We start from the raw sequence: 61,881 nt of genomic DNA, 5'->3' as shown, positions 1-61,881 counted from the left end.
ACAGAGTTTCACTCTTGTTGCCCAGACTGAAGGGCAGTGACGCAGTTTTGGCTCACGGCAACCTCTGACTCCCGGGTTCAAGCGATTCTCCTACCTCTGTCTCCCGGGTTCAAGCCTCCCAAGTAACTGGGACTACAGGCACCTACCACCACACCTAACTTTTTGTATTTTTAGTGGAGACAGGATTTCACTTTGTTGGCCAATCTGGTCTCGAACTCCTGACCTTAGGTGATCTGCCCGCTTGGCCTCCCAAAGTGCTGGGATTATAGGCATGAGCCATCGTGTCCAGCCTTAATTTATTTGTTTTAAGGTTTTTTTTTTTTTTTTAAACTGAGTCTCACTCTGTCACCCAGGCTGGAGTGCAGTGGCACCATCTCAGCTCACTGCAACCTCCGCCTCCCGGGTTTAAAGCAATTCTCCTGCCTCAGCCTCCCAAGTAGCTGGGATTACAGGCACCCACAACCATGCCCACTAATTTTTGTATTTTTAGTAGGGACAGGGCTTTACCATGTTGGCCAGGCTGGTCTCCAACTCCTAATCTCAGCTGACCTGCCCACCTCGGTCTTCCAAAGTGCTAGGATTATAGCGTGAGACACCTTGTCTGGCCGGAAACATATTTTATTTTGGTGATACAAAATAAAGCCACAGCCAGGCACAGTGGTTCACTCCTGTAATCCCAGCACTTTGAGAGGCTAAGGTGGGAATATTGCTTGAGCCCAGGGGTTTGAGACCAGCTGGGGTAGCAGAGTGAGACTGATCTCAACACAGCAACAATGAAAATCAATCAGTCAATTCATCAATCAATGTGATGAGTAATGTCAGGACACTTTCCTTTTCTTTTTTGTTTATTTTATTTTATTTTTTTTTGAGACGGAGTTTCGCTGTTGTTACCCAGGCTGGAGTGCAATGGCGAGATCTCGGCTCACCGCAACCTCCACCTCCTGGGTTCAGGCAATTCTCCTGCCTCAGCCTCCCGAGTAGCTGGGATTACAGGCACGTGCCACCATGCCCAGCTAATTTTTTGTATTTTTAGTAGAGACGGGGTTTCACCATGTTGACCAGGATGGTCTCGATCTCTCGACCTCGTGATCCACCCGCCTCGGCCTCCCAAAGTGCTGGGATTACAGGCATGAGCCCCCATGCACTGCCTTTATTTCATTATTTTTTACTTTTTACTTTTTTTTTTTTTTTTAAAGATGGGGTTTCTCCATGATGGCCAGGCTGGTCTTGAACTCCTGACCTCAGGTAATCCACCCACCTCAGCTTCCCAAAGTGCTGGGATGACAGGCGTGAGCCACCGCGTCCGCCCACCACGGCGAGGACAGGACTATTGGTCCCCTCCTCCTGCCTCCTGCCCTGCGCTCCAGGAGGGCGCCCCAGAACCCGGAGGTCCTCACCGCCGGGGCGGGGTCTGGGCTCAGCCTCGCGCACGCGCACTCACCCTGTTCGCCGGCGTCTCCGCCGCAGCCCGCGCGCGTCCCCTGGCGGCCGCAGCGGTCGGCACAGACAGCCGGCTCCTTTTCTACCCGCGGCGGGATTCCCGGCAGGGGCGTAGGAAAGACCCCTCCGGCTGCTGCAGGGCCAGTGGGTGCGAGGCTTGACCCCACTCCGTTGCGTGGGGGGCTGGGCTAGGTCTGCGAAGCGGGGCAGTTGGGATCAAGGCCCCGATTTTCAGACGGCCAGTGGAGGAGGTCTGGGACACTGGGGTCCCCCGCCAGAGAGTGAGAGGCCACGAGGGAGGACTCGTGGCGGTGAAGGGGGTTCTGGGCGTCTGGGGAAACGTGGGTGCAGCGGGGGGTCTAGGAGTGGAGACGGTAGGAGAGGCCTGTCCCGAAGGCTGGAGGGGAGGATCTCCGTGTTTGGGGAAGTCATGGGTGGCCAGGAGAGCTGACAGGTGACAGCCTGGAGAAAGAGATGGAGGGGACGCCTGAGCCCTCGGCAGGGCTGGCAGAGGCCGCCACCTGTAACCCGGGACCTCCGAACCTGAAACCCAGCCCCCACCTGGGTCCCGTGCCCCCACTTGGAACCCCAGCCTTCACCTGAAAACCTACTCCCCCACCTAGACCCCAGTCCCCTGCCTGGAACCTGGGCCCCTCCACTTGTAACCAGGGGCCCCCCCAACTAGGACCTGGGTCTCTCCCATCCATAACTCAGGCCCTCATCTAGAACCTGGGCTCCTGTACCTGGAACCAGCGGCACTCACCTGTAACCCCGACCTTCGCCTGAATCCTAGTCCCCGACCTGTGACCCAAGACCCCACTGGAACCTGGGTCTCCCCAACCTAAAACTGAGGCACTCAGCTGTAATGTAAGCCCACACCTGTAACCCGGGGGCTCTCTGTGATGACTTGGGACCCCCATCCGTAATCCAGTTCCCTTAACGGGACCTGTAGTTTCATGAGGATGAGAGAGTGCAGAGAAAGCATTTTCCCCAGGATTACCAGAAGCAGTCATCCACATCACTTACTCCTGTGTCCATAGCATCGCCATTTTCACTGTTTACCAACCCAGAGGTCACACCGCCTCTTTATATCCAGAGTGTCATCAAATTTACAAATTCAAGGCCAGGCTCGGTGGCTCACGCCTGTCATCCCACCTCTTTGGGAGGCCCAGGCAGGCAGATGTCACGAGTTCGAGACCATCTTGGGCAACATGGTGAAACCCCATCTTTACTAAAAACACAAAAATTAGCTGGGGATGGTGGCGGGTGCCTGTAATCCCAGCTACTCTGGACGCTGAGGCAGGAGAATCACTTGAACCCAGGAGGTGGAGGTTGCAGAGAACCAAGGCTGTGCCACTGCATGCCACCTTGGCGACAGAGCGAGACTCTGTCCCCAAAAAAGAAAAAATATATATTTATGAATTCAGTAGGGATTCATAAAATAGTCCATCTCATTCCCAGCCCAGTCTTATCTTTTTTTTTTTTTTTTTTTTTTTTTTTTTTTTTTTTTTTTTTTTTGAGACGGAGTTTCGCTCTTGTTACCCAGGCTGGAGTGCAATGGCGCGATCTCGGCTCACCGCAACCTCCGCCTCCTGGGTTCAGGCAATTCTCCTGCCTCAGCCTCCTGAGTAGCTGGGATTACAGGCATGCGCCACCATGCCCAGCTAATTTTTTTTGTATTTTTAGTAGAGACGGGGTTTCACCATGTTGACCAGGATGGTCTCGATCTTTTGACCTTGTGATCCACCCGCCTCGGCCTCCCAAAGTGCTGGGATTACAGGCTTGAGCCACCGCGCCCGGCCCCAGTCTTATCTTTGATGACAGGGCTACTGTTAATCCTCCATCCAGAGAAACAGGAAGTGAAAGAGTGAAAGGCCGGGACCTCCCTGTTGAAGATTTCTGCGGGACAAAGGGCCGGGCCAGGGAAAGGGCCCTGTAGAGGGCTCTCAGAGCAGCCCCCGGGATCCTCAGGCCTCACGGTGCCAGGAAGGACTGTATACTCTGGTTCCATGCTGGCCCAGCCTGGCCTGGGTTGGATGCCTGCTCCGATGCCCAAAGCCCCATCACCCTGAGCAGCTGGAGCTGGCATCCTAAATGAGACTCCTGGCACTCCAGGGCACTCTAGGTGGGAGCCCCAGCACCACCAGGGCCCTGGAGTGTAGACCTGGGCAGGGGGCTTGCTCTCCGCCAGCCTCAGTGGGCTCACCTGTGAGGGAGGGTGGGATGTTAGAATCGTTCTTTTTTTTTTTTTTTTTGAGACGGAGTTTCGCTCTTGTTACCCAGGCTGGAGTGCAATGGCGCGATCTCGGCTCACCGCAACCTCCGCCTCCTGGGTTCAGGCAATTCTCCTGCCTCAGCCTCCTGAGTAGCTGGGATTACAGGCACGTGCCACTATGCCCAGCTAATTTTTTTGTATTTTTAGTAGAGACGGGGTTTCACCATGTTGACCAGGATGGTCTCGATCTCTTGACCTCATGATCCACCCGCCTCGGCCTCCCAAAGTGCTGGGATTACAGGCTTGAGCCACCGCGCCCGGCCAGAATAGTTCTTTTAAAATAAATTTTTATTTTTATTTTGAAACAGGGCTGGCTCTGTTGCCCAGGCATACAGTGGCATGATCATGGCTCACTGCAACCTCCAGCTCCCAGGCTCCAGTGATGGATCCCAAGTAGCTGGGACTGCAAGCACACGCCATCATGCCTAGCTAGTTTTCTTTTCTTTTTCGTTTTTCTTTTTCTTTTTTTTCCAAGATGGGGTTTCACCATAATGGCCAGGCTGGTCTTGAACTCCTGACCTCAGTTGATCCACCCACCTCGGCCTCCCAAAGTGCTAGGATTACAGGCGTGAGCCACCGCGCCCAGCATCACTGATTTATTTTTAACGGGGCTTTCATTTTTGTGTCTTGCAATACATTAGGGCCAGGAACGGTGCCTCATGCCTGTAATCCCAGGACTTTGGGAGGCCAATGAGGAAGGATTGCTTGAGGTCAAGAGTTTGAGACCAGCCTAAGCAACACAGCAAAACTCTGTCTCTACAAAAAAAAAAAAAAAAAAAAAAAACACACACACACAAATAAGCCAGGTGTGGTGACACATGCTTGTGGTCTCAGCTAGCTGGGAGGCTGAGGTGGAAGGACAGTTTGAAGCCAAGAGTTTGAGACCAGCCTGGGAAACATGTTGAAACCTCATCTCTGCAAAAAATACAAACGTTAGCGGGACGTGGTGGTGCGTGCCTGTAGTCTCAGCTACTTGGGAAGCTGAAGTGGAAAGACAGCTGGAGCTAGAGAGGGAGAGGTTTGCAGGGAGCAGTGATCATGCCACTGCACTCCAGCCTGGGCAACAGAGCAAGATGCTGTCTCCACAAAAAAAAAAAAAAAAGACATCAGTTCAACTAAGGTGTTGAATTCAGGAGCATAGAGATGTTTCTAATATTTAACACTTTAAATATCTGCAGGGTCTATAGTGGTATTCTTCTTTCATTCCTGGTACTGGTAATCTTTCCTTCATCAATGTGCCTACAGTTTTCTTTTCTTTTCTTTTTTGAGATGGAGTTCTGCTGGTGTCGCCCAGGCTGGAGTGCAATGGTGTGATCTCAGCTCACCAAAACCTCCGCCTCCCTAGGCTTCAAGAGATTCTCCTACCTCAGCCTCCTAAGTAGCTGGTATTACAGGCATGTACCACCACGCCTGGCTAATTTTGTATTTTTAGTAGAGACAGGGTTTCTCCATGTTGGTCAGGCTGGTCTTGAACTCCTGACCTCCAGTGCTCTGCCAGCCTTGGCCTCCCAAAGTGCTGGGATTACAGGCCTGAGCCACTGAGACTGGCGAGTTTTCTTTTTCTTTCTTTCTTTTTTTTTTTGAGACGGAGTTTTCGCTCTTGTTACCCAGGCTGGAGTGCAATGGCGTGATCTCGGCTCACCGCAACCTCCGCCTCCTGGGTTCAGGCAATTCTCCTGCCTCAGCCTCCTGAGTAGCTGGGATTACAGGCACGTGCCACCATGCCCAGCTAATTTTTTGTATTTTTAGTAGAGACGGGGTTTCACCATGTTGACCAGGATGGTCTCGATCTCTCGACCTCGTGATCCACCCGCCTCGGCCTCCCAAAGTGCTGGGATCACAGGCGTGAGCCACCGCGCCCGGCCTTTTTTTTTTCTTTTTAAATAGAGATGGGGTTTCACCATATTGGCCAGGCTGGTCTTGAACTCCTGACCTTAAGTGATCCACCCACCTCGGTCTCCCAAAGTGCTGGGATCACAGGCGTGAGCCACCGCGCCCGGCCGGTTTCAGTATTTTCAACCTTATGAAGCCGTATTTTGGCGACTCTTGTTTTTCACCAAAAGCCCCTGCTGGGCCGGTCCCCGCGCTGTCCCGAGGCGTCCCCCGGGAGTTCCTCCAGGGCAGAGGCCGCCCCGCGCGTTCCTCCCTCCTCTGGGCCAAGAGAGGCTGAAATCAATGATTTTTGCCGGGAAGTGACCACGCTGGGTTACTTTTCGACCCTTGACCTCGCCCCAAAGGGGGATCCGGGGAGGAACTCTGGCAGGCGCGACCCCCACTCCCCCTCGGTCCGGGAGCCCAGGTCCCCACCCACTGGGCTGAGTTCACCCCGCAGCCGTTCAGCGAGGCCTTTGGCGTCCGCGACCTACGACCCCGTCCCCAACCCCTCCGAGGTCAGAGCCGCGGCCTCGCCTCCCCTTGCCTGCTTCCCGCCCCCTGCCTGTGACGGGCGCCTCCAAGAGCCAATCAGCCGGCCGTATCCACCCCTCGGGCGGGGCCAAGCGCAGACCAATCCCCTCTCGGGCGCCCGGCCGGGTCCAAACGCTCCAATCCTCAGCCGCGGAGGGGCGGGCAGAGGGACGGAGGTTGCGGGTTCAGCCAATGGGTGGGCACGTCGGCGGCGCGAGGGGCGTGTCCTGCGGGGAGGCGTGCGGCGTCTGCGGCGGCGCAGGGAGGGGGAGGGAGGTAAACAAGATGGCGGCGGCGTGTCGGGCGCGGAAGGGGGAGGTGGTCCGGGGCGCCCGCGAGTGAGGCGCGGGGTGGCGAAGGGAGTGCGGGCGCTGGCACTTGCTGCCGCGGCCTTGGATGCGCTGGGCCCCCCTCGCCGCTCCGCCTCCTCCACACGCGCGGCGGCCGCGGCGAGGGGGACGCGCCGCCCGGGGCCCGGCACCCTCGGGAACCCCCCGGCCCGGAGCCTGCGGCCTGCGCCGCCTCGGCCGCCCGGAGCCCCGTGGAGCCCCCGCCGCCGCGCCGCCCGGCGGACCGGACGCTGAGGACGCTCAGGGCGGGGCGCGTGCTCGGGCCGACGTTCGCGGGGAGGGGGTGCCTGCCGGGCCCCGGAGACCCCCGCGGGGGTCGCGCGCCGGCTCGGGGGGCGTCCAGTGCGAGCCCTCGCGGGCGCCGGGCGGTGACCGGCCCTGAGCGGAGCTGTTGGCTGCCGCGAGAGGCCGCCGGACGCCCCAGCCCCCCGAGCCCTCGCCCGGGCCGGCGGCAGTCGGCAGTCCCCGGGAGGTCCGCTCGGGCGTCCGCGGTGAAGCGTTTGCGCTTGGGACGAGCGGCGAGACCGGGGCGTCGCCGGAGACGCCCCCAGCGAAGTTGCGCTCCCCGGGTGTGGGGGTCCCGGGGGGCGGCGGCGTCGCGGAGCCTGCCCGTGGGATGGGCGGCCCGGAGAAGAGCGCGCTCGGCCGTGTTCCTGCTTGTCCGCGGGCCTGAGGTCCCCGGAGGATGACCTAGCACTGAGAACCCCCGGCCGGCCTCCCCAGGGTGCCCGCGGACGAAGCTGACCCCGACCGGGCCGTCCCCGCCCCGTGCCGAGGCCCGGGTCCCACTGGAAGTCGCGTCTGAGCCGCCGTCCCGGACCCCCGGCGCCCGCCGGTGCCGCAGACCCCGCAGCGGGCTCGGACTCGCAGCCCGGACTGACGTGTAGGACAATCGTTTCTGTTGGAAGAAGGGTTTTTTTCCCCTTCCTTTTGGGATTTTCGTTGCCTTTTTTTTTCTTTTTTCTTTTTGAAATTTTGGAGAAGGGAAGTCGGGACACCAGGAAGGACCGCTCACCCGCGGACTCAGGGTTGGCGGCGGGACTCCAGGACGCTGGGTCCAGCATGGAGGTGGTGGACCCGCCGCAGCTGGGCATGTTCACGGAGGGTGAGCTGATGTCGGTGGGCATGGACACGTTCATCCACCGCATCGACTCCACCGAGGTCATCTACCAGCCGCGCCGCAAGCGGGCCAAGCTCATCGGCAAGTACCTGATGGGGGACCTGCTTGGGGAAGGCTCCTACGGCAAGGTGAAGGAGGTGCTGGACTCGGAGACGCTGTGTCGGAGGGCCGTCAAGATCCTCAAGAAGAAGAAGTTGCGAAGGATCCCCAACGGGGAGGCTAACGTCAAGAAGTAAGTGCGGCTTCCTGGGGCCGGGGCGGGGGCCGGGCCAGTCACTGTGCGGTTGGTTCCGTCTTCCTTCCTTCTCTTCTCCCTCTCTCCCTTCCTTCCTGTTAACACCCTGAGCGGGACCCGGCCAGCGCCTGTGTCCTCCGTGCCAGGGAGAGCTGGTGGGAAGTCTGCCTGAGGGACTCTCACTCAGGCAGGGACAGTTGTCGCAGCGGGGCGGGCGTTTGCTTGGGCGCTTGGACGCCAGTTAAAATGCCCTGGAAGCAAAACCCTCCTGGGAAGGGAGCGGCCCCCACCCCGGCCCCCTAAGTCTGGCCCCTTGGCTCCCTCAGCTGTCCGTGGAGCAGAGGTGCCTAGTGGAACCAGCCTGTGTTTATCTGGGCTCCGAGAGTTTGTGTGGGCCGTCAGCAGGTTTTCTGCGCAGTGTGTGGCCGTTACCGGGGCCAGGCGCAATGTGATTTGTTTATCCTGTCGGAGGGAACCATGGGCTTGCCAAAAATAATTGTTTGCACCGGCTTATCAGTCAGCAGGAGGGAAACGTAGCCTTTGCTCATTTGCCTGGGATGTGGAGCTGGAAGCATCCCTGGCTCCCGACTTGTGTTCGTTCGGACGACCTTACTTTTCAGACTGACTTCTTTGGGCGCTGGCTGCCGCTGGGCATCCCGGACGCCTCTGCATCTGCGCAGAGAAGCTCCTCCTGAGGGCAGCGCAGCCTGGCCTGAGCCTCTTCCAGCTGGTGGAGGGGGGGTGTCCCTTCCTTATCGCCACCAGACACGCTGCACCTGCCTCTGCCTGGCGGGCCCTGCCCAGGCCCTGCTCCTCTCCCAGCCCTCTTTAACTTTCAAAACTTTGCCTCCTGTTTCCAAGAAAGCACCTTGTCTACCGGGCTAGACCGAGAGGGACTGGCAGGGACACCCTGCTCAGGGCACTGTGACCTTGGAAGGAGGTCCGGGGAGGGGCTCCTGCCCTGTCCGCTCTCACCTTCCTCCTGCTCAGGGGCTGGGGGGCTCACACACTTTTTTTTTTTTTTTTCTTTGAGTTGGAGTCTCGCTCTTGTTGCCCAGGCTGGAGTGCAATGGCGTGATCTTGGCTCACTGCAACCTCCGCCTCCTGGGTTCAAGCAATTCTCCTCCCTCAGCCTCCCAAGTAGTTGAGATGACCCACCATGCCCGTCTAATTTTGTATTTCTAGTAGAGATGGGGTTTCCCCGTGTTGGCCAGGCTGGTCTTGAACCCACGACCTCAGGTGATCTGCCTGTCTCGGCCTCCCAAAGTGTTGGGTTTATAGGTGTGAGCCACTGCTCCTGGCCTACACACTTCTTAACCAGCATGCTGGCTGTGAGATTCGGAAAGCAGGGACACAGGCTGTGAAGTGCGTGCTGGAGCAGTCAGGGTTAAATGGGAGCGGCTGGGAAGGGGTGTGTTTCCAGGGGGCCTCTCCGAGGTTTCACTGCTGAGTGTGGACACTAGAAGGCTGGTTCCCTGTGCCTGGTTCCCATGAGATGGGTTGGTCAGGATGGAGCCCTGTGCCGGGGTAGTGTCGGCCCTCGGAAAGGACCAGTGACAGCCTGTCTCCCAGCAGTCAGAAACCCATGCTTAGGGACTGGGCGTGGTGCCTCACACCTGTAATCCCAGCACTTTGGGAGGCTGAGGCTGGCTGATCGCCTGAGGTCAGGAGTTCAAGACCAGCGTGGCCAATGTGGTGAAACCCCGTTTCTACTAAAAATACAAAACTTAGCTGAGCATGGTGGCACGTGTGCTACTCAGGAGGCCAAGGCAGAAGAATCACTGGAACCTCGGAGGCAGAGATTGCAGTGTACCATTGCACTTCAGCCTGGGAGACAGAGCCAGACTCTGTCTAAAAAAAAAAAAACTGGTTTGAGTTTTGACAAATGTATATGCAAGGACAGTGGGAGACAGACGCTGGGCAGGGAGGAAGTCTGACTGAGTGTGTGAGCCCCCTGGGTTCAGCCGTTGGTGGAGGAGCTCCCAAGAGCTCAGGTGAGCACCTGAATCGCAGGGCAGAGCTTGAGGGTCTTGGTGAAGGCAGGCCAAAGGGTTACAGGAATTCAGTCTTGCCCAGTGCATGGGAGAACAGGAGGGGACACTGAGGCAGCAGGCAGAGGGGTGGGCAGGACCTGGACAGGACTGTGGGTGGAAGCCACCCATGACTCATGACCCTGCTGGCCTTGGAGGGTGTGGTGCACCCTCACTGGTGTTCAGCATCCACTTTCATCCTGGCCCTGTGTGTGCAACGATTTTGCCCTTTCGGGTCCCCCTGGGATGAGGGGTGGCCCTGTCCCATCCTGTTCACGGTCCGCGGGATCTGTCAGCCATCAGGAGCAGCGCGGTGTGCAGCTGTGATGTAGGAACCACTGCACTTCCTCCAGCTCCTTGGGCGCTGCCGGGGGAGGCCCTACTCTGGGAGCTGCTGTGTTCTGACTTGAGGCCCGCCACGTGCAAAGTGCTCGCAAGGAGAAGGAGTGTCTACTGTCCAGCCCTGAGGCTTGAGGCCTTGGCCAGCCTCACTGCCAGCACTGCAAGGAAAAAGCCTCCTTTGTGTGTGGGAAGCTTAATAAACTCCGCTCAGATTGTGTCTCACAGTGAGTGTCTGGAACCTTCCAGACAAGCTTCAGGCGTCCGGTCCTCCAGTTGGTGTGGAAAGCGTGGGCGACCGCCAAGGGGGTTGGGTTGGGGCAGATGGAGCCGGCATGCGTCCCTTCCCTTCCTTTCCTTCTCAGGAAGGCGGCCCTGGAGTCCGTGCCTTGTCCTGCTCTCACCAGTAAAAAGTACAAGCTTGTTAGAACTAGGAAAGTTACAGAAAGCATCAGGAACTTAAAAAGGTCTGGGCACGGTGGCTCATCCCTGTAATTCCAGTACTTTGGGAGGCTGAAGAGGGCAGGTCACCTGAGGTCAGGAGTTCGAGACCAGCCTGACCAACATGGAGAAACCCCGTCTCTACTAAAAATACAAAAATTAGCCGGGCGTGGTGGCAGATCCTTGTAATCCCAGCTACACAGGAGGCTGAGGCAGGAGAATCACTTGAATTCAGGAGGCTGAGGTTGTGGTGAGCTGAGATGGTGCCACTGTACTCCAGCCGGGGCAACAAGAATGAAACTCTGAAACTCCGTCTCAAAAAAAAGAAAAAATTACTCTTAATGTTAACACTGTGGCATCTTGCTGTATTTCCTTTGAGTTTTTGTTTTTTCCTAACCTATCCAGGCAGTTTTTAATGAAATGTAAAGCCTTTTTTTTTTTTTTTTTTTTTTTTGGAGCAGAGTCTCTGTCGCTCAGGCTGGAGTGCAGTGGCGAGATCTCTGCTCACTGCAGCCTCCGTCTCCCGGGTCCAGCGATTCTCCCGTCTCAGCCTCCTGAGTAGCTGGGATTACATGCGCACACCACGGTGCCCAGCTAATTTTTGTATTTTTGTAGAGACGGGGTTTCACTCTGCTGGCCTGACTGGTTTCCAACTCCTGACCTCAAGTTATCTGCCTGTCCTCGGCTTCCCAAAGTGCTGGGATTACAGGCATAAGCCACTGGACCCAGCCTGTAAACTTTATTAAAATACGGGGCTGAGTCCCACCGCCCTTCCCTTTGCTGTCACTTCCACGTGTTACAAAACACCGTGCTTTCATGTTGTTTCTTTCTACCTGTTGGAAATGTGAAAATCGGGGTGTGCCGGCTGCCACAGGAAACGGACCAGATGGGGTCTGTGGCTCTCCTATCCCCACTGCCCCCAAGGTGTCCAGCCGGGAGGCGGGAGGTGTGCTTGGGTGGGGCAGTGATTGGCAGATGCTTGGACCCATGCAAAACAGGATTTTTTCGAGTTGAGAGTCAGTCCTGGACTTTGTAGACCTTTACATCCCAGGTTCCGTTTATGGGGTTCCAGCATCTGCCCGGGTTCCTGCGACAGCCATGTGAGGCCTGGGTGCCCTCAAGGGCTCTTTTTGTCCCTCACCCTGGGCAGAGGGAGGGATAGTTCTGAGAGTTGGTGGAATCTTGGGGGCTGGGCAGCCGCAGAACAGCGGGGGTGATGGGTCCAGTGGAGGTTCTGGGCTGGGCACTTGGTGGGCTGCTGGTGCCCTGCCAGCTGGGGCGGCCACGGAACGTTGTTTCCTCGCCCGGGATCTGGGGTGCTGCCGTAGCTGTCAAGGAGTCACAGTGAGGCGGCTTGGTGTCCTGTAGATCCCACATCCACCACTGTGTTGCTCACATTAGACTCCCATTTTATTTTCTTTCTTTCTTTCATTTTCTTTCTTTCCTTTCTCTTTCTTTCCTTCCTTCCTTCCTTCCTTTCTTTCTTTCTTTTCTTTCCTTTCTTTTTGACATGATGTTTTGTTCTTTTTGCCCACGCTGAAGTGCAGTGGCACAGTCTTGGCTCACTGCAACATCTGCCTCCCAGGTTCAGGTTCAAGTGATGCTCCTGCCTTGGCCTCCCAAGTACCTGGCATTCCAGGCAGGACTCACCATGCCCAGCTAATTTTTGTATTTTATTTTATTTTATTTTTTTTTAGTAGAGATGGGGTTTCACCATGTTGGCCAGGCTGGTTTTTTTTTTTTTTTTTTTTTTTTTGAGACGGAGTTTCGCTCTTGTTACCCAGGCTGGAGTGCAATGGCGGGATCTCTGCTCACTGCAACCTCCGCCTCCTGGGTTCAGGCAATTCTCCTGCCTCAGCCTCCTGAGTAGCTGGGATTACAGGCACGCGCCACCATGCCCAGCTAATTTTTTGTATCTTTAGTAGAGACAGGGTTTCACCATATTGACCAGGATGGTCTCGATCTCTTGACCTCGTGATCCACCCACCTCAGCCTCCCAAAGTGCTGGGATTACAGGCTTGAGCCACCGTGCCCGGCCCAGGCTGGTCTTGAAATTCTGACCTCAGGTGATCTGCCTGTCTTGGCCTCCCAAAGTGCTAGAATTACAGTTGTGAGCCACTGCACCCGGCTGGACTCGATTTTCTTTGGTGACAGGGTCTCACTGTATCAGCCAGGCTGGAGAGCACTGGGCTCAGGTGATCCTCCGACCCTCAGAGTAGCTGGGACTACAGGCGTTCGCTACCACACTTGGCTAATTTTTTGTAGAGATGGGGGGTTTCACCCTGTTCACCCTGGTCTCAAACTCCTAGACTCAAGCTATCCACCTGCTAGCCACTGCAACCTGCCAATCGTTTTATTGGCATGTAATTCACATATCATATGAATGATATGGCTGGGTGTGGTGGCTCACGCCTATAATCCCAGCACTTTGGTAGACCAAAGCGGATGTATCACCTGAGGTTAGGAGTTTGAGACCAGTCTGACAAATATGGTAAAGCCCCGTCTCTACTAAAAATACAAAAATAAGCCGGGTGTGGTGGCGGGGTTCTGTAATTCCAGCTACTTGGGAGGCTGAGGTAAGAGAATCGCTTGAACCTGGGAGGTGGAGGTTGCAGTGAGCTGAAATTGTGCCATTGCACTCCAGCCTGGTGACAGAGCAAGACTCCATCTCAAAAAAAAATTTCACCTTTTTGTCATTATGATTTTTTTTTTTTCTTGAGACAGAGTTTTGTTCTGTCGCCAAGGCTAGAGTGCAATGACGCAATCTTGGTTCAGTGCAACCTCCGCCTCCCTGGTTCAAGCGAGTCTCTTGTCTCAGCCTCTCGAGTAGCTGGGATTACAGGCCCCCGCCAACATGCCTGGCTAGTTTTTGTACTTTTAGTAGAGATGGGGTTTCACTGTGTTGGCCAGGCCCTGTGATCTGCCCACCTTGGCCTCTTAAAGTACTGGCATTACAGGTGTGAGCTGCTGCACCTGGCCGAGTTTACGTTTTTTGTTTTTTGTTTTTTGAGATGGAGTTTCGCTCTTGTTACCCAGGCTGGAGTGCAATGGCGCGATCTTGGCTCACCGCAACCTCCGCCTCCTGGGTTCAGGCAATTCTCCTGCCTCAGCCTCCTGAGTAGCTGGGACTACAGGCGTGCGCCACCATGCCCAGCTAAATTTTTTGTATTTTTAGTAGAGACGGGGTTTCACCGTGTTGACCAGGATGGTCTTGATCTCTTGACCTCGTGATCCACCTGCCTTGGCCTCCCAAAGTGCTGAGATTACAGGCTTGAGCCACCGCGCCCAGCCTGAGTTTACAGTTTTAAAGGGTGTATTTCAGTGGCATGTAGTACGGTGACAGAGTTGCGCAACTGTCACCTCCATCAGCTTTCAGAACATCCTCATTGCCGCAGTGGGAAACCCCTTCTCAGTGAGCCGTCACTCCCCGTTCCCGCCGCAGTCCTGACACCCACGGATTCCTTTCCTGTCTCTGGATGGGCCTGTCCTGGACGTTTCACATAAATGGAGTCACACACCAGGTGGCGTTTTGTGTCCGGCGTGTCTCACAGAGGGTGCCATCCTCAAGGTGCCGCGCCGTGGCCTGGGTCCGAGCCCTGCTGCCGTTCACGACTGTGTCACGGTCCAGTGCGTGGAAGGCTGTGCCGTGTTTGACCATTCCTCTGGGTGGACCCTCGGGCTGCCCCCACCTCTGCCTGTGAATCGTGGGTGCTTCGGTGCCCGTGCACTCAGCCGGCGTCCCCCCGAATGCCTCCTGAGGGCCTTGTTTAAGCCATGTCCGCAGGGACTAGGGCGCGCGGTCTGGAGGTGGGAGTTCCTGGGTCTCCATGTGCCTCCCAGTCCTGCTCTGAGCCTCGGGAGGCCGGGCCGTCTCTTCCCTGTATGATCTGTTTCTGGGCTGACAGAGGCTCCTGCCCCCATCCCTCTGTGAGCTTGAGTGGCGTTTATGACTCTCCTTCCTGTTTCCTGTCTGGCTAATCAACAAGTCAGCGAAACAGTCCACGCTGCCTGGGCAAGCCCAGCGAGTTCCTAACGTGGTACCTGGGAGCGACTGGCAATGCCCTGACAGCTGGGCTTCCCTCCTGCCGAGCCCTTAGGGTTCCCTGCGTCTCTTGTTCACGTTCCACTCATTATCTGGCTGGAGACGTCAGAGGAAGCCTGGCAATGTAGAGAGGCTGATGTGCCCCAGCACCCCGGTGGTGAGTGCCGGCAGGCAGAGGGTGCTGCACCCCCGCTTCTCCCCGGCATAAATCAGGGGACTCACGGGCCTGCGCAGAATGTCTCGGTCCCTTTTAGTTAAACAGAAAACCCAGTGTCCCTTGGTCTATGCCCAGCTGCTTAGGAACGCTGGGCTGTTCCTCGTTTCGGCGGCTGTGCAGTGTCCCTGTGGAAGGGAGGCAGGGGCAGCACGGTGGGAGGGGCTGGCACCTTCGATGTGGGCAGGTTCCTCCTGTTCCTGTTTCCCCACCTGTAGAATGAGGGCTCGTGAGGGAGACGTGGTGTCAGCAGGTGGCGGCCGGCACAGGGAAGTTTCCAGGACGGAGTCCCCTATCACGTGGCGTCAGCAGGTGGCAGCCGGCACAGGGAAGTTTCCAGGACGGAGTCCCCCACCCTCGTCAGTGCAGGGAGGTTTCCAGGACGGAGTCCCCTATCACGTGCATTTAGGGCCATGCAGCCCCTGAGCGGCCCCCAGAAGACTCTGAGGCCGAGCCCCTGGCCTGGCTGCCCTCCTCGGGGTTAGGACTGCACTGGAGCCCAGGCGGGTTTGAGGTGGTCCATGCACGAGGAATAGAAGGTGGACGAGAGCGGTGTGGCCCCTGAGGGTCCTGTGGCTCCCCCGGCCACACTGAGGCGGCTGGAAGAGGGTGTCGTGGACCACCCTCGCCGCCTGTAGCCAGCTTCTGCCAAGGAAGGGCACCTTTGCCTCATGGCTGAGCATCAGGCTCTCAGGGCCTGTGTTTGAGCATCCAGACTCTGCTGGCCAGTGGCCGCCTCCTCTGGCTCTGGTGTCCCTGGGGCAGTGGCCCCCTAGCATCAAGTGGCTCATCCCCGACACTAGGGAGGGCCCTGGCCTGGCCCGGTCCGGGCTCAGGCTGGTCCCAGTCTGAACACGGCACCCTCCCCACCCACCACCACTCCGTCTCCTCTGAACAGAAGGCAAGTCTTGGCTCCCGGAAGTGGGCTGTGACCCTCGTCAGCGGGGGAGGTTAGGGCCACACAGATTCCTGGGGGACAAGGGGAATTGGGCCTCTCGGACCCACCCCGAGCTCTCCTGAGCAGTCTGGCAGGCAGGAGGGCACTGGACCCTGGACCCTTTCCTGAGCCCAGCCTGGCCCTCAGTGTCCCCCTCAGTGTCCTGGGCGCCTGCCAGCCTGTGGACACAGGCCCTGGCCAACTCTATAAATAGCCGTGCCGGGCCTTGCTGGGAATTGGTGCCACCACCACATAGCCCGGAGAGAACGGAAATGCAGGGCTTCCCAGCGAAAAGACCAGGCCCGCTGCAACCAGTGGGGAGTGGGGACGCTCCTCAGGGCAGGGCGCTGGGCACAGCCAGGGGCTGGAGGCAGTCGCTCAGTGGCGCCTCTCTGTGCCCCGTCCTGTCACCCAGCTTCCTTTCCCTTCATCCTGCTCTCCCAGCTGCTCCCAAGCTGGTGGCCCCTTCTCCAGGCCCAGCCCAGTGCAGCCTGCAGCCCGGGCAGAGCCCCGGTCCTGGCCTTCTGAGATGGCACGGAGGCCAGTGAGCAGTGTCAGAGCCTTGGGATTCTTCATGTATGGGGAGTCGTGAGCTGAGGCTTCCAGCAACAGGCAGCCCTGGGCAGGGGCAGGGCAGGCTGCATGATGGGATACCCCGTCACCCCAGCTGTTCTTTTTTGGAGGTGGAGTCTCACTCACTCTGTTGCCCAGGCTGGAGTGCAGTGGTGCGATCTCGGCTCACTGCAACTTCCACCTCAAGGGTTCAAGCGATTCTCGTGCCTTGGCCTCCTCAGTAGCTGGGATGGCAGGTGTGCACCACTGCGCCCGGCTAACTTCTGTATTTTTAGTAGAGAGGAGGTTTCACCATAGTGGGTAGGCTGATCTCGAACTCCTGACCCCAGGTGATCCTCCCGCCTCAGCCTCCCACAGTGCTGGGATTACAGGTGTGAGCCACCATGCCTGCCCCCTCCCCCACTGGCTATTTTCTATGCTAGGTGCTTGCGCTTCCTGTTAAGGACATTAAAAGACTGGCCGGAGGCCTGGCGCGGTGGCTCAAGCCTGTAATCCCAGCACTTTGGGAGGCCGAGGCGGGTGGATCACGAGGTCGAGAGATCGAGACCATCCTGGTCAACATGGTGAAACCCCGTCTCTACTAAAAATACAAAAAAATTAGCTGGGCATGGTGGTGCGTGCCTGTAATCCCAGCTACTCAGGAAGCTGAGGCAGGAGAATCGCCTGAACCGAGGAGGCGGAGGTTGCAGTGAGCCGAGATAGCGCCATTGCACTCCAGCCTGGGTAACAAGAGTGAAACTCCGTCTCAAAAAAAAAAAAAAAAAAAAAGACTATGGAGATGTAGTGACGTAGTTTGCACGGTCTACAACTCAGTCATTCACAGTGTACAGTTCATTGGCATTCGCACATTCACAGTTGTGCAACCACCACTGAATTCTGGAACATTCTGTCACCCTAAAAACAAGCCCCATTCCTGTTGTCACTCCCCGTCCCCTCCACCAGCCCCAGCCACTCTGAATACACTTCTGGATTGGCCTGTCCTGGACGTTTCATAGAACGGGATCCTGTCGACTGGGCAAGGTGGCCCATCCCAGCAGTTTGGGAGGCTGAAGCGGGCGGATCATGAGGTCAAGAGATCAACACTGTTGTGGCCAACATGGTGAAACCCCATCTCTACGAAAAACACAAACTTAGCCGGGTGTGGTGGCGCACGCCTGTAGTCCCAGCTACCTGGGAGGCTGAGGCAGGAGAATTGCTTGAACCCAGGAGGCTGAAGCTGCAGTGAGCCGAGATCGCGCTACTGCACTCCAGCCTGGCAACAGAGCGAGACTCCGTTTCAAAAAAAAAAACCAAAAAATTAGTCAGTTTCAAGCGATTCTCCTGCCTTAGTCTGCGGAGTAGCTAGGACTGTAGACATGCACCACCACCCAGCTAATTTTTGAATTTATAGTAGAGACAGGGTTTCACCATATTGTCCAGGATGGTCTTGATCTCTTGACCCCAGGTGATCTGCCGCTCTGGGCCTCCCAAAGTGCTGGGATTACAGGTGCGTGAGCCACCGTGACCTGCCTAATTAGCGTTCGCCATGTTGCCCGGGCTGGTCTCAAAACTCCTAACCTGAAAAGATCGGACTGTAGACGTGCACCACCACCCAGCTAATTTTTGAATTTATAGTAGAGACAGGGTTTCACCATATTGTCGAGGATGGTCTTGATCTCTTGACCCCAGGTGATCTGCCGCCCTCGGCCTCCCAAAGTGCTGGGATTACAGGCATGTGAGCCACCGTGACCTGCCTAATTTTTGTATTTTTAGTAGAGACAGCGTTTGCCATGTTGCCCGGGCTGGTCTCAAAACTCCTGACCTGAAACGATCCACCCGCCTTAGCCTCCTGAAGTGCTGGGCTGACAGGCCTGAGCCATCGTGCCTGGCGGGGTCACTTTGGAGAAATGAGATGTCCACAACAGGGCAGCTGCTGCAGAGGGGGAGTGCCTTCTGGTCTGCTGCGCCCTGGGCACTGGACACCAACCCTTGTGACAGGCAGGTGGTCATGGCAGACCCTACGATGGCTTCAGCGGCTGGCTTCTCCTTCTCCGGGTGCCCCTTCCCGTGGGCCATCTTTTCAGCTCACCTGTGGCCCACCCTCCAAGGCCTGGGCCCCTCAGAGGAATGGGGAGCCCTTGGCAGCATGGGACCATATTGTGTGATGGAGCCATCACCAGGGCCGCAAGTCACCCTGTTTGCTGCTGTAGTCTGGGCTCTATCTGTGCTACTGTCGCAGTAGTCGTCTTTCTAGAAAGCACAACTGTGACTGAGTTACAAAGCTGAATTAAGAGTGTCCTCACCGGGTCCTCCAGAGCCCTCAACTGCTGGTGACAGACTGCAGGGCGCCGTGTTCCCTTCCCCTGCTGCCCCGAGCCTGGATGTGTGGCCCCTGCAGGGTCCTGCCCCAGCACTCTTGAACCCATAGCTTCTCTCCGGGGAAGGGAGCCAGGCATACCACTTCTGTGGGGAGATGGGGAGGCCGACTCCAGGGATTCGGGTCATGTCACTGGCATTGGGGATCGGCTGACACACCTTTGTCCTCTCTGTCTCAGGGAAATTCAGTTGCTGAGGAGGTTACGGCACAAAAACGTCATCCAGCTGGTGGATGTGTTATACAACGAAGAGAAGCAGAAAATATATCCTTCCCAGCGCTGAGCTGTGGGGCCTCCGTGGGAGGGGCTGGGGGCCTCCGTGGGAGGGGCTGGGCCCTGGGTCGGCCTGCCCTAGGGCCTGTACCCCATCCCATCTCCTTGAAGGATACTGGCACACGAGGGCAGTGGCCTTCCCTGGTTCCCCGGAGGTCAGCCATTGTGGCAACAGCCCCAGTCCATGTCATGGGGCTGTGGGGGTGTCAGGGCCCTTTTTTCTCATAACCTCCTCCCAGGCTAACCAGGGGTGCAGCCTGGGCCTGTCTGAGACAACCCACACAGGCTGAGTGTTGTGAGCCATTTTGATCATGGCCAGGTGTGTCCTCGTGTCATCTGTAGATGCCCCCAGTGGGTCCTGTGGGCACAGCCTCCCTGCGGGGACTGTCCTTCCTGGGGCCCTGTGCCCAGAGCAAGAGCTAGAAGTGGTGCTGAGGCTGGGGCTGTGTTCCCCGAGCTGCAAGGCCAAGAGCCGAGGCCCGTCCTACGTGGACCCGAGCCTGCTGGTGGGGGCGTCTGGGAGGCCTTGTCCCCTGCCTGTGGGCGGGGTGGGGGAAGTGAGCCCTGCAGGAATGCTGCCCTGAGAACCCTGTCCTTCACACCTTCTCCGGCTTCCTCCTGGGACTCCAGGGCTCTGGGCCTTTGTAGAGGTGTGGCCCGGGGAGTGGCAGGGTGGGTGCGGAGGGCCCCTCCAGGGCCCCTCTGTGGCCCTGTGTTTCGGGCCTGTGGGTGGGGCCACCCCTGAGCTGTGTCCTTAGCGTCACACGTATATGGTGATGGAGTACTGTGTGTGCGGCATGCAGGAGATGCTGGACAGCGTGCCTGAGAAGCGCTTCCCGCTGTGCCAGGCCCATGGGTGTGTGCAGGGCGGGGTCGGGGGGCCAGCTCCTTTCCCTGTGCCCACATTGCTTGTCCTGATCTTCATTGATGTGAGGGCCCAAGTTTTTTTTTTTTTTTTTTTTTTTGAGACAGAGTCTCCCTCTGTCACCAGGCTGGAGCAATCTTGGCTCACTGCAACCTCCACCTCCTGAGTTCAAGCAATTGTCTCAGCCTTCCGAGTAGCTGGAATTACAGGCGCCCACTACTGTGCCAAGCTAATTTTTGTATTTTCAGTAGAGATGGGGTTTCATCATCTTGGACAGGCTGGTCTTGAACTCTGACCTTGTGATCCACCTGCCTCGGCCTCCCAAAGTGCTGGGATTACAGGCGTGAGCCACCATGCCTGGCAGCCCAAGTTTTTGGAAAACAGTTTTCGTGGAAAAAAAAAAAAAATCTGAGTGGAGGATGTGGCTAAAACAAACAAACAAAAACCAGTTTTACAGGTCCCCGTTTGTGGCAACCACAGGCAAGGCTGCTGCTGGCCTCCTGCCTCCTGTTGCCTGTCCCTGGCATCCTCTTGCGCTGACCGGACTTCCTGTGTACAGGCCTGGTGGCCATAGAGTCAGGGCCCCTTGCTGCTGAAGGGCCTTAGTCGAGGGGCCTACTGTTCTAGGACTGGGGTGCAGCCTGCCTGTGGCCCAGTGGGGAAGTGAGACCTGTGGACACGTGGGGCCCTGCCAGATGTGGCTCGGCCTGAGAAGGGTGGTCGCTGCCAGCATGGGCGTGGCTCCCTGCTGGACCCAGCCTTCCGCTGTCCTGTGTGCCTGGACCCCTGTGAGTCCTCAGCTGTGCCTGTGGTGTTTGGGAGGCTCCCAGTTGGCTGCAGAGGAGAGCCTGTGACAGGCAGGGTGGCCTTGGCCCTGAGACAGGTGTGTGCTGTGCCGCCTGCAGGTACTTCTGCCAGCTGATCGACGGCCTGGAGTACCTGCACAGCCAGGGCATCGTGCACAAAGACATCAAGCCGGGGAACCTACTGCTGACCACTGGCGGCACCCTCAAGATCTCTGACCTGGGCGTGGCTGAGGTAGGCACACGCTGGGCGGGGCCCTGGGGCACCCCGTCCCGGGCACTCCCTGAGGGCTGCACGGCGTCTCCACAGGCATTGCACCCGTTTGCGGCAGACGACACCTGCCGGACCAGCCAGGGCTCCCCCGCGTTCCAGCCCCCCGAGATTGCCAATGGCCTGGACACCTTCTCTGGCTTCAAGGTGGACATCTGGTCGGCTGGGGTCACCCTGTAAGTGCCCTGGCTGCCCAGCACCCGGTACACACACAGCTCGGAGGGGCCTCTGTGTCTTGGGTATGTGCAGGCCATCGCCATCAGCCCAGACCCTAGCTGGCCACAGCCGCTGGGGGTGCTTACTTGAGGGAGGTGTGACTCCCAGAGCATATGGTGTTTTACCATGGGAGGTGCAGCCTGGCTTGTTGGGTGTCTTCACAGTGGCACAGCCCACCCTCCTCCCAGAGCCCCACAGGGAAGCCAGCTGGGCGAGGGTGGCACCAGGCCCCTTCCCCAAGTGGGTCCAAAGGACATTCCCCTCCTGCCCTGTGGCCTCTGACGACAGAGGTGTCCCTGAGTTTGCAGGACCTGCACTCCAGCAGCCACACAAGGGCTGCGTCCCCGGGGTAGAGCTGGGACTCCCAGGGCATGGACCACTATGGCTGACCACGCCCCTCTTCCTTCCCCTCGAAACGAAGCTACAACATCACCACGGGCCTGTATCCCTTCGAAGGGGACAACATCTATAAGCTGTTTGAGAACATCGGGAAGGGGAACTACGCGATCCCAGGCGACTGTGGCCCCCCGCTCTCCGACCTGCTGAAAGGTGGGCGCCTCGCCCCTCTGCCCACAGCCCCAGGGAGGAGGGGGTTTTGTGCAGAAATGCAGGCTGGGGGTGTCAGGGGGGTGGCTGCTGGCCCCAGGGACCCTAGCAGGACATTGAGAGGACCGACTGGAGAGGCCGGCTTCCCCAAAGGTCCTCCCCGGCCCCCCCCACCTACCGCCATCACTCAGCTCCACCCTTTCTTCTGGGCCTTGTGTTCCCCCTCTAAACTCCCACCCCTGAAGGCAGTGCTGCCCTGCTCTTCCCCGGCCAGGGCCTCCGAGCTCCCTGGCCTGCTGGGCCGCCAGGCTCACCCTGCTGCACTTCCTGCGAGGGGCAGCAGGTGGCACTGGCTGCCCGTCCATCATGCAGTGGCCCCGGGAGAACGGAGCCGCTCTGGCTGTCTAGCCCAGCCCTGTGGCCCTGCCAGCCACGCACAGGCTGTCCCCAACCTGTCTCCTGGAGTGGCCTCTGTCAGGGAGGCCACCTATTCCCGGGGCCCCCCTTGGGAGCATCCAGGCGTCACCCAGGGCTTGACAGCAGAGGCTGGGCAGGTGGGGATGGTTGGCGGGGTCTCAGTCCTGTGCCTGGCACTGCCCGGCTCCTCACCTGCCTCTCCTCAGGGATGCTTGAGTATGAGCCGGCCAAGAGGTTCTCCATACGGCAGATCCGGCAGCACAGGTGAGCGGCTCCTGGGGGCAGTGGGGCCAAGGCCACAGGGAAGCTGGCCACGTGGGCAGCTGCTCGAGTGGGCACCAGAGCAGGGGTGTGATGGGGGTGTGGTGGGAGTGCCAGGCTGGGCCTAGGGCAGGACCACGTACAGTGCTCACAGCTCTCAGGGCCCGAGTGGGGTCTCCGGGCAGTGTCCCCTTGCTGGCCAGACAGGCCTTGTCTGCGCTGGGGTCTGAGTTAGGTCATGTGTCCATCCCTGCCCCAGGCCTGGAGTTGGGCCAGGAAAGGCACTGCCGGCCCGGGCACTTGGAGGGTCTCCCTTTTCCTTCCTCGCTGGGCTCTCAGCAGAAGGGTCTGGCTGGGATCCAGCCCAGGGCCCCCAGCTCCACCACAAGAAGGACAAGGTAGTGGGTGGGGCCAGCAGACCCTGCAGTGCCACCTCCTGGGCTCCGCTCCTCTGCACCAGCCCCTGGGGGTCCTTGAATCTTCTGCTAAAGCTTCTTAGAGCTCCTCAGCCACCCCGCAAGGCCCTCTCCTGAGGGTGTTTGGACCCCTGATGTGCTGGTGCTGATTGTGCCTGGGGCATCTCGGGGCAGCTGGGAGCCTGGTGGGGGCTGGGGCTGCCCTCCAATAGCCTCCTGGGCTGGATGTGCTCACGGCCCCCAGACTCCCTTCTGGCCTTTGCTGACATGTATCTGGTGGGTGCCCTGGCTTCTGAATGCCACCCGGGAGACAGGTCTGAAGCTGAAACGGGGCAGGGGGGTCAGGTCTTGGGGTGCAGGGCATATCTGTCAGGTTTGGAGTGAGGTCAGAGCTGTGGCCTGAGACCCTGGCAGCCAGGCTGCTCCAGGAGGGCTTAGCTGAGCTGCTGTGGTCACGGCCACCCGTTGCATAGCCTGGTCCCAGCTCCTAGGAGCGGGGTTGGGCAGCTGGACTGCCCTGTGCCAGCCTGACAAGTGCCACTGCTTTTGGGCATTTGCAGCTGGTTCCGGAAGAAACACCCACCAGCGGAGGCGCCGGTGCCCATCCCGCCGAGCCCAGACACCAAGGACCGGTGGCGCAGCATGACCGTGGTGCCGTACCTGGAAGACCTGCATGGTGCGGACGAGGACGAGGACCTATTTGACATCGAGGACGACATCATCTACACTCAGGACTTCACGGTGCCCGGTGAGTCCCACTGGAGCAGGGCGCCTGCCTGTCTGCGGTGAGGGCAGGTTCTGCCCTCCGGTGGCCAATCCATGTCCCCGAAGCCCCCAGCCCACCTGGAGGCTGTCTCTGCCCTGGGGGCTGCTGCCACATGGCTGAAAGTGTGGGGGTGGCAGGGGCACCGGCCAAGGCCTGTCTGGCTGGGAGGGTTCCTCAGGCTCCTCCCCTGGTGCTGCCCAGCCAGGCACTCCTGGGGTACACTGAGTGCGGCCTCAGCCTGAGTTCCAATAGGAGCAGGCGGGGGAGGCCTGTGGTCAGGGGAGGGTGTGTCAGAGTCAGGGTGCAGGGTGGCCCCTCAGCTGGCACGAGAGAGGGTCCAGTGGCCCTCCCTCCTTCCGTCCCCAAGGCCCACCCACTGGGCCTGACGCTGGCCGCCCTTCTTCCCCAGGTGGCGAGGAGGCGTCTGAGGCAGGGCTTAGAGCGGAGCGCGGCTTGCGGAAGAACGAGGGCTCAGACCTTTGAGGAGAGGAAGCCTCGCGGCCGGCGCTGCAGTCGTGCCCGAGGAGGAGCTCAGGGCCTTAGCACAGGGTGGCTGCGTTGGCAGCCAGCCCCTCCCTGCTGCGCTCCTGGCTCGGCTCTGCGCTATGCGGGGCTGGGCCGTGTCATAAAGCATTTTGCATGTATCTGCAGGTGGATGTTGCTGTGCCTGGGCTGGAGTGTGGGGGGCTTTATCTTTTACTATTGCAGCAGGACGTGGTGGGCAGCGTCCAGCCTGAGAAGGCGAGTGTGCCAGGCAGGTTAAGATGTGAGGACCCAGTGCACAGGATCCGTCTCCCAGCGAGGGGGCCCTCAGTCTGCCTTCCTACGTAGAGATCCTCACCCTGCAGAGAGCCCTCCATCAGCTCCCGCAGCATCCCAGGGACCCTCAGCAAACCACTAGGCTCAGTTCAGTAGCTAGTCCTGGGAGGGTGCAGTGTGCGGGCGGGGGAGGGGGGCCAGGAGGGCACAGTGTGTGGGGGGGCCCCCGGGGGCACAGGGTTTCGCCTCCTGGGCTCTTGTAGTTGCAGCACCACGGCTGTTGTGTCTGTTAGGATGGGAGGTGCTGCTGGGCACCCTGGTCACCAGATGTCCTGGGAGGTGGGGTCCCCTCATGATGCCCATCCGTGGGCCTGGCTGCAATTTGACCCCAGGCCCAGGGCCTTCTGCCTTTCAGAGAACTGGGGCCCCGAGACTGGCAGTCAGGCAGATACTAGTCAGGAGGGCCAATTAGGGCAGGGCCAGGTTGCCAGAGCCCCTGCTGGGATGTGGACCACATGCTGACCCTGTGGCCGCTCCTGCAGGCCAGGACCCAGCACTGGCTTCCCCCTGGGGAGCCCTAGGCCTGTGGGAGATCTGGGCTGCCCTGGGGCAAGGTGCCAGGGAGGAAGGCAGGGGCTGGGCCTCCTTCTTCGTGACCCTGCCGAGCCCACTGTGGGTGGTAGGAAGGAGCACCCAGCCGCAGGGGCTGCAGGGACTGCTCAGTGTAGCTGAGGCCTCAGCACTCAGTACTGGGTACTCAGGTGAATACTCCTCCCACTGCTGAGATGCTTGGGACAAGCTCAGCCTGAGACTTCAGTGGGAGCCACATCCCCGACCTGCGGGGCCCCGTCCTGCACACACAGCCTGGGCTGCTGCGTCAGCCCCTGCGAGGCTCCCCTTTGGCCTCGTCCGTCCTTACTCACTATGGACGTCCTGCTGCCAACAACCAGAGCCCAGCGAGGGGCCTTGGGCTAGGTCCTGGGCCCCAGTGCAGACGGGTATAGGGTGGAATGAGGGACTGATGGCCCCAGTGATTGTGGGGGCAGGGGCCTGGTGGCGGCTCTGCCCACTGATGCAGGGCTGGGGCGCCTTGTCTACCCTGGCATGCCGATGGGAGTGGGCGCAGGGTCTGCCCCAGCAGAGACAGGCTGGGCGCAAGGTCAGACTTGGGGGTGCGGTTGGGCCTCCTCACCAAGGTGCCTTTTGAAAGCCAGCAGCTTCCTATGCACACAGGGCGAGCGTGCGGCAAGTTCTGCAGGCTGCTGAGTCAGCCACTGGCCCCTGCTTGGAGCTGGGCCCCGCACTGGGCTCATGAACTCCAGGGCAGCCCAGGGCAGCGTTCCACAGACTGCCTGGGAGGGTCTGGGGTTGGCTTGGCAGCCAGCATGTTGGTGGAGTCCTCGCCGAACACCATGGCTCCTGGCGGGGATGGCACGTGGGCCCCACCCCCGTTGTGAGGACAGTGTCCACCTGGCCAGGGTGGCCAGCACCAAGCCCGTGGGTTCCACCCGAGTGCCAGTGATGGCTGGGGGTTGGCAGGGACTGGGGGCAGCTGGGGGCCCTGGCAGGCTGTGCTGGCGTCTCGAATGCTGGTCCGAGCCTGGCCCTCTTGTGTCTCACAGGTGAGCTCGGGGTGGCTCTTGTGCCTTTAGAGCCAATGGGCCAGGGCGGCACAGGAGGGTCCTGCCCCCTCAGCTTGCCTCCTCCTCAGGATAGTACCTGCGTGGGTTCTGACCTGGGGCCCTGGCAGGTGCAGACGATGGGGTGGGGGGTGCCACTCTTGCCTGGGCCATCTGTGGGAGGTCCAGTCCCAGGTGCGGGGGACCTCCCAGAGCTGCTGGGGCAGCATTTCAGGCTGGGGACACCTGGTCCTGACCTGTTGGGCATGGCCTGGGCCACTGCTGCAAGGGCAGCCCTGTGCTGGGACCTGCCAGGCCCCCGGGGCTCTGCGGGGTCTGCCCCTGGCTCAGCCCACGTTTGCCGTCTCCCTCCCAGGACAGGTCCCAGAAGAGGAGGCCAGTCAGAACGGACAGAGCCGGGGCCTGCCCAAAGCCGTGTGCATGAACGGCACGGAGGCGGCGCAGCTGAGCACCAGGTCCAAGGCGGAGGGCAGGGCCCCCAACCCCGCCCGCAAGGCCTGCTCCGCCAGCAGCAAGATCCGCCGGCTGTCGGCCTGCAAGCAGCAGTGAGGGTGGCCGCCTGCAGGTGGGGCGCGGTGGGGCCCGCGTGGTCGTGTGGGGACACAGTTCGTGGCGGTCATGGCGACTGTCACGCTCCAGGCTGCACCTGGTTGCCGTGTGGCGTTTGGGTGGCTTGTCCACATAGCAGTCCCTGTTGAGAGTGGCGTCTCGGGGCCTGGTCTCTGGCCTGTGTTGGTCACAGAGGCCTGTGTGTGGCCGGGCTCCGAGGGGGTCATGCCATCCTCACAGCCACCTCTCAGAGTGGGTGCATTCAGAAGACCCTGCCCTGAGCCTGGTGCCTCCTACCCATGCCCAGGCTGTTCCCAGGAAAGGCTTACGCTGGCCTCAGCCCAAGGCTTCCGAGGCATGAGTGGGTGGCGGGTGGTGGGGAGGGGCTGTGGCTCTCATGGTCCTGCCTGGCTGCCGCGGCCAGACGCGGCCTTCTATGTCCCTGTGCCCCTGCCCCTCTCCTGGCCCCAGCCCAGGGTGGGAGACCCTGTCGCCTGCTGAGGATGGGGGGTGGATGGGGACCTCAGGCTTAAAAGCCTCTGCCCTGCCACAGTCTGTCCGGCAGGTTTAGGGGCCACCGCCTGAGTCACATGTCTGTCTCCTAAACGGGTGACCCCAGCCCATCCGTCAGCATCAGAGCCCGCCAGGCCTGGTGGGAAGTTCTTTCCGGGGAGGTCCAGGCCCCACTGCGAGAGGCCGCACTCAGTGTGCCCCAGGAGCGACTCAGGGGTGGCCTTCTCTGGCTGTGCCCCCAGGAGTCCGGCAGCCGCCGTGACTGCACCTGTTTCTCCGTCCCGCGAGGGGCCCGTATGAGGCAGAGAATCGGTGCCCGGGCTGACCTGTGCCCCTCCTCCCTGCAGCCCGTGTCCAGGTGCCCGCGCCAGGCCCTCCTCCCGGAGAGGCGGCCGCCGTTCCGTGCCGACTGCGCCCCAGGACCTCAGGAGCCCCTGCAGGGCCGGCGGGAGGATCGCAGGGCCCGGGCGCAGCTGCTCGACCCGGCCCCGGGCGGGTGAGGGAGGCGGCAGGCGGCCCCGATGCACTTTACGTGGAGAGATTGCCGGCCCCGCCGCGCCCGAGCCCCGCAGACCGGCGCCCCGGAGCCCCGCCTGCCCGCCATGCATGCCGCGCCGCCCGGGGGCCGCGGACGCCGCTCGGTTTTGTTGTTTGGTTGGTTCCTTTTTTTTTTTTTTTTTTTAAGAAAAAAAAAATAAAAGGTGGATTTGAGCTGCGTCTGTGAGGGATGCGTGGGGGCGGCGGGGGCGTGGGTGGGGCTCGGTCGCCCCGCTTCGGCCTCGGCAGGCCCCGCCTCCCCACGGCACGCGCCCTCAGGACCCGAGAGAAAGGCGAGCACGCGGGAGTACGCGGTCAGCGTTTATCGTCAACCGGAAACAGACGGGCAGCGCCGCGGGACGGTGCGGACGCAGCGGGGCTGGGCCTGGGGCGCCGCCGCCCACATTTGGCAATAAATAAAGCTCGGGGGGCGAGGGCCGGGCCGCGTGGGTTCTGTCCGCGTCTCTACTCGGGCGGGGCGGCGGGGCGGACGCCGTTCACATGCGGAGGGCGGCGGGGACTCTGGGCGCGGGAGGCCGGCGGCGGCGCGGTTATTGCTCGGAGGGGGAGCGGGCTGCCGCCGGCACACGCCGCGGTGAGGTAAACGGGCTAGGGGGCGGCCGTCGCGGCGTTGGGGCGCCTCCCGGCCCCGGCCGGCGTCCTGGCTGCGACCCTCCGCGCCCCGCGTCCCCAACCGGGGCGAGCTCGGACACGCGATCGGCACGCGGCGGCTCCGTCGGGCCCGGTGGGCTGCGCGTCCCGGAAGTGGCCGCCCGTCCGGGACTGAGGGTGGCTGGGCGTGATCCTCAGGAGCCCGAAGCTGAAAGCGGCTCACGCCCCTTCCTTCCTGCCCAGCCGGGGGCTCCGCGCCCCGCGCCCCGCGCCCCGCGCCGCCCGGCAAGCGCCGAAGAGAACAGTGCGCGTGCGCACTTCGACGGCGCGAGAGCGGCTGGGGCCCTGCGCGTGCGCCCTGAAGCGGCGAGCGCGTCTCCGTCGCCCAGCGCGTGCGCGAAGGGCCCGCGGTCCCAGCGCATGCGCGTCGGGGCGTCGCGTCCCCGCGTCTCTCCTGCCGCCGAGGCCCCGCGCGGCGCCGGAGAAGCTGCCAGAGAGGTGGGCCCAGGACGCGGGACTTAGGCCGGGCTGTGGTGGGGGGACGTGGGGGCGGCGGCGACCAAGGCGGGAGCCGCCACGACGGGCTCGGCGAGGCGCGGCGGAAAGAGTCTCTCGTCCAGGCCGGCCGCCAGCTTGTCCAGCAGCGCCCCCGGGGGCGCGACGCACAGGCCGGACCCGGGGCAGCCCCCGCCGCCCGGCTCCTCCTCGATGACGGGGATAGCGGGGTCGTCGACGGCGCCGCCCGGGCCGCGGCCGTCGGGCGGGCCGTCCACGCTGTCGCCGCGGCGTAGGGGCGCACGCGCGGGCCGGGCCGCGCCGGCGGGCGGGACGGGGGGCGGGACGGCCCGGGCGCCGGGGTCGCTGTGCTGCCGGCCGCGCTGCCACTGCTTGCGGGCGTGCGGGTGTGCGCGTGCGCGGTGGCGCGCGGCGGCTGGCGCGTCGTCGAAGTGCGGGTCGTGGCGCAGGAACTCGTGGAACAGCGCGTCCGTCTTCTCGTCGATGCTGTAGTCGCGGCGCGGGCGGCGGGGCCAGGCGCGCGGGCTGCGGGGCGGGGCGGGCGGCTCGGGGTCGTCGCCGGCGCCGCGGCCCTCGATGCTGGCGTAGCCGCTGTCCATCTGCAGCAGCCGGCGCGCCTCGCCGTCCTTGGGTCGGGGCGCGGGCGGGGAGGGCGGCGGGAAGGCGGGCGCCCCGCCCCCGGAGCCCGAGCCCGAGCTGTCGCCGCTCCGCACCGAGTCGCGGTCGTTGCCGCTGCTGCTGTGGTCCGAGGCGGCCGCGTGCAGCTCGAGCGAGGCGCGCAGGTTCCACAGGTCGCGGTAGCTGGTCTGGGCTTGCTCGGGGCCGCCATCGCGCTCGGCGTCCAGCTCCGGTGGCGGCGGCGGCTGCTCAGGCCCCCCGCCGCCCGCGCCGCGCTCCAGGGGGGACTCGGGGCTCGCTCCTCCCGCTGCTGCCTCGGCCGCCTCTAGCCTGCAAGCCAGGCCCTGCCGTCAGAGCCCCACCGAGCCCTTGGCCCCCCTCCGTGGCCGGCCACCCTGCCTCTGGATCGGGGAGGGTGGGCGCGGGGACGCGGGGGGGGGGGCTGGGACTCGGGAAGACCCTGGAAGGCGAGAGCTTTAAAATGGGTTGGTGTGTTTTGCAGGGGACGGGTCTTGCATTGACGCTGAGCTCTGACGCTTGCGTTTCAACACCGGGTGCTTCCGCGCTCTACTGCGGCCGGCAGGGCCCCTCTCTTGGAAGCCCCAGGACGGGTCAACACGCTTCTCCTCGGAGTCACCTTTTGCCCCCCTCCCAGTGGACCCGGTTGAGTCCAGCTCAGCCCCTGTTCCAAGCTAGCTAGCGCGCTCCGCCCACCCATCCTTAGTAACTAGCAGGAGGATGCACAGATGTGAGGTCACCCCCCAGACCAGGGTGTCCCAGGAACCCTGCTCTGCCCCATGCCCCATTCCCCATTTCAATCCGACTCACTGGGCCCTGGGCTTCTGGAAAATTACCTTGGGTTGGGGGAGGGGTGCTGCTGGCCAGAGGGGTCATAGCAGCTTCTGGAAAGGGATCGCCCAGCCCTCGGGAGCATGAGGGGTGGGAGAGGGCCTGGGACCACAGCAGAGCCCTTCAGGCCCGGGGCTCCACCAGGAAGTGGCAGTACCAGCCCAGGCAGATACCCCGAGGTGTTACTGCCTGTGGCCATCAGCGGGGCCCCACGTACCCCGCTACCCTTACCCAGTCTCTCCCCGCTTCCCTCCTCTGGTCCATGCTGGAGAGGTGGCCCCAATGAGTCGGCCTCTGGGAGGGGCCTTGCAGCTGGAGGCGGGCGAGCCCGGGTCCACGGGATCTGGAGAGCGCTCCCTGGGCCGCCTGGGAGGGGCAAATCGGGGCAAGGGCCCACAGGTCCACCCCTAGCACCTCTATCTACTGAAAAATACCTGCCGAGAGCAGGGGGCGGGCTGGTGGGGCTGGCCAGAAAGGGGCGGGGGGGCGGGAAGGCCACAGTGTCACCAGCCCGGGCGATGTACTGGATGAAGTCCACGTGGGGGGAGCCCGCCGCCTCCTGCTCCATGCTCTCACTGGCTGCCCGCTGCCGCTGGAAGTGATGCCGTTTGGGCGAACCTGTGTGGGAGATGTGCCGTCAGCCTGTGTGCCCCCCCCACAGCCTACCTGTGTCCCCTACACACGCCTGCCCTCTATCTCACACACACACACAGTGGGCCCTGACTGGGGCCAGATTCTGGCCCGTGGGTGCGCGCGCGCGCGCACACGCACACAGTGGTCCCTGACTGGGGCCACCAGGTGGGTGTGGACAGTGGATGTAGGTACACTCTGGAGTACTGGTGAAACCAAAACACAGAGGGCAGAGGTGCTAGAACCAGAGAGCCTGGGATGAGGGCAGGGCCAGGAAGTGAGTGGAAGGGCCTCAGGCAGTGGTAGTGCCCCCGGGCAGCCCTGGTGGACCTGTGACTACTGATAAGGACCCGTGCCAGACACCTGGTGGCTGGCACTGCCTGGCTCAAGGCACAGAAGGCAGGAGAGAGGCACATACAGGGTGGTGAGGGCCAATGAGGAGAGGGACAGAGGTGCCCTTTCCTGGCAGCTCCACCCAGGCCTGGGGTGCTGGGGGCCTGCTCCACCTCAGCCCCCTTCTCCCCACAGCCTCAGCAGGCAGGCCCCAAGGGCAGCGAGGTGGTTACTCAGCAGCTTCTGGGCTGTGCTTGAAAGACATTGGACCCTAATCACCATCATGGCCCCATTCCTCTCAGGATTGCCTTCTCAGCTGCAACTGTGCAGCCAGAGGTCCCTTCCCTGGCTGCTAGCTACCTTGGGGCTTGGGGGCTGGGAGAGCTCACCCCATCCTGCTGGCTGGAGCCAGGCCCCAACATAGGGTCTCCCACTGTCTGAGGACTGCACTTGTCCCCTGTCCCAGTCTCACCTGATGACAGGAAGTGCCACCCCCTCCACAGGGCAGAGCAGGGTCCTGGCCCCTCCAGGCTGCCCTAGCTCTGCTAAACCCACTGAGCAGGGATGGTGCCTGCTGCCAGCACCACAGACGGGACCCCTCTGCTGCCTGCACACACTCCTGCCTCAACTCCAGATAAGGCAGCCCTGTCTCCAGAACCCCGTGTGACCCGGAGCCTGCAGAATTGAAGGGCTGCTGTTAACTAGTCCAGGGGTCTGCACAATACAGCCCAGAGGGTGAATCTGCCCGCCACATGCATTTCTCACAAAGTGCCTCTGGCTTCCTCGCCACCGTGGCAGCACTGAGTCGTGGAGACAGCCTATCTGAACACAGCACAGTGAATACTACCATCCCAGGGCTGATGGGAAATGTTTGCTGACCCCTGGCCCAGTCCAACTCTGTTGCTTTGTGTCACAGAAAGCGAGAGCCCAGATGGGCGGAGAGCCTTGGCCAAGGTCGCACAGCCGCTGGAGTGGCCAGCAGGTGAGGATGGGACCCCTGGAGAACCCACCTTGCGCTCACATCCCCAGGCAGCGGGATGAGAGCTCAGCATGGCCGGGAGAGGGTGCAAGCTGCAGGCCCCACACTCTGGGCTCCACAGTGAGCAGGTGGCCCCCTAAAATCCTACTTTACCACCTCGTCCTGGATGCCCCAATAACCCAAGAGCAGCGGGGGGCATGCAAGGCCCACCAGCACAGGGCAGAGCTAGGGGGTGGTCTGGCTCCGGCCACCTGCACACACAGCCCTCCCGCCACCCAAAGAACCTCAAGCAGGATGTCGGCTGGCAGACTGGGCAGGGCCAGGCTCCCCACCCAGACTCCAGATAAGGCAGCCCTGGGCCACAACCTCCTGTTCCTGGCTGTCCAGGGCAGCCTCTGGCAGCCACCACCAAGCCTGACAGGGCCACTCTCCACCAGGTGCTGTAGCTTACCTCTTGTGTCCAGACTGGCCGCCCGATGGCTGGGCTCTAGCTTCCACTTCTTGACCTTGAAGTAGGGGCTGGCCCCGTCCAGGCTGGCATGGCGGCGCAGGCGGGTGAGGAACTGCAGCACGGTGCCCGCCCCAGAGCCTGCGCCTGCCTCCCCGGGCCCGGCCGCAGCCCCAGGTCCTCCAGCCGTGGTGCTCCTGGTATCCGCATCCAACTGGCAGGAAACAGAGATGGCACTCAGGCTAGAAGGCCTCTCCCTGGCCCCACGTGCCAGCCCCAAACGGTCCTAGGCCTGGGAGACAGTCCCAAAGGCCCCCCATCACTGGGATGGAGATGGGGACCTGCTCGGAGAGGGGCAGAGGCGGGAGGAGGGGGTCTTAGCGGCCGGGTGGGTACACGAGGGCTCTCCCCTCTGGGGAAGGTCCCTGGACCTGTGGTTTGGAGAGAAGGGGAGGTGCATGTCTAGGAGCCCTCTCACCCATGCCCTGGGCTGCAGGTGAGGGTGGGCAGGGGTGGTGCACCCTCTCCAGTGCCTGGGGAGTCTAAAATGAGGTGGGAGCCTGGAGTGCCCCCTGCATGTGTGAGCACACGCCTGTGTCCAGTGTGTGGCCGGGTTTTATGTTTGGTTACCTTTGTGTGGTTACCCAGCCGGCCAAGGAGGGCCCTGATGGGTGGGAGATGATGAGCTGATCTTTGTCCGGGATCAGGGCAAGGGAGGGGAAGCAGCCTCCCAGGCTGTGGACACCGTGGGGGGACACGCAGGGGCCCTCACCGAGGTGCCTTCCCCAGAGTCGCTAGATGCCAAGGGGCTGATCTCTGCGAAGTCAGTGGCGCCCGCGGCTGAGTTGTAGGGGTCACCTGGCAGGGCGGAGCTGGGGCCCACGGAGCGGCCTGTGAGGGCCTTCCCCGGGGGCTGTGGGACAGAGCCAGGTGGGGGAGGAAGCAGTGACAGATCAAAGAGCATGGTGGGTGAGGGGCATGCTGGGCTCCGCCCCCTTCCCTGCTCCACCCCCTTCCCTGCTCCACCCCACAGGGCACCCCCTACCATCCCAAGATGAGGGCCACCCAGAAAGAGTGGGGAAGGGTGTGGGGGTCTGGGAGTCCCTGGGGCTGCCCCCCCACCCCAGGAACTTTGCTGGCTGCCGCCATAGGCTCACCTGGAAAATGGCCAGGGTGGCCTTGGGAGAGGTGGCTGGGTGGGGTGTGGCGGCCGAGCTGGCCTCTCCAGAGTCACACTCGTGGATGGTGACAATCTTGAGGGGCGGCAGATGCAGGTGGGTGAGGCGGGCATTCTTCAGGTGGTGGAAGTCCCCTTCCGTCAGTGTGTACCTGCGACAGCACCTGGTCATCAGTACCTGCCCACATCCCATGCCTGATGCCCCACCTGCCGAGCTCTGCTGTCCGCCCTGCCAGCTTGGGCAGGAGCAGGCAAAGTGGGGCACCTGGCTGAGTCCCCCATCCCATGGTCCCAGTCCAGGGGCCTCTGCCTTGGTCCCTGAAGCGTCTGTGCCCAGCTCCTCCCCATGCCCAAGCACCGGCGACCTCAGACACGTCTTGGGCTCCTGCCCCCCTCACCGGCGGCCCTTGTCCTGTGCCTTGCGGCTCTGCTCAAACAGCGCTGCCTCGTTGAAGGAGACCCGGCGGCCCGTGGAGCTGGTGGACAGGAAGCGCTCCGTCTCCGCATCCTGGCCCTCGGGGTCTTCCCCCCGGAAGTAGGGGTCTGCGTGGAAAGGCAAGAGAGAGTGGGCCCCAGGTGTGCCGTGCCAGGCGCCTGGCCCCAGGAGGGATGCTCGGCAGGGTGGGGCGGGGAGGGCGGGGGCCGCGCGCCGGCGGCCGGGGGGCGGGGCGAGGGCACTCGTTCATCCGCTCACACACTCACTCGCTCAGCACGCGCCTGGGCCCACCTACGCCTGGGTGTTAAGGAAACAGAGATGAGTCGGAATCGAGCTGCGCCCAGTCTGGTGGGGGAGACAGACAGACACAGACGGTCAGGCAGCCCGAGGGGCGGCGGGTGGCCGAGGGGCGGATGGACAAATGGGTGCAAGGCTGGGCTGGCCAGTGCCTCACCTTGGGCCGGGTGGGTGCCATTGTCCAGATAGGTGGTGGCGGTCTTCTCTGCTTCCTCCATGGCCCTGGGAGGGACATCAGGAGAGCCCAGTGGCACCAAGGGACCAGACAGCTGCAGTGGGTCTGGGCTCTCTGCCCCACACCAAGGCCCTGTGCATGATCCCCTGTCTCCAGAGGCATGGACCATCCTGTGGCTCAGAAGCCAGTGAGGTAGGCCCTCTCCCCCCCCCGGGTGGCACCCACACCCACCATGCACCAGCCCAGCCAAGGTGGGGGCCTCGCACCTGTTGAGGCGCTGGTGGACGTCCCAGCAGCGCTTGCAGAGAAGCAGGACGCCGGACAGCACCACCAGCGTGCCCCCCACAAACAGCGACATCACCACCACCAGCAGCACATAGTTGTCCAGGATAGGGTCTGGCTCTGCCTGTGAGCGTGCAGGGGGGTCAGGTGCTGCTGGCCTGAACGACCTCCCACCCCTCCTGCCCATCCGTCTCCTGCACCCACCGTGGGGGGTCCAGTGCTGTTGTCCCACGACGTTGTTAGGGCTACTGTGGCAGAGGTGGTGGTGGCAGCGGCCGTGGCCATGGTGGCTGTGGGCTGCATTCTGAGCTGGGAAGGACGGCCCTGCGGGGAGGAGGCCTGGTCAGCTCCAGCTAGGCCTGCTGCTCCTGCAGGAGCCACTGCAAACGAGCCAGGGAGCCAGAGCCCACACAGGGGGCAGTGACTCATGGAGAGGCCGCCTCCACCCGACTTGGCTCCGCCCGGCGAGTCTGGGGGACTCTCTCTGGACCTCCATCTCCCATCTGCCCGGCAGGGGAGGCAGCCCCGGCCTCTGAGGGTGTGCCTGTGCCCATCGCAACTGCACACAGCCGGCGCGGCCTGTCCTGCAAGGCAGCGCCAGGCCCCAGAGCTCCGCACCGAGAAGGGCAAGCATGTCTCCGAAGAATGGAGACACCGAGGCCGTGCATCGGGCTCGGGAGGGACCCCAGGCGTCCTGTCAGCCCCATTCACGGGGCCAGGCTGCCACCCCAGCCCCAAGAAGTGCAGCTACACACTGGCTTGGCCCGCTGGGCCATGGTTTGTAGTGGGAGCCCTCCCGCCGTCCCGCGCGGGGGAGGGCACAGCGGCTGGGCACAGGTCACGACTCCGGAAGGTGGAGGTCCCCCGGTGCTGAACCCTGGTGGGAGTGCAAGGGACAAAGGAGTCGCATCTGTTCCCAGCCCCGGAGAGGCTGGTTCCCATGGCGACCGCGGAGCAGGCCGCGGCTGGAGCGGGGGTGCAGGTTGCCAAGGAGCGGCGGGGAGGGGGCGCGGGGGCGGCGGCCTGGTGGGGGGCGGGCGCGGAGCCGCAAGATGGCCGCGGCCGCCACCCCGCCGTGCCCAGCATCCCAGGGCCTCTCCGGCCGCCTCCAGTCAGCCTTACGCTCGGGGGAAACTGAGGCGGGGCGCGGCACCAGGAAAAGGAGCTGCCCGAACATTGCGCCGCGCAGCCGGGCGGGAAGGGCCGGGGCTGGCGCCGGGATCCCTGGCGGCCCCAGGTCGGCACCGCACGCACGAGGCCTCTCCCGGAGCCAGAGAGCACAGGCGGCGGCCGCCCGAGCCCCTCCTAGGCTTCCGCCCACGCGCGGCAGCGGAGAAACTGAGGCCCAAAGCGGGCGCCACTGTCCTCAGCGCTCCGGGTCACAGGCTGCCGGAGCCTTGGTATTGGGGGAAGGGGCAGCATATGTAGGTCGAGAAATTAGTTCAGGCTGGAGGGGGTGGAGCACAGGCGCAGGATGGGGACCCGAGGCCAGAGAAGATGGCAGGGGACCGAGGGGAAGAGGCTCCTGGCGGAGGCGGCTGCGGGAGCCGAGGGCGGATGTTCCCCACTGGGCAGCACCGCGCCTCGGAGCCGGCCGAGGGGCGGGGATGGCGAACGAGGGAGGCAGGGACCCGACGCCATCGCCCTGCCCCGACTCACGGGGGGAAACTGAGGCCGGGGTGGGGCCTGGGCGGGGGTCCGTCTCCAGATAGTTGGGTGGCAGCAGCAAGGCCCACAGCCTGGTCCCCACGCCCGCTGGACTCCTCCGCGCCCTCCCTCCGGCCGCGCAGCCGCCCGGGGCACGGCCGGTGGTCCAGACCCCGGGCGAACCCCAAGCGGCCGCGATCCCGGGCCCGCCCCTGTCCGTCCCCCGCAGCCCCGAGCCCGCCGCGCCTACCTCAGCGCCGGGACGCGCGGCCCATGGGCGGCGGGCAGGCGGGCGGCTGCGCGGCGCTCCCGGCTGGCTCCGGCGCCCGGTGGCCGCGGAGCAGACGGAGAATTTATGAATGGAGAGCTCGGCGCGGGGGAGGCCGGCGCGAGAGGAGGGGCCGCGCACGTGACCGCGTTGGCGGCGCGCCCGCTCCGCGCGCCCGGTGCTGCCCGGTCCCCGGCCGGCCGCCCCCGCTGCGCTCGCCGCTGGGTCTGGCTGGCTCCGCGCCGGCCCCCGCCTTCCCTTCCCTTCCGGCGGGGGCGGAGGGCGGAGCCTGCGCTCCTGCGCGCCCACTCCGCACGCGGAGCCGCCCCCCGCACCCGCCGCGGCGGCCGAGCCCCGCCCCCAGCTCCCCCCTTCCCGCACGACTCGCCTCGCTCGGTCCTGGGGTCGGGGACGGTCCCAGGGACGCAGCTTGGGGTGTCCTGGAGTGCATGACTCCCTAAGGCCCGAGGTGCGCCGCGTGCGCGGTAGGGGGTGAGGTCCGGGGATGCACGGCCGCCCCGCTCCCGTCGCTTGGTCCGTGGGGGTTCTGGGGCGGCACAGCCAGGGCCCCTCGAGCACATCTGCCCCGTTCGGCTTACAGCCGAGGGTCCCTGGGCACGGGCGCCCCCGCCTGCTTCTCCTCTCTGGCAATGCGGAGGGCTCGCCATGCCCCTCTGATCCCTCCCCTATGTGACAGCGATCGAAGACCGGCTCAAAGCTGAACAGAGCCCATCGGGGCCCACACGTGCACCCACAGAGGCCTGGTTCTCTGGGGTGACATCAGAACGACACCAGCAGAAACCCAAGTCCCAGGGCTGCCCCAGCGTCTCCCTCTGACCATCGAGCCTCACCCTTCAGGTACTCAGGCCGTACACCTGCCAGCAGCCTGCCCCGAACGCCACCCCAGCCCGGCTGGGCCCTCGCCTAACACCCCACAGCGCCTCCTCTTACTCATCCCCAAAAAGGGTGACACCGCTCCCGGACGCCTCTGCCCTTCCAGGTACCCGGTACCCAGGCCTCCTTGTCCATTCAGCCAAAGATTCACCCCGGTTTCCTTCGACTCCTTCCGCAGCGTCACAGTCTTGGCCCCCAGCCCGCGCCCCGCCGCCCTCCTCTGCTGTGCCTCTCCGAGGCCCCACGCCTTGCGCCTTGCCTGTTCCTGTGTACTGTGGGGCCCCCACTCACTCCGCTGTGAACTCGGAGGGCGCTGGCCCTCGAGGCAGAGGGGCAGCCCCGGGGAAACCGGCCGTCGTGCACCTGGGAATTGCATGGGCAAGGTCTCCAGGCAGAAAAGTTTGCAGGTCACCGCCTGTGCAGGAAGCAGGGAAACCGTCTTTGTTCCCTGCTCGGGCATTCCAGGGATATTCCTGCCGCAGCCCGGAAAATAGTTGGGACTACAGGCGTGGGCCAACAGGCCCAGCTACCTTTTGTATTTTTTGTAGAGATGCAGTCTTGCTGTGTTGCCCCGGCTCGTCTCAAACTCCGGGGCTCAGGAGATCCTCCTGCCTCAGTCTCCCATTGTTGGGACTACAGGCGTGAGCACCCAAACCCCACCAGGTTTCAGATTTTTAATAAAAGACTCCCTGTGGCTGTGTGAAGAAAAGGTACCCGTACTAAACAGGGGTGTGCGGGGGCCATGCTGAGTGGACAGGCCCCAAACTCCTGACCTCAGATGATCCGCCCGCCTCGGCCTCCCAAAGTGCTGGGATTACAGGCGTGAGCCACCGCGCCCAGCCTGGAGCTGCTAACTGATGATGTCAAATGTCCGGTTAACGACCCCCGGCCCCAGGAAAGGATTTTCGCTCTGTTGCCCAGGCCGCAGTGCAGTGATGCGATCGTGGCTGGCTGCAGCATCAGCCTTCTCAGGCTCAAGCGATGCTCCCGCCCAGCTCCCTGAGTAGCTGGGACCACAGGCGTGCACCACCAGAGGAACCCCAGGTTTGGGGCTGGAGTAATAATGGCGGTGCCCTCAGCTGTGGGCTACCCTGGAAGTGGGGACTGGAGCGAGGTGGTCCCACGAATGAGAATGAGAATGAGTCTATTAGGCCTCCCAGTTTCCTGCAGCAGCAGCTGGATATAGGGTCCCGAGTGCCAGGAGCGGATGTGGTGTTTGCAGGTCACGCCTAGAAAAGTGAGCAGGGCTTCCCTCTGCACCCCCGAGCCAGGGCCACAATGCCCAGGCCCCAAGTGACCCTCACAGCGCTCGCTCGGGGAGCAGACCCAAGCCTTCATCCAGAGTCGGACCGGCCTCCTTCAGGTTCCCGGATTCCAGGGGACAGGGGCACCGGCACTGGCCTGAACCCGGGAAGGGGGCGAGGGTGCAGACTCCGGGTGTGGGGAGCCACGGATGGTGTCAGACCCCCACAGCAGGATGTACCGTGTCCTCCTGGCTGCAGCCCCGTAAAGTCACAAGCCCCAGTCCCGCCCCTGTTCCCTGCACCCTTGGGGCCCAGCCCACCGAGCCAGGCTCAAGGCCCTAACCAGGGAGCCCGAGACCCCCAGCCCCCGCCACCCTCGACTCCGCGTTTTCCCCGAGCTTCAGGAGAGGGGGCTGGGGGCCCGGCCGGGTGCTGCGGACCTGCGTGAGCGCGGGGGCGGGGCGGTGACGTCATGGCCACGAGCGAGGCTGCGCAGGCCGCTGGCTGACGACAGCGAAGCCCCGAGCCGCCCGCGCACGCGCTCCTGCGTCAGCGGCGCGTGGGGGCGAAGGCCGGGCGGGAGGTGGGGGACGGCGAGCGCATCTCCGAACGCGGAGCGCCCTCTGCCGGCGCCGAGGTCCCCGGGGAGGCCTCGCGCTGCGCCACTCGTCCCGGTCGCTGTTCCCTAGAACGGCTGCCCCGTCCTGCGCTCTGACTCGGCTTTCACTTGTCACCACCGACCACTGCGACCTTTTTTTTTTTTTTTTTTTTTTTTTTTTTTTTTTTTTTTGAGACAGAGCCTCACTCCGTCACCCAGGCTGGAAGTGTAGTACCGCGATCTCGGCTCGCTGCAACCTCCACCTCCCGGGTTCAAGCGATTCTCCTGCCTCGGCCTCCGGAGTACCTGGAACTACAGGCGTGCGCCACCGTGCCAGGCTTATTTATTTATTTATTTATTTATTTTAAAGACGAGGTTTCACCATGTTGGTCAGGCTGGTCTTGAACTCCCGACCTCAGGTGATCCGCCCGCCTTGGCCTCCAAAGTGCTTGGATTACAGGCGTGAGCCACCGCGCCCGGCCTGTGTTTTGTTTTGTTTTGTTTTGTTTTGTTTTGTTCTGTTTTTTGAGACGGAGTCTCGCTCTGTCTGCCAGCCTGGAGTGCAATGGCGCGATCTCGGTTCACTGCAGCCTCCGCCTCCCGGGTTCCAGCGATTCTCCTACCTCAGCCTCCTGAGTAGTTGGTACTACAGGCGTCCTCCACCATACCTGGGTAATTTTTATTTATTTATTTATTTATTTATTTATTTTTAAGACGGAGTTTCACCAAGATGGCCAGGCTGGTCTTGAACTCCTGACCTCAGGTGAGCCACCCACTTCGGCCTCCCAAAGTGCTAGGATTACAGGCGTGAGCCACCGCACCTGGCAATTTTTGTATATTTAATAGAGACAGGGTTTCCCCACGTTGGCCAGGCTGCTTTCAAACTCCTGACCTCAGTTGATCCGTCCGCCTCGGCCTCCCAAAGTGCTGAGATTACAGGCGTGAGTCACCGCGCCCGGCCTGGACCTGCTTATTGATGATGTCAAATGTCTGGTCAACGACCCCCCGGCCCCAGAAAAGGATTCTCGCTCTGTCGCCCAGGCCGCAGTGCAGTGATGCGATCGTGGCTGGCTGCAGCGTCAGCCTCCTTAGGCTCAAGCGATGCTCCCGCCGCAGCTTCCCGAGTAGCTGGGACCACAGGCGTGCACCACCACGGCCGGCTAATTTTTCGTTTATTTATAGAGACGGAGCCTCCCTATATGGCCAAGGATGGTCTCGACCTCCTGGGGTCAAGGGATTCTCTCGCCTCAACCTTCCAAGGTGTTGGGATTACAGGTGGGAGCCACCACACCCGGCCCAGAGCAGGAATCTTGATGTTTTCCTGCTCTCTGTCCAGCGCCCTGCATCCAATGAGCGCCCCCAAATCCTTTTTTATTTTTATTTTTTTGTACAGACGGCGCGGGGGCGGGGGGTCTACCCTATGTTGCCCAGGCTGGTTTCCAACTCCTGGGCTGAAGTGATTCTCTGGCCTCAGCCTCCCAAAGCTCCGGGATTACAGGCCTGAGCCACCCCGCCGCCGAATTTTTGAATTTCACTGTAGCTCGTTTTACCCGCTCCGCCTCGGAGAACCGTCTCACCGCCCTCAGCTGACCCCTCACTGGTTCTCCCGGAGCCGGGGCCAGAACAAAACTACAACCCCCAGAATGCGCCGCGACCCGGCGGTGCGCCGTCGACGTTTACGGCGTCGCGCGCGCGCGCGCGCTGCCAGGAGTTGCATTTCGCGCTTGCGCTCTCGTCGGGACGCGTCCTCCCAGCCGTCCCTGCGCGTCGTCCTCCTCGCCCTCGGGGCCGTCCGCCCGCCACCCGCTTCCTGGCGTCCGCCGCTGCCATGCTGCCCGCCGCGCTGCTCCGCCGCCCAGGACTCGTCCGCCTCGCCCGCCAAGCCCGTGCTTACGCCGAGGCCGCCGCCGCCCCGGCTGCCGCCGCCGCCGGCCCGGGCCAGATGTCCTTCACCTTCGCCTCCCCCACGCAGGTTCGGGCGCTGCGGGTCGGGACCCTCCGTGTCCGCCGCCCCCGGAGTCCAGAGTCCCCAACCCCAGGGCGCGGCCTCTGCTTCTGGGTCCCCGGACCCGCGCGTCTCTGACGCGGAGTCCACTCAGCCCTGCACCCTCGGCCCTGCCACTGCGGCCGGAGCCCCGCGCTGCCCTCGTCCCGGGCACCTCCCCGAGACAAGCGCCTCCCAGGTGCCCTCCCCGACCTCCCTGGCTGCGGCCCGGGTGTCGCCGGATCGTTGAGCGTTCCCATTTCGCGGATCAGCAAAGTGAGGCGCCACCGTTGAGAACCAAAGCTGCAACCTCGGATTCCCGCGCTGGGCCAAGTGCCCACATCGGCGCCGGGTTCTGCCTTGACCCGTTTCTCAACAGGACAGGCCGAGTCCCGGGTGGCCGCGGGGCTGGCCTGCCCAGCCATCATTCCCCACGCTGTTCCCTGTAGGTGTTCTTCAACGGTGCCAACGTCCGGCAGGTGGACGTGCCCACGCTGACCGGAGCTTTCGGCATCCTGGCGGCCCACGTGCCCACGCTGCAGGTCCTGCGGCCTGGGCTGGTCGTGGTGCATGCGGAGGACGGCACCACCTCCAAGTACTTTGGTGAGTCCGGTGTAGGGCTGCAGAGCCAGGTCAAGCCGGGGCTCCACGTCCCAGGTCAGCCTCCATCTCAGTTGAGGCCGGGCGCGGTGGCTCACGCCTGTAATCCCAGCACTTTGGGACACCAGGGCGGGTGGATCACCTGAGGTCAGGAGTTCCGAGACCAGCCTGGCCAACATGTAATCGCATCTCTACTAAAAATACGGAAAGCTAGTCTGGTGTGGTGGTGCACGCTTGTAATTCCAGTTACTCAGGAGGCCGAGGGAAGAGAATCACTTGAACTCGGAGGCGGAGGTTACAGTGAGCTGAAATTGCACCATTGCATTCCAGCCTTGGATGACAAAGTGAGACTCCATCTCAAAAGAAAAGGAAAGAAAGCATGTTGGACTGGGTGCAGTGGCTCACACCTGTAATCCTAGCACTTTGGAAGGCCGAGGTGGGAGAGTGTGAGACTAGCCTGGGCAACATAGTGAAATCCCGTGTCTACAAAAAGCCGGCTGCGGTGCTGCACACCTGTAGTCCTAGCTGCTTGGGAGGCTGAGGCAAGAATATGGCTTCAGCTGGGGAAGTCAAGGCGGCACTGCACCCCAGCCTGGGCAACAAAAGTGAAACCATGTGTCAAAAAAAGATCTCCAGAAGCTGCGGTGGGAGGGCCAGTCAGATTAGGGGAGGAAGGTCATCTGTGTAGGAAAAAAGCAGTTCTCGGCGTCACTGGCTGGTGGCAGAGCCAGGTTTGAACTCAGCACAGCCCATGGGTGGTGGGTCAGAGGGAGGGCCTCTGTCCCAGGAAGTGCTTTTGGGAATCCCCGGTCCCACATCTGTCCTTGGACTCCCTCCAGCTTCTAGTCCTTTCGTGGGACCCCTTTTTTGTTCTTCTCCAGACGTTGCCCGCCGTGTTGGGCAGGTCCCGTGGATCTGCCTTTTGGCACACTCAGGACACAGACTCGGGTGTTTGTGGAGCTCCTGGTTCACAGGGAGCTCTGGGCTTGACCACAGGAGTCCCTGTGGCTGTCCTGCCACGTGGGGTCTCACGCCTTCCCACTCCCACTCCCACAGTGAGCAGTGGCTCCGTCACCGTGAACGCCGACTCTTCCGTGCAGTTACTGGCCGAAGAGGCGGTGACTCTGGACATGCTGGACCTGGGGGTGAGTGTCGGGGGTACCTGGTGCTCAGCAGGTGGGAGCTGTCCATGCTTTGGGGGAGGGAGTGCTGGGGGACCAAGAGCCAGGCTGGGGTCCCTGCTGGGCCCTCACCATCCCTCAACCCCCTGCAGGCAGCCAAGGCGAACTTGGAGAAGGCCCAGGCGGAGCTGTCGGGGGCAGCTGACGAGGCCACGCGGGCCGAAATCCAGATCCGAATTGAGGCCAATGAGGCCCTGGTGAAGGCCTTGGAGTAGACGGTGTGTGTCTGGTGCTCGGAGGCCTGGCTGAGGGCTGGGCAGGGGTGCCAGGTGGGCCCGGCCAGCTTCTGGGGTCCTGGCCACCCAGGGAAGCCACATCTGCCAAGGAGGCCACCAGAGGGCAGTGCAGGCTTCTGCCTGGGCCCCAGGCTCTTCCTGTGTTTAAAGCCCTGGGGACTGGGACTGAGATGCTCCTCCTGAGCTTGGGCTGCGCCTGTGACCCGTGGGGCTCTCCTTACGCCTCTCAAGATCCCTGCAGCCTGACGTCCGCATACCACCCCTCTGCCCTCCAGAGCCAGCCACCAAGACCTGCGCTTCGGAGCTGCCTCCCCGGATGAGCTGCCCCAGCCCCTGCCCGATTAAAGTACCGGAAGCCTGACTGTGTGCTCGGCTCTTGTCACTATACCTGCCTGGTGAGGCCAGGACCATCCCAGGCCTCTGCCCACGTCCTGCATGTCCCCCTGGAAATAAGGCCTTTGAGCCTCCTTGGACTCTGCCTCTTGGGGCCCCTGGAGGTCCTTGGGAAACAGGCTTGAGTGGGTGGGTCCTGCTGGGCAGGCAGGGTGCTGACCTTCACCCCATGATGGTGGGGAGGGTGACGGTTGCCAGTGATGAGGGCCTCAGGCAGGAGGGGTGTCCCCACTGCCGTCACCTCTGCCGAGTTCTGGTCTCTAGGCTTGGAGCCTTGACCCTAAGCCCTGCAGGCCCTTGGCTCCACCTCCCAGCCCCTGGGAAGAGGCGGGCCCCACCCGCTCCCACGCTGGCCCCGCCCTGTGCCTGCCCATCATGTGGGTGGCCCTGCCTGGCAGGGTGCTGAATCTGCAGTGTTTTTGGCACTTCCGTGGGCACCTAGGCTTCTGGGTTGGCCCCAGATGGAGTGGGGCGGGTCTAGGAGGCGGTGGCTCCCTGGCACTGTCCCTCCTGGGCCTGCCACTCCTCCCTTCTGCAACTCCAGGGGGTGTGCAGGCAGCGGGGGCTGGGGTCCCCTGACCTCCTTTCCTCCTTGGGACTGGGCCCTGCCGAGTGGGGTGGGCCTGCCTGTGTCACTGGAGATGGGATAGTGACAGAGGCCACCCTAGGGCCAGTCAGCACAGACAGGCAGCTCACTCCCACGTCACCGTCCTGTGTGGGTGACTCGCCATGGCTGCACTGGAGGCTAGGTGCCATTGGGGGCCTGCAGGTCAGCAGGTCAGGCATTCTTCTGGGACGGTCCAGAGCCCCCTGCCTGGCTCCCACTCCACCTGGGCTTCAAGATACGAGTGACTAGCCCCCCACTTCTCCATGAACCCCTAGCCCAGGGAAAGCTGTGCCAGCCACCAGGTCACAAGAGCAGTCTCTGACCAGGCCCCACCCTCCCTGTCCCTGGGCTCCTGGCCCAGGTCTTCGAGTTCCTGCCAGGCCACCAGGACCCTATAAATAAGACCAAGGGCACGGCTGGAGCTTGGCAGGGGCCCAGCAGGAGCTGCTCACTAAGCCGCCTGCTCCTGGCTTGGGCCAGCAGCACCCACACCGGGGACCCCCTGCCCCCACCCCCAGGGAGGTGTGAGCCTTGGAGCCAGGCCTCAGGACACCCGGAACACCTGACCCTGAGGGAACGGCCCGTGCTGGATGTGTCCTGGGGCAGGAGGCGGCCAGGGTGGGGCCAGGACCCAGGCGGTCAAGGCCCTTCCGCGAGGGCAGCCCCAGGCTCAGTGGGCAGGACGGACCACAGGGTTTGTCCCCATCACACCCAGAAACCACCCACTCAACCACGGGGATGCCAAGTATGGGAACTGGTGGGGAAGCGTTTCAGCACGTTTATTAGTTTAGACTGGCTCTGGGCATCTGGTCCCCAAAGGGCCACATAATGGCCCCCGTGGAGCCTGGTATGTTCCCACAACCCATCCCATTCCAGTCCTGACCAGACTGAGGTGACAGTGTCCAGGTGGCAGAGCTCTGCTAACCCCAGGGTCATGTCACCCAGCCCACTGCACTGCCACCCCCACACATGAAAGGCAGGGAGGGAAGTGGGGGCTGCTGGCCACTCAGAGGACCCCAATGCCCTGCCAGGATTGCCCATCCAGTGCCAGCCCGAAGCCCCCTCCACCATCTCTGTTGCCACTGGAAGCAAAATGAGCGTGGCCCTGCAGGTCCCACATGGGGCCCAGCCCCTCATCCAGGCCCCACTAATCCATGTAGCGAGCATCATCTTTTTTGTTTGGTTGATTTTTGTTTGTTTTGAGACAGAGTCTTATTCTGTCTCCAGGCTGGAGTGCAGTGGCTCCATCTTGGCTCACTGCAACCTCCACCTCCTGGGTTCAAGCGATTTGCCTGACTCAGCCTCCCAAGTAGCTGGGACTACAGGTGCACGCCACCATGCCCAGCTAATCTTTGTATTTTTAGTAGAGATGGGTTTTCACCATGTTAGCCAGAAAGGTCTTGATCTCTTCACCTCTTGATCCGCCCACGTCGGCCTCCCAGAGTGCTGGGATTACAGGCGTGAGCCACCATGACCCTCGGCATCTTTTTTATGTGACAAACTCCTACTCATTCCTCGAATCTCAGCCCCTGTGACCCCCTTCCAAGGGTTCTCCCAGCCTCTCCCTCTGTGGCCTAGCCCTGACCCTGCGGGGCTGGGTGTGCCTGTCAGGGTGGGGAGGAGTGCAGTCCTGGGAGGGGTGCCCATGGCCAGGGTGGGGGTGGAGGTGATCAGGCCAGATAAAGGGAGGAGCCAGATAGGTGGACAGGAGGTGCTTCAGTAGGGATGGGGTCCTCTACTCTGGACACAGGGGCAAGACAGGGGCCAGCCCAACAAGGGACACCCTCAAAAAGCTACTACTGAGAAGGTAAGATACACCCCACATTCCTGTCTCATTGGCTGTGCCTCAGTTTCTTCATCTGTAAAATGGGGGTAATGCCCACCCCAAAGGCTGGGAATGAGCCCATGTCCTGCATGAACCGGGGGCGATGGCCCCAGAGTGAGCCTGCTGCATCCTCTCACTACACTCCCACCCACCGTGGAGAAACTGAGGCTGGGAGAGGCCAGTTACCTCCCGAGGTCACAGCATAGCCGGATGGTGACTGGCTGGGCACAAGGCAGGCCTGGCACTGGCTAATCGCTCCATAAATGCCCTCTGAGGTCACCATTGACAGATGCAGGAGGCCAGGGCTGGCCGGGGCACCCCCACTCCACGGCAGGTGACTCCAGCCTGTTTTCCTGGACGACAGCCGCTGACTCAGGCCCCTCTTCCCGTCCCCCCCCACGCTGGGGCCTCCAGGCGGAAGCACCGGGCCTGGGGTGGCAGGAAGGGGGCGGGGCAGAGAGCCGCACCGTACACCCCCAAACTCTGTCCAGGTGAAGATTCAGGGTGCAACCGAGCCCGCAGAAGGCAGGCCGGGACCCTTGTCTCCAAGCATTCAAGGGGCGTCCACCCATGAACTGCACGAAGCCTGGGTACAGGGTGGCTCTGCTGCCAAGGCGCCCCAGGGCCCCGGCCGGCAGGCAGGCAGGGGCGGGGGCCCGTCTGCGTCACCGCCCGCCCGGTCCCCCGCCCCCTGCCCCCCGCCCCCTGCCCGCCCAAACTCCACCCCGAGGGAAGGCGGCGCGGATAAAGGCAGGGGGCCGCCCGCTCGGCCCAGACCGGCCGGGCCAGCGCGCTTTCGACTCCATACGAGTGTACTCGCAGGACCTGGGATCCAGGACCGGCCGCGCCCGGTGAGTGGGGGGCGGGACCTGCGGGTCGAGGAGGGGTCCCCACTCAAGACGGCGCAGGAGGCCCGCACTTGTCTTTGTTCTTGGGATAGGCGGGGCTCGGGGTGCCCTTGGTCCTGGGAAGCCCCCCGGGGTGCGGGGTGGGAGGGGCCCCGCGCAGCCAGCGCCGCCCTGGCCGGACCTCAGCCCCCGCCCCGCCCCCCGGGGCACTCCCCCTTCCCCGCGAGTGACCTTGAACCGGCTGCCGTTCCGCCTCCGTCTCCCATCCACGCGGTCCCCGTCTCCCGACTGAGCCTTCAGTCCCCGATCGGGGTTCCTCCCCCGCGCGCGGCCCCGCGGTTCTCTTCCCCTGCCCGGGGCAGCGCGGCGCCCCCTCCCCGGGACTCCGGGCGGCGCTCCCGGGCGGGCACGGCAGAGGGCGCCCCCGAGCTGCTGACTCACCGCATCCCCGAGCGCGCGCGGGCCCAGCCGGGGACGCCGCGTCACGTCACGGCTCCGGCGGGCGCGCCCCGGGAAACAGGCTCTGCCCGGGCCGGGGGCTGGGCGCGCGGGGCTCCCGGCAGCAGCAGCAGCCTCCCAGCCACGTCACCGCGGCGCGGGCGCCCCGCCCCGACCCCATCCCCAGTTCCCCACGCCCGCCCCGGGGGCCGCGGCCCGAGCATCCCCGCCGTCCCCGCCGGGACCCCGGCCACGAGGCGCGGACTTCGCGCTCCCGCTTCCGCTCCGGCTCTTCCCGGACGGACGCGGCGGGGCGGCCCCACGACTTCCTGCCCCTCCTGGCGCTAGGAACAATGGCCCGCGCCCCCTCCCGCTCCCGGGCCGCTCACCGGGTGTCGCCAAGGGGACAGGGCCCGTCTCGGGGCCGGAGTCCCGCGCCCCCCGGGGCCCGCCCGCCCTTTGTTGCGGGCTCCCGGCGCTTATGAATGGCTGCGGGCGCGGGCGGGGCGGGGGCGGGGGCGGGCACAGAGAGGCGCCGGCCCCGCCCCCGCCGCGCTCCCCTTGGCCGTCCGAGCGCCGGGGGCGGGGCGAGGGGCGGGCCCGGCTGCCACGTGGGGCGGTGCCGCGGCGGCTCCCATTGGCTGCGGCGCGCGGCCGACTGGGCGCTCGGCGCGCGGCGATTGGCCGGCGCGGGGCCGGCGGAGTAAGTAGTGAATGGGAGGGGGCGGCGGCACCGCCCCCGGGAACGTTGATACATTATAACTTTTTTTTCTTGTTACTTTCACCCCCAGATCCTCCGAGCGGCGGCGGCGGCGGCGGCTGTTGCTAAGGGAGGGGACGCGAGGGGAAGCGCGACCCGGGCGGCGGACGGCACCCCGCGCCAGCGGCCGAGCGGCGCCCCCTCCCCGAGACCCTCCCCCGCGTGGCGCCCCGGTCGCGCCCGCCGCCCTTTAAAGGAGCCGCGCGTGCCGTCCCCACCCCCGGAAGGCGCCCCCGGAGCCGCAGCGACCCCGGAGCGCCCCTCGGATTGTGGATTTCGGTCTAGCGTTCCGCGGCCGGGACGTTCTCGAGGAGGACGCGCGCCGTTCCGCGTCCCCGAGCACCCGGAGGACCCGGCATCCGGGGAGCCCCTCGCCCCTGTCCCGGAGGCGCAGCGCGGATTGGCGGCTCCCACCGGCCCCAGCGCCCCCAGCGCGCGCCGGGGATGGAGCCGCAGCCCGGCGGCGCCCGGAGCTGCCGGCGCGGGGCCCCCGGCGGCGCCTGCGAGCTGGGCCCGGCGGCCGAGGCGGCGCCCATGAGCCTCGCCATCCACAGCACCACGGGCACTCGCTACGACCTGGCCGTGCCGCCCGACGAGACGGTGGAGGGGCTGCGCAAGCGGCTGTCCCAGCGCCTCAAAGTGCCCAAGGAGCGCCTGGCGCTTCTCCACAAAGACACGTAGGTACCGCGCGCCCCCGGCCCGCCGCCCCCTCGGGCCCCGGCCCCGGGGCGGGAACAAAGAGCGCGCCGCGCGGGGAAGGCAGGGGGCGGCCAGACGGGGAGCGGGGGCGCGCCGCGCGCTCTCGGGCGCCCTCTGCTCGGCCCCGATTGCCTCGGCCCCCTCCCCCGCCCGGGGTCGCGGCACAAAGGCGGCTGCGAGGGTGTCCCGGGCCGGGCCTCGGCGGCCCCCTCGGGGGCGGGCAGGGATCCCGGGGCGGCGCGGGGGTCCTGGCTGCGGGCGTGGGGGCCGCCGCCGCCCCCTCCCGCCTGCGTCCGCGCCGGCTTCCGCATCTGCTCGGCGGCCTCCTCTGCGTCTGGCTGTCTCCCCCCGCTTGCGTCTCTCTCCCCCCTTTGTTCTCGCCTCGGAGCGTTCCCCGCAGCCTCCCCTCCCCCCTGGTATTTAAATCGCCTGCAGGCCCGGAGCCCTCCCCTCCCCGGGGCCTCCGGGGACACGCAGTGTCCATCCCAGCGGAGGGGCCCTGCGGGGGAGGGGCGGGGGGAGGGTCTCCTTTGTCTGCGCGGCGGCGGCGGCCTGCACTAGGGAGGGAGGAGGAGGGGGAGCCCGGCCCGGCGCAGCCCCCGGGGCCTCTCTTCGGGCTGAAACCCGTGGCGCCCACAAAGACGAGCCAGGGCTGGAGTTGGGGAATTGGAGGCAGGGGTTGCCCTGGGGCGCCGGGTAAGGTGGCACAGAGCACTCTGGGGCCCAGATGAGGAGAAAGTGCCTTGTTGGGGTGCAGAAGAGGTGCCAGAGTCCAGGGCGGGGATTCCTTTGGAGGGAGGAGGTCGGAATCTCTCGGATGGGGGCTCCCAGCACCAGACGGAGCCCTCTCTGCACGAGCTCAGGGCCCAGGATCGGGAAGCCGGGAAGGAGTGGGGGTGGGAACTTCTCCGTCTCTCCCCCCACAAGCACAGCCCTCCCCCGCGGCCTCTGCTTCCGCGTCCCTGTGTCGTCTCCGAGGAGTCTCATGCTCTTCCTTCTTCCCCCTCCCCCAGCCGGCTCAGTTCGGGGAAGCTGCAGGAGTTCGGCGTGGGTGATGGCAGCAAGCTGACCTTGGTACCCACCGTGGAAGCGGGCCTCATGGTAAATGTCCGTGGGGCGGCGTGTCCCCCCGAGGTCCGCATGCAGGCAGTAGCCCCTCCCTCGGCACCTGTCCCCACACATTCCACTTGGGGCCCCTCCCCGCCAGCCAGCAGGGCCTCCCCACTCCATGCTTCAGCCCCCAATTCCAACCCCGCACTGAGGCCCCTTTCCTGCTTCTCTCTTTGTAGTCTCAGGCCTCAAGGCCGGAGCAGTCCGTGATGCAAGCCCTGGAGAGTCTCACAGAGACCCAGGTAAGACCTTGCCAGCCCCTTCCTAACAGGGCCGCCCTGGGGGACCGAAAGGGAATCACCACCCTGCCTGCGTGCCAGCCTGGCCTGGCCTCCGCGCTTCCTCCCCCCTAGACTCACCACTTGACCCAGAGGGTTTTGTTTCCCACGGTGGCTGCCCTGGGGGAAGGGGACCTGGCTTTCACAAGACTGCCTGTGAGGTGACCTTGGCCCATGGGGCACTCGCACCCTGGCCTTCATCCCTAGCTCCCTCTGCACCCACTGAGGACCCCCCCCCCGTGCCCCCTGCCAGGCAGTGCAGCTTCCCCAGAGAGTTTCTCCTTTTTTACATTTCTCGTGGCAGCCTGGGTGATACTGCTTCCGCCTTCTGTGACCCCATTGTGAGCGGGTGGGGACCTTGTCACCCCCTCCTCCTCCTCTCTCTGGCCTTTGTTCTCTACCCCGAAAGGGGAGGGGGCGGGGGCGCCCAGCCCTAAGGCCAGTGCAGCCGAGACAGGATGTTAGGAAAATATTTAGTAAGCGGCCAGGAGGGAGGCTGGGGCTGGCCCTCACCCGGTTCCCGGTTTTGCTGCGGCCTTTTTTTTTTTCTCCTTCTTTCCTCATTTTCTTGGCGTTAGCCAATCCTTCCTCAGACAAGGGCCCTGGCCACCTCCCAGGAGGGTGACACAGGCCTCAGCAATACGCCGGCTGCCAGGGTGGGGGACGAAGGCGGCCACCCGCCCCGGCAAGGGGGTGGCCAGCTTCCCAGGCCTCCCCAGCCCTGAGGCCTGCGCCCCCTTCCCGGCGACGTGTAGAGTCCTGCCCTCTCCCTGCGGCGAGCGGGCAGGATGAGGGCCCAGGAGCTGGGTGGTCTGCTGTGGGGGTGGCCGAGGCAGCTTCGGTGGCATGAGGGCAGAGCCAGGGGTCCTGAGCCAGGGTGGGGGCTGCAGGTGATTTCCTGGGGCAAGTGTGAGCCCATCTCCCCAACACTGGAGGGCTGCGGTTGGCAGGGGGCCCAGGGCGTGTTTGCTTCACACCCTCCTCCCCGGGGCGCCTGCGTCAGGAAGGAGCTGGGGTTGGGGGGGCTGGGCGGAGACACTGGGCTCCCCAGGGTTGCTTCCCCGCCTGGCACCGAGTCATGCCCGCCCATTCGCCCTCCCCAGGGAGGAAGTTGCAGGGCGGGTGGTGGTGGTGACTCCAGCTGCTCTCGGGAAGCCACCCTGGGCCCTTCCTGCAAAGGCTGTTTTGGGGCCGGGGGGCCGGGCAGGCTGGGCCTCAGGGTGGGGGCTTCACCCTGCCCACCTCCCTGCCCCTCCTCCCCACGGGCCCCAAGCAAAGAAGGTTACGCCAGCCACTGCCAGTGGAGAGCCGGGAGGGAGCGCTGGGAGGCGGTCGGTTCTGACTCATCCCGGCCTGTGTCACTTCTCAGAAACCTCCGCCCCCCCATCCCAGCCCCTGGGGAGAGCCGGGCTCTAGCCAGGACCCAGAGCAGGGGGCTTAGCCAGGACAGGGTCAGATCTCACTAACCCACACCCACCCTGAACGGGGGCAGATTGAGGGTTTCTGTGCTTGGGGCAGGTTGAGCCCTCCCAGACTCCAGCCCCAGGGCGGTCAGGGCCCCTTCCTGCAGCCTCGCTGCTGCCCCCTCGGCCTCCACACCGCCCAGAACAGATAAATATTTATCTTGAGAAAGCAAAGGTTAGGACGGAAGAATTCTGTCCAGGAATTCCACCCACTTGCTGGCCCTGATGACTTAGCTGGGAGGGGGCCTGAGATGGAGCCCCCCCCTCCCAATCACAGGCAGAGAGGACCTAGGGACCCATGAGGGTGAGAAAAAGGCAAAGTGAAAGTTCTTTCAGGTCAGTGACTGCCAGCTGGGCCCCGCCCCCTCTGGCCTCAGTTTCCCCTCGAAAGAACCTACAGAGTTGGCCAGGGAGGGGCAGGCCCCCGTCTGACCCGCCTCTGTCCCCACAGCCCCCAGCGGCGCCCGGGCCGGGCCGGGCTGGCGGAGGAGGCTTCCGGAAATACAGATTCATTTTATTTAAGCGTCCGTGGCACCGACAGGGACCCCAGAGCCCAGAGAGGGGCGGCGAGAGGCCCCAGGTCATAGCTCGGGGGGACGGGGATGGGCCGGGCTGGGGGCGCCGCAGCTGGGGCTCCGGGCTGACGGGCTGCTGTCCTTGCAGGTCAGTGACTTCCTGTCGGGGCGCTCTCCGCTGACACTGGCCTTGCGTGTGGGCGACCACATGATGTTCGTGCAGCTGCAGCTCGCGGCCCAGCACGCTCCACTGCAACACCGCCATGTGCTGGCGGCCGCCGCTGCCGCCGCCGCCGCCGCACGGGGGGACCCCAGCATAGCCTCCCCGGTGCCCTCGGCCTGCCGGCCGATGTCCAGTACCACCCGAGTCCCCCCAGTGCCCGCCAGCCCTTCCCCTGCGTCTCCCTCGCCTATCACGGCCGGCTCCTTCCGGTCTCACGCAGCCTCCACCACCTGCCCGGAGGTGAGCCTGGGGAAGGGAAGGGTGCCCCTCGGTCGGTATACAAAGGGTGGGCCATCCTGGGAAAGGCTCCGGGAGAACAAGGGCTCTTAGCTCCAGGTGAGTCCCTTGTAGGAAGGACTAGCCTGTGACTTCAGGCTGGTGGGTGATCCGTCTCCTGACCTGACCTGGGCCAGCGGGGGATCTCCTGACCCCTGACTTCATGGGTTGATTCTGTCCTCTGGGTTGGTCGTGTCGTGAGCCTGGACAAGTTTATCTGCAGAGCGTGCACTGATGCATCATCTCCTGACCTGGGCTGGAGGGCTGTCTCTGGACCCCGGGTTGGTGGTGATCCCCTGAGCCTGGAGGCCATGCTCACCTGCCCCTCCCTCCTGTTAGCAGATGGACTGCTCCAGTACGGCCAGCGGCAGCACCAGTCCTGGTGCCAGCACCACGTCTACCCCAGGGGCCAGCCCTACCCCCCGCTCCCGAAAACCCGGCGCCGTCATCGAGAGCTTTGTGAATCACGCCCCAGGGGTCTTCTCAGGGACCTTCTCTGGTAGGTGCCACAGCACACATGTGACCCCTGTGACTCCCCTGACCCTGTGCGTCTCAGGGCTCACATTCCCCCACAGGCGGCTCCACGCATTCTGGGTGGACATGGCCATCTCCGTTTGCTTCACGTGTCCTCCCAGCATCCCCACACACACGCATGGCCGAGGGTCACCAGGCGTCCACGTACTGGGGACGTGTCCCGTTCCCGGCCCGTGGTCCCTCGTGCATGTCAGCCCACGTGCCCACCCCACCGTCCGACCTCATGAGCTCACACCCGTGAGCATGTCCTGGACATGCTGGACCGTGGGCGTGTCCGTTGCTCACGGCCGTCTCTGCCCACAGGCACGCTACACCCCAACTGCCAAGACAGCAGCGGACGGCCGCGGCGTGACATCGGCACCATCCTACAGATCCTTAACGACCTTCTGAGCGCCACCCGGCACTACCAGGGGATGCCCCCGTCGCTGGCCCAGCTCCGCTGCCACGCCCAGTGCTCCCCCGCCTCCACAGCCCCCGACCTGGCCCCCAGAACTACCTCCTGCGAGAAGCTCTCGGCCACCCCCCCAGCCTCCCTCCTGCAGGGCCAGAGCCAGATCCGCATGTGCAAGCCCCCGGGTGAGTAGCCACCCTCCGCCCTTGGGGGTCGCGCCTTCCCCGCCCGCAGGGGCTTCTCAAGGCCCCTCTGTGTGAGCCGGTGGGCACAGAGCAGCTGACCTGCCCAGGGGCTGGGGGGGACAGCAGCTGCTGGGGCCACTGCCCTGCTTCAGCCGGGAGAGAAGGCAGCGTGTGTGTTGGGACACAAAGTGTCCTTGTGTGCTCCCGGGGGGTCCCAGCCCCACTTCCTCCTGGCCCCCCCGGGGCGCCATCTCCAGATGGCATTTGGAGCCTCTGTGAATGGCCAAGTCAGGTCTGGCAGGCCGAGGCAGGGCCAGAGCCCACCCCTAGGCATTTCAGTGACTTGAAAAACCAAGAAAACCACCCCCCCACACACGCACTCCCCCTGCAGTCTCATGGGAACATGGCTACTGTCAGCCCCTCAGGCTGCCCAGCTATGGCGGGGGCTCCTCCCAAGCTCAGTATAAAAGCGGGAAACCAAGGAACATCCCCCAAGTGTCTCCCCTGGGATCACAGAAGTGGTCCAAAGGCTCTGGGAGGGGGAGGCAGGGCAGTCCTGACCTCCCAGCTCATGGTTCAGCTGGAGAATTAGACGCTAGCTGCATAGCTGGGATTACAGGCAGACACCACCATGCCTGGTTGATTTTGTGGTTTTTGCAGAGGAGGGGCTTGGTATGTTGCCTAGGCCTGTCTGGAACTCCTGGGCTCAAGCGATCCTTCTGCCTCAGCCTCCCAAAGTGCTGGCATTACAGACAAGAGGCACCACCACCCCCAGCATGGTGGATGGCCTTGACCGTTTCCTTTGCTGGGGTCTAGGGCGGTCCTCCGTGTTCAGGGACTGGAGGGGAAAGCTTTGGGAGTCACAGGCCACTACCTCCTTTGCAGGGGACCGGCTTCGGCAGACAGAAAACCGTGCCACGCGCTGCAAGGTGGAGCGGCTGCAGCTGCTTCTGCAGCAGAAACGGCTCCGCAGAAAGGCCCGGCGAGATGCGAGGGGCCCTTACCACTGGTCACCCAGCCGCAAGGCCGGCCGAAGCGACAGCAGCAGCAGCGGGGGCGGCGGCAGCCCCAGCGAGGCCTCCGGATTGGGCCTCGACTTCGAGGACTCCGTGTGGAAGCCGGAGGTCAACCCTGACATCAAGTCAGAGTTTGTGGTGGCTTAGGATCGGCCACCCTCGCCCCTCGCACCCCAGCCCAGGGCGGCGGGCGCTCCGAGGGCCCCACAGAGAGGGCGGCCCAGCTCTGGAGGGCAGGCGGCCACTCCCCCCCAGCCAGAAGCCTTTCTTTCTTTTCTTCCTTTTTCTTTTTTTTTTTTTAAAAAGTTCTGACCGTGGTTTCCTGGACTCTTCATGGGTTTTGCTTCCTACCTCCTCCACCCTCCACCCCTGCCCTCCCCCTCCTCCTCCTCCTCCTCTGTCTCTTTCACCTCCGCTCTGGTCGGTCCTCCCTGCCAACCTTCCCCAGCTCCAATATGTAGCAGCCCTTCTGGATGGCGGAGAGTGAAGGAGACTGAGCAACCCACCCCATCCTCTCCGCCGCCTCCTTCCCCCCCACCCTATTCAGGTTTTAAGTCAAAAATGTCGACGTGTCATTATGCACTTTACAGATGAGGGGAGGGGGCCACAGTGTGCAGAACCCATCCCGCTCCCGCCCCGTGCAGACTTCAGGGCCTCCACCCCAGGCCAGCGGCACCCACTGGGTTACAGCAAGCCAACAGGTCACAGCAGCCTACAAGGGGACTGTTTTCTCTTCCACTCCTGTTCTCTTTTCTCGGTGTCTTTTTGCATTTTCCTTCATTTCTTTAAAAAGGAGAGCAAAGCCGTTTTAGCAGAGGGGCTGGGGCTGGGGTCTACCTAGGGGTGTGGCAGCCTTTCCTGCCGGGAAGGGAGAGGGAAACTGCCCACCCCCATCCCCACCCCAGTGTTTTCGGACCTCCTGCCTGAGCTTGGGGTATTTATAGACTATTAATTTTCTGACTGAGCCAATAGTGGTTGGGGAACTCTTGAAAAATAGGGAGAGAATGGCCGGGTGCTGGGGAGATACCCTCCCCCCCGCAGCCCTCCTTCCCGGCCCAACCTGAGGGACATGGGATTTGGGACTGGGGGCCTCTCCTGCAGCCAGGATCGGAGGGGGGTGCTGAGCTGTGAATCCCCTGGGTAGAGGGCACCAACTCCGTGTAGCATTAACCCCTGTGGCGGGGTCCGCTGCTGGTCTAATTTGGACCCCCCCACTCCTCAGTGCCCCTGCCCTAGGGGTGTCTGGCCCCACAGGGGAGGGACAAATCCCCTACTGGGGCCATTTCAATGGGGTAGTTTTGGGATTTTTCCCCCACTCATTTTTTATTTTTTAATGATAAAGGAGATGTCTGGGCCCTCCCCACCCTGCCTGTTGGTCTTGTCCTGGCCCTGCCTGTCCCCCACTTTGTTCTCGTAGGTGAATCCCGGGTCCTCAACCCCCACCCCCTTTATGTGTTGAAAGTTAATGGTTTCAGATGTGAACATCACGTGTTATAACTGTAGCTCTGTAAATTTTTTTGTGGGAGGGTGGGCAGGGAGGGGTCCCAGAGGGTATAAAGCTCAAGGATTTTCGGTTTTGTTTTGTTTTTGTTTTTCCAAAAAAAAGAAGAAAAAAAAATAGAAAAAAAAAAGAAAAAAAGAAAAAGGGGCGGGTTTGTTTTTTGAAGAACTGTCTTGGATACCTATTTAAATGTGTGTTCTGTTTTGTTTTTTAACGATTTTTAAATAACGTCTGTGCCTCCGTGGGTTGAGGGTGGAGCCTGCAGGCAGTAACCGGCTTGCCACCCTCTGCCCGGTAAGGGCTGCCCGGGAAAGCATTACCCACCCTCGGGGGGTCGGGCTGTGGGGGTCCCGGCACCTGGCGTGAGTTTCATGTATGAAAACAAAATTGAAGAAAACCCTACACAAGCACCGTGATTTCAAGTAATAAACAGAAAATGAAACCCAAGTCAGCATCCCGCCTGCTCACCTGGTGGGATTTGGCCGTGGTTGGGAGGGTTCCTGGGGTGGGATGTCCCAGTCAGAGACCTGGATCCCAGGGGCCAGTGGAGGGGGTGGGTCAGGGGTCAGCACCCTGAGAAGTTCCCACGCTCCCTCCCCAGCTGCGAGGTGGGCAGGAAGCCGCCCGGGTGTGGGAGGGAGGAGCCCAGCCACTTCCTGGTACCCGGGGCCGGAAGTCCCTGAGGGTGTGGGGCAAGGGCCTCCCTGCCTGCTGCGTGGCCTGGGCAGGACCCCAGCCCCCTCTCAGGACCTGCCAGTAAGTGGGGAGATCTGCCCAGTTCTTTCCAGACAGGAGTGGGGGTGTGCCAGCCCCACCCACTGTTCTTCCTGGAGTCTCACCTCTGTGTGGCTTGCTGCAGGGAGAGCACCAGGCTGACTGGGAGGATCTGAGAATCTTTAGGGTATCTTGGGCTGGCTGGTGACAGAGGCCTGGCTCTGGGCGGGCAGGAGGGGGGGTTCTCTCTGGCCACACCTCCTGACATTCCAGCCCTTCGGAGACCTCCCGGCCTTTGCCCCTATCTAGAAACACCCCTCGCCTGGCTGTCCCTTGCCCTGTCTGGGAACTTCCGCAGCCTGCACCTTTCACCCCTGCCCGCCCAGTCCCACAGACCCCACCCTTTCCTCTCTCTGCTCCCAGCCTGGAGCTCCCCAAAGGCCCCGCCAGGACTGAGTCCTCTCTGGGGTCCCAATCCATCCATGTCCGGCCTGGGTAAAAGATGGACAATAATACTATTTCATGTCCTTTTTTTTTTTTTTTTTTTTTTTTTTTTTTTGAGACAGGGTTTCACTGTGTTAGCCAGGATGGTCTTGAACTCCTGACTTCGTGATCCGCTCACTTTGGCCTCCCAAAGTGCTGGGATTACAGGTGTGAGCTACCTCGCTGGCCTCATGTCCTTAAAAAGCAAAAACAAAAAAAACCAAAAAATAAAGCTGTATTTCCTCAGGTAACAAGAGTTGCTTAAGAGTTAGAAGTAGGCCAGGCGCGGTGGCTCAAGCCTGTAATCCCAGCACTTTGGGAGGCCGAGGCGGGTGGATCACGAGGTCAAGAGATCGAGACCATCCTGATCAACATGGTGAAACCCCGTCTCTACTAAAAATACAAAAAATTAGCTGGGCATGGTGGCTTGTGCCTGTAATCCCAGCTACGCAGGAGGCTGAGGCAGGAGAATTGCCTGAACCCAGGAGGCGGAGGTTGCGGTGAGCCGAGATCGCGCCATTGCACTCCAGCCTGGGTAATAAGAGCGAAACTCCGTCTCAAAAAAAAAAAAAAAAAAAAAAAGAGAAGTAATTGAGCTCCCATTTTATAGATGGGATAACACAGGCCCAAAGAAAAACATCCGTTGGTTCAGAGAATTTAGGGTGTTTGTTCGATGATGTGACCTCCACCCCTTATCCCATCTCTAGGGGCCCCGGCACTGGGAGAGGGCACAGGTCCCGGGAGTGGCCTGGGAGCATCCTTCTGAGAACCCTCTGCCCCTCCCAACGCCCAGTCAACCCCAAATCATCCCACGCCCACGTCAGGAAGGCGGATGCCCAGTCAGGCGGCCCCCGTCTCTGGCGCGGACGTCCCCTCGAGGCTCAGGATGGGGGTGCGGGTCACCGGCGCCCGACCTGGGGTCAGGGCGAGGGCCCCAGGGCGCCGCCGCCCCCTCGCTAGGCGGGTGGAGAGGAGGAAGAAGAATGTTGTCTGCAGCACCTGCTGAATCACAGGGGCTGTGTCTGCAGCCTGCAGGGCGGGGGGCGCGTCCCCTGCGCTCCAGGACCCGCCCCTCGGGATTCCGACCCCCCACCCCAGCCTGGGGATCCCGGGGGTCAAGTCTGTGCACTGGGGGCGTGGGGTGGGGTGTGGAGCTCCAGGTTCAGAGCCCTGGTCTGGTGGGCTAAGCCCATCCAGGGGTGCAGTGGACATACGGGCGGCGGGCCACGTGTGCGTAGGAAGGCACGGAGAAGTAAACTGAGGCACAAAGAGGGCGGGGCCCCCTGTGATCGCGGGAGGCGGGGTCCGCCCTGGATCGCTCCCTTCCCCCCCGACCATTGAGGAAAAAGCTGAATGGGAGGGGGCGGCCCCCGGAAACCCGCCGGGATGGAAACGCGGTTTCCAAGGCAACGCGCCGCGAAAGGAGCCTGACGTCACCCCGGATAGGGCGCCCCGCCCGCCCCCGTCCGCGCGAGGGGCGACTCAGGCCCCGCCCACCCCTAGGGACGCCTCATTGGTGACCTTACAGTTCGCTCATCTGCGTGCCCCAATAGCAGAGGAGGCAGCCTCCAGGAAGCGGGACTTCAGCCCGGCTGGGCCGAGTGCGCAGGCGCAAGCGCGGAGGCGCTGCGGCCCCGCCCCTCTCCCGGCGCGTCTGCAAACTTGGGGGCGGGAGGTGCAGCCGAGGGTCTGACGGCTGCGGCGGGGCCTGGACGGAAGAGGGGGCGAGCCCCGGGGCGCCGCACGTGGACCCCCGGCACGGGCACGCTCACGTGCACCCGGCCTTTCACACCCACGCGTTTCCTGCTGCCTCCGCCCCTGCAGCACTGCGCGTCCCAGACCCCGGCCCAGCCTCCCCGCGGTCCCTGGGATGGGGGATCTCAGACAGGAGGCCAGGAGGAGGGGGACTTTGGGGCCGAGGCTTTGCCAGAGGAGCAGGAGTTTGCCAAGTGTTGTAGGAAGCGGGAAGGGTGCGCCAGGTACGGGGCAGGGCGTGTGCAGAGGCCCGGACACGTGAAACCGAGTGCATTTGGGGGGCGACCGGAGAAGATTCAGAGATGGGAGGAAAGGCGAGGTTGGCGGGGATCCTAAAGGGGGGTTCTCCAAGTCGGCCACTGGAGGGATGACTTGGGGGACCTGGGAGGAGGAGCAGGTGAGGGGGAGCGGCGGCCAGGACATCTGGGAGGTGGCTGGACCCGGGGCCTGGACGTTGTGGGGGTGTCGAGTGGGGATGGATGATCGGTGGGGACCCTGGTGTCCTCACCCTGGGGAGGCTGAGACGGAAAAGGAACTACGGTGTACAGTCCTGGAGTCTGTCGCAGCCGTGCCCGGAAGGTGGCGGCGGTAGGGGGTAGCAGGGGGGATGGAAGTTTTGGGGCGGAAATCTGAAATGTCTGTGTGAGCACTAGACCGAGAGAGCTGAGGACCCAGGAGGCAGGAGTCCCCCGTGGCCGCCCGCTGCTGGTTGTGGGCAGTGGTTGGTTGCACAGCGCCGGTGCCAGGTGTGGAGGCTGTAGCCGAGGCCTTTGGTGCAGCCTGGCCTCTGGAGTTCGCAGGGTGGGGGCTGCCCCGTGGCTGGGAGCCCGTGCTGGCGCCCCTGCCAGACGGTGACCTCACAGGTGGGGAGTGCTTGGGGAGACGCGGCAGCTGTGGGCGGGCAGGCGAAGGTCACTGGCGGTCATGGCTTTGGCTTGAGGCTGGAGTCCTCCGGCGGTGGCCAAGTGGACCCTTGGAGCTGGCCTGGCAGGTGACTATGGTGGGCAGCAGTAGAAGCCAGGCGGCCAGCACCCTGTGGCTTGGAGCCACTGGGTTGGAGGGGTTGAACCTGCGCCCGGGCACAGCCGCCCCCACAGGGCCTGGCCCCACCCACCCTTCTCTTCCAGCACCATGGGAATGGGAGTTACCCGGCTGGAGGCTGGGGACGCCACCACCCCGTGGCCGAGGGCGTTGGGGCCCAACCCAGGAGCTGGGTGCTGCCCCACCCACAGGCCGCCTAGCCCTCGGAGGGCAGAGAACTGGCTGCCTTTGGGGTCACTTGGAACAGGTGAGCTGCCCAGCCCTCCGGGTGGGGGAGCGGAGGCTCTCACCTGGGCCCTGCCTCCGAGGGCCCTCCTGCCCTGGCCTCCTCCCTCTGTCTGGTTCTCACTCCCTCCGTTGCTCTTTCTTTTGCCTTTGTCTATTTCTGTCGATCTCTGGCGGTCTCCGGCGGTCTCTCCAACCCAGTACCACCCTCTCCTCGGCTCCCCTCCCTCCCTTGCTTCCGCCCCCTCTCTGGGGGCCCCCTCACTCCCCGGGGCACATTCCAGCCTCCTCCCCCGCCTTGCAGCCCCTCCCTGGAGCCAGCTGCCTCCTCCGGTGCCCGAGCAGAGGGAGTGGGCTCGGGCGGAGGTCGGAGGTCGGGGAGTGGGCGGGAGCCGGGGAGGGCACCCCTAACCCCTCTGGAATGTGGGCGGAGCAAGGTGAGGGAGACAGCTGCTGCCTCGGAGGGCACACACCCCACACCCCGGACGCTACCCACACTCAGCCCTGTGGGAAAGCAGGCACAACCAACGGGTGCCGTCCCACTTGGGGGCTGCACAGCCATTCCACGCCCCCACCAGCACTCCCGGGACAGCCCTCCACAGGCCACGAATTTATGGGGACAGCTGGTGTGCCAGGCTCCCAGATACATGAAACTCTCCCCACACCCAATACACCCGATAAACCTGCCCCCAACCTCAATCCACCGTGTGACCCTAAAGCAAACAGCACCGCCAGGCTCAGTCACGGCCAAGGCCTCCGCTAACAAAACGCCAGCCTGGAGAGTCATAGCACACCCCACGGCTGCCACCAGATACAGAGGGCACCAGCCTCTCCTGCCACCCAACACACGCCTGGGCGGGGGCAGGAACGCTCCAGGGCCTCCAGCCACAAACACTCACCCGCTCACCCCTCAGTGCCTGAGATCTTCCGCTGCCCAGCCAAGCTGGACTCCAGGGTCAGGGTGGCGGTTGGGGAGTCAGGGGTTCCCAGGCCAGCCCCAGCCTACGCC

At 63.2% G+C, this 61,881-nt stretch overlaps 4 protein-coding genes and 1 long non-coding RNA gene across 12 annotated transcripts; 4 read left to right on the top strand and 1 right to left on the bottom strand.

The window, feature by feature from the left end:
* Positions 1-6,372: 6,372 nt before the first annotated feature.
* STK11 (serine/threonine kinase 11) lies at positions 6,373-27,722 on the top strand. Of its 2 annotated transcripts, XM_003944478.4 has the most exons (10): positions 6,373-7,823; positions 18,937-19,020; positions 19,796-19,885; positions 20,800-20,932; positions 21,008-21,144; positions 21,606-21,733; positions 22,354-22,411; positions 23,385-23,572; positions 26,345-26,554; positions 27,399-27,722. In XM_003944478.4, exons 1-9 carry the CDS (start codon positions 7,534-7,536, stop codon positions 26,536-26,538), a joined length of 1,302 nt encoding a protein of 433 aa, XP_003944527.1. In that variant the 5' UTR covers positions 6,373-7,533; the 3' UTR covers positions 26,539-26,554; positions 27,399-27,722. The 2 variants fall into 2 exon arrangements, with proteins under 2 accessions (XP_003944527.1, XP_074240987.1); XM_074384886.1 differs by lacking the exons at positions 26,345-26,554; positions 27,399-27,722 and adding an exon at positions 24,000-26,338 and having other exon boundaries at positions 7,448-7,823.
* A 174-nt stretch (positions 27,723-27,896) lies between these two features.
* On the bottom strand, positions 27,897-35,369 carry CBARP (CACN subunit beta associated regulatory protein). 2 transcript variants are annotated; one of them, XM_010332440.3, is made up of 9 exons: positions 35,145-35,243; positions 34,925-35,064; positions 34,641-34,705; positions 34,149-34,293; positions 33,731-33,902; positions 33,346-33,486; positions 32,577-32,787; positions 30,618-30,801; positions 27,897-29,664 (listed from the first exon to the last, which is right to left on the bottom strand). In XM_010332440.3, exons 1-9 carry the CDS (start codon positions 35,241-35,243, stop codon positions 28,719-28,721), a joined length of 2,103 nt encoding a protein of 700 aa, XP_010330742.2. In that variant the 3' UTR covers positions 27,897-28,718. The 2 variants fall into 2 exon arrangements, with proteins under 2 accessions (XP_010330742.2, XP_074240986.1); XM_074384885.1 differs by lacking the exon at positions 33,346-33,486 and having other exon boundaries at positions 35,145-35,369.
* LOC141581053 (uncharacterized) lies at positions 28,613-38,458 on the top strand. 2 transcript variants are annotated; one of them, XR_012513496.1, is made up of 3 exons: positions 28,613-28,698; positions 32,063-37,713; positions 37,856-38,458. It is a non-coding gene; the product is annotated as an uncharacterized LOC141581053 (long non-coding RNA). The 2 variants fall into 2 exon arrangements; XR_012513495.1 differs by having other exon boundaries at positions 28,633-28,698; positions 29,837-37,713.
* Positions 38,459-41,300: 2,842 nt separating this feature from the next.
* ATP5F1D (ATP synthase F1 subunit delta) lies at positions 41,301-43,953 on the top strand. Of its 2 annotated transcripts, none has more exons than XM_039465504.2 (5): positions 41,301-41,563; positions 42,025-42,178; positions 43,232-43,320; positions 43,449-43,574; positions 43,868-43,953. In XM_039465504.2, exons 1-4 carry the CDS (start codon positions 41,420-41,422, stop codon positions 43,569-43,571), a joined length of 510 nt encoding a protein of 169 aa, XP_039321438.1. In that variant the 5' UTR covers positions 41,301-41,419; the 3' UTR covers positions 43,572-43,574; positions 43,868-43,953. The 2 variants fall into 2 exon arrangements, with proteins under 2 accessions (XP_039321438.1, XP_039321439.1); XM_039465505.2 differs by having other exon boundaries at positions 43,824-43,953.
* Positions 43,954-47,162: 3,209 nt separating this feature from the next.
* Positions 47,163-57,101, top strand: MIDN (midnolin). 4 transcript variants are annotated; one of them, XM_039465501.2, is made up of 9 exons: positions 47,163-47,268; positions 48,495-49,140; positions 50,176-50,263; positions 50,452-50,514; positions 52,465-52,593; positions 52,677-52,991; positions 53,370-53,526; positions 53,865-54,137; positions 55,023-57,101. In XM_039465501.2, the coding sequence occupies exons 2-9, from the start codon at positions 48,908-48,910 to the stop codon at positions 55,298-55,300; spliced, it is 1,536 nt and encodes a 511-aa protein (XP_039321435.1). In that variant the 5' UTR covers positions 47,163-47,268; positions 48,495-48,907; the 3' UTR covers positions 55,301-57,101. The 4 variants fall into 4 exon arrangements, with proteins under 4 accessions (XP_039321435.1, XP_039321434.1, XP_039321437.1 ...); XM_039465500.2 differs by having other exon boundaries at positions 53,367-53,526; XM_039465503.2 differs by lacking the exon at positions 52,465-52,593.
* Positions 57,102-61,881: the final 4,780 nt, after the last annotated feature.

The sequence above is a fragment of the Saimiri boliviensis genome, chromosome 14 (genome assembly GCF_048565385.1).
Source record: "Saimiri boliviensis isolate mSaiBol1 chromosome 14, mSaiBol1.pri, whole genome shotgun sequence".
NCBI classification, from domain to species: domain Eukaryota; kingdom Metazoa; phylum Chordata; class Mammalia; order Primates; family Cebidae; genus Saimiri; species Saimiri boliviensis.
Note: the sequence above shows the minus strand (reverse complement) of the source record. Positions and strands in the feature narration are given on the sequence as shown.

Coding starts and splice junctions, on each gene's coding strand:
- STK11 (XM_003944478.4), top strand. CDS start 7,534: ATGGAGGTGGTGGACCCGCCGCAGCTGGGCATGTTCACGGAGGGTGAG. Junction 19,886..20,799: donor CCGCTGTGCCAGGCCCATGG/GTGTGTGCAGGG, acceptor TGCCGCCTGCAG/GTACTTCTGCCAGCTGATCG. Junction 20,933..21,007: donor CTGACCTGGGCGTGGCTGAG/GTAGGCACACGC, acceptor GCGTCTCCACAG/GCATTGCACCCGTTTGCGGC.
- CBARP (XM_010332440.3), bottom strand. CDS start 35,243: ATGCAGCCCACAGCCACCATGGCCACGGCCGCTGCCACCACCACCTCT. Junction 35,065..35,144: donor ACAGCACTGGACCCCCCACG/GTGGGTGCAGGA, acceptor GCACGCTCACAG/GCAGAGCCAGACCCTATCCT. Junction 29,665..30,617: donor CCGCCCCCTGCTCTCGGCAG/GTATTTTTCAGT, acceptor CCTGGCTTGCAG/GCTAGAGGCGGCCGAGGCAG.
- MIDN (XM_039465500.2), top strand. CDS start 48,908: ATGGAGCCGCAGCCCGGCGGCGCCCGGAGCTGCCGGCGCGGGGCCCCC. Junction 50,264..50,451: donor CCGTGGAAGCGGGCCTCATG/GTAAATGTCCGT, acceptor CTCTCTTTGTAG/TCTCAGGCCTCAAGGCCGGA. Junction 53,527..53,864: donor CTTCTCAGGGACCTTCTCTG/GTAGGTGCCACA, acceptor CTCTGCCCACAG/GCACGCTACACCCCAACTGC.
- ATP5F1D (XM_039465504.2), top strand. CDS start 41,420: ATGCTGCCCGCCGCGCTGCTCCGCCGCCCAGGACTCGTCCGCCTCGCC. Junction 42,179..43,231: donor CACCACCTCCAAGTACTTTG/GTGAGTCCGGTG, acceptor CCACTCCCACAG/TGAGCAGTGGCTCCGTCACC. Junction 43,321..43,448: donor TGGACATGCTGGACCTGGGG/GTGAGTGTCGGG, acceptor AACCCCCTGCAG/GCAGCCAAGGCGAACTTGGA.